A 60,948-nucleotide genomic window follows, 5' to 3' on the forward strand; every position below is an offset into this window, starting at 1 on the left:
TGTCCTTGTAGGTCATTGTTCACATGGTAACTCAAGTCAGTAACCACTTCAATGGATAACCATAGTTTTGGAATGCACTGCTGCTTTTTCCAACTTACTCAGCCTTTTTTTGATCCTCAGTAAGCTCTGGTGACTGGCAGCACACTGATAATATTATATAATACCATTGGTTATAATACTATTGTATAATATTATTGTTCTGTTCTGCCCTTTGTCTCCTTAAAATCACAAAAATTGGAAATCAGTGAAGAATTTCTTCTATTAATATAAATGATTAATATAAAGCCATTTACAAGCTTTAAATGACATTGTTAAGCAGTCACTGGTAAAATAATAAACTAATGATTTCTCTATAAAGATCCTTTAATCATGGTGAACATCTCATCATAGAATGACACCATAAACTGGTATGGCTGTACTATTTGTTTTTGTTGCCCTTTCCTAACAATGTCCATGATGGGGAAATGTATTGAAAACATTTCCATTTTAGCTTTTATATTCTTAAATTATTCTTCTTTTCATTGATTGTATTTGCATCCCAAAAGGAGCAAAGGTGAAAGATTAGTTGATAATCTATGTATTCAGGTCGATGAGGTTAAATTGAATTTCTGTGTTCATGTTAAAACTTTATTTGCAGACATTGCATACTACTGTTTCTGTGAAAGACCACATTTTTAAATATAAACAAAACAAAATACGATCTATCAAGCTAGACTTCAATCTGTGAGCTAACTTGTCCAGTAATAATATTAACTACTACAATAGCAATCATGAGCTGTATGGGATTTGAATTCATTCATTTTAAGAGGATCTGTATTCTTTCTAAAAAAAAAGAAATGGGTACATGGAAATTTGGAACATAAAACTGTTGTGTTGCAAGGCAGATGGCTTTGAATGTTGCTAAGAGTGAAGGATATAACATTGGAATTTTTGACATTTTTGGTTGAAGCTAAATTGACTGAACGCAGAAGTAAGAGCAGGGTCTGATAAGGATGAGATACTCCAAATGATTATTCAACATTTACAATTGAAAGAAAGAAACCTGAAAATGTGGTTTCATGGCTGGAATTAATTAAGATAATTAGAAAGGAAAAGAAATGACTTTAAGAGAGAAAATTAAAAGAAACGACTTGAGTTAGAAGAAAATGGAAGGACACGAAATTAATACAATTTGAACTCCAACAAGATAGGGAAGGTGGATAATATGAGTTGATAAAAAAACACTTAGAGTAAACAAGGGAGAAAAAATAATAATTCAGAGGATAATGCTGATTCCAATGTGGAATGTGACTTAACTAGAAATCTATTCTTAGAGTGTAAGGTTATTCAGGATTGGGTCCAATAGTAGTTTACTTCATTTGAGAAGGTAGCTGGATAGATGAAGTGGCCAAAAGTGGTTTAGACTTTAATACTAGAGTGTTTTGACAGGTACAACTATGAATTTGTATGCCAGTTTATCAGAGAACGATATGCAGTATACAAACAGACAATACCTGATTCTTATCAGCTGGTTCCCAAAGTTTATCAATTAAAATTTTAACACTATAAAGAAAGAAACCCAATCAGAGATTTGTAGAATTAGCAAAGGAGAAAAAAATGCTGTCGGTCCAGTGGTGTGTAGAGCTGGAGAAAACTGAAAATGTAAATGAAGTTATGATTATGGAAGAATTCATATGTATTATTCTGCAAACTTAAAAACTTTATTAGAATTGTTAAAGATCAGCTGAAGTTCTGGAGAGTAATCTCATTGGACTCCTTGTCAGAGGATGCTGTTTAATTTAAATGTTATTTGTGTGTGCTGTAATTGCTGAATTATACATTTATTTTATTTCCAATATTGTCCACAAAGGCTCATTGGAACTGTTTCCAAAGCATCCAGGCTGATAAACTGCACTCATTGCTCTAACACTGTATTGAAAGTATCCACAGGAATGGATGAGAACCCCATGTGTCTGGAAGCCCAGGGACAGTTCACATTCCAATAGATGTGAAACAGCCTTCTAATGTGGAATTTCCAGTCAAAGGTGCCCTCAGGTTGAGGCAAAAATGCAGGAGACCCTCAGTCACTCATCTTTTATGGAATGTTGTGTATATGAGAGAGGTGGAGTGGTGCTATATTCCATTTGGAGAAGGCAACCCGAATGCCATGCAACGATGCTCATGACATCTTCAATGCAAGATTTTCTTCCTCAGGGACCATAAGATGTCTTTTCCACATGAGATACCCACAGGCAGAGCCTGCGTTAATGCTGCTTTGTCTGGGTAATGAGTTGTGAAATAAATTAGAAGCTTGGTCATGTTAATACTATATTTGCAGTGTTGACAATGGGAGATTAACGCAGCACTTGGTAATGAATCTTACTTGGTTACTGGGAGATGAAGGTTTCAGCATTACCACATTTGTTGTCTTGGTCCTCTCCTGCTAGGGCAAGGCTATTTCCTCATAGTGGAAGAGGAGACAAATTTCAGGCACCCTGTCTTGACTCTTTCTTCCCCATTGTGTGCCATTTTCTCCTGGAATAAGACAAAGGGAGGGATTGAATGAGATGCAAGTGGCTGGCACAGGGAACTGTCAGTGGTGGGGAGGAAAACTGATGAAATGTTGCAGGTAAGTGTATAGGGAGCACAGAGTAATCTGGAGATGAGCATGAGGGAAAATAACTTGTAAAATTGCGCAACTAGTATAACATGGAATCTTGATGGAAAGTGGATGCAGTCACAGAGTTGGGGGGAGTATGAAGAAGCAGAAAGAAGATGTTGGCATCACCCTTGTGCGGTGAAGTCATTAACCATCTTCCTGCATTGTTGGGCATTCCTCCAGACCATTGACATTGTACTGAACTGGATGGCAATTGCAGAGCAAGCTGGCAGCGTCTGCTGTCCTGGCCTCCTCTGGCCATCCTGAGGAAAGAGACAGTCCTTCTCTTCACCAACTCATCCACCAGGACATCCGGGTCTCTGTTGGCAAAATTGGGTGCCAACTTCCCTTTTCAGACATGTCCTTTAGAATTACGCAGCAATACTCTCTGAATGGCAGCCCCTAGTTTGTATAATTTGACCTGGTGCACAGCTGCAATATAAATATGGCATCAACCTGGCCAGAATCCCAGATAGTAATGGCACTGATAGGAGCTTCTACTACAGTTGACTACAAGATAGTCTGCTAGATATGCTATAGAAATATGGAACATAGACAATGAGTTAGCAGCATCAAGTTGCCTGGAATAAATTGCTAGAGCTGACTGCAACACTGTCCACAAAATTACCTGAAATTGATACTTAGCCAGATTTTGCTAAAATTAAGCCAAACAAGCTTCACAAAAATTCTCAAAGTGCATGACTATAAAAGAATCAGTTCAAATCTCTAGTGGTCCTGGGGAAAATACAGGTGCATCTCCTCTATTAACCCATCTCACTATCCTTGTGAGTTTCTGTCAGCTTTTTCATGATGTTCTGTGCTTAAGATTTATAGTCAAATGGGAAAAGAAAGGTTTGTAGTCACTCATGCCTCTATCTTCCATGGGACATGTACTGTTTGCTGTACCATACCATTTTTTCATTGTTACTGCCTGGTAATTGAACAAAATAAGACATTAATCCTTAGCATATCATTATTTTGCCATTACTAACAAAGCACATTATCCAATCCTGGTCATACCCACATTGTGATTCCTATAGCCTTATTTAATCCAATAAAGCCAGGCTCAACTTCATATTATTTTCCATATAAACCGAAGCCCAAAGATTTGAAATTATCATTGATGTTCTGAACACTGTTTACAGTTGATGTTTACATTTAGATTCTTAGTTCCCAATGTAGCCTTATCATTGATCTATAAAAGTCAAAAAAGATAATAACTTACAATTTTACCAATTGTCCTAATAATATTCAGAAGTATAATACTGAATGAACTTCCTTGTCAATATAATCATGGAGTACAATTTGATTGCCTTTGTCTATAGTCGTGTCCAATTGCAAAATCCATTTTCAATTTAATATTTGAATACATCATTGTTCATTAGTCTGGTGACTAAAACATCGACACAAAGTGAAGGCTAAAATTAGTTTGGTGGAGTTTAGAAAATTTATTCTGTTTGTGCAAGCAGAGGTACTTGTAAAAATAGGAGCTGATGTACTTCAAATCATTTATGGACAGTGCTATTTGTATTGCAGGAAGAAATATTTTTATGTTAACCTTTTAAAAAATATAATGGTTTATATATTATAGCAAATTGATCTAAAAGTAACTGAAGGGTGCTGCTGCTGATACAATGACTCAGGAGTTGACCAATAATTTAAGTTTATTATCATCAACTAGTTCAGTAGCAACTATAAGAGACTGAAATATATTCAAGAACTTGTGATAAACTCTATAATCCAATAAAATATCTTATGTCTCGCATCAGACCCTAATACAATCTTTTCAGGATTTTAAAGTTGTAGTATTCTCCTTTTGACCAAACAAGGCAATTATATATAAAAAAATGAATCATAATGCAATTACAGGTAACGTACATGGCACAGGTTGATGGCTTGGTCTTTTTTGCCTTTTCCCAAAATGTCTTTATATGTTTTGTCTCCTTTTAAACTCAAGAGTTCCGGCAAAGGCATTACTTTTGTTACAAATAATAGACAAACTGTTAGAGTAAGAACGATATGATCAGAGACAGAAAATTTCAAGTAAATTTGTTTGGGTAGAGAAAAGGTTTATTTAAAAATAAGAACAGTTCATAGCAATTCTAAAGTGAAGCCTGAGCGGGTCAAAGAGGAATACCACAGCCTTAATGGGATTTATTGCATCTGGGTACATTATATCGCTCACCATTTGACAAATGTACGAACGTCATTTGACGCTTTAGCTAAGTACTTGCCATTAGTCCAACAGTAATTAGCAGCCTTCCAATATAATAATTGTATTCAGCAAGGAAGACAAAATGATTTCAGAGAGTAGGGGGTTCTGTCCAATTGTTTTGTTAAAAATTCCAAGCTTTCTGAATAAATTTGAATTCTGTACCTCACTTTACGTCTCAAAATTATTATTTAATATAATTGGAAAAAATAATCAACGAATGACAGAAATTGCAATTCAAAGCTTTCAAATCAGCCAGTGTTTACTACAACAAATAGAAACTATGATAGTCAGCTCCTAAGTCTTTAACACTCCTTTAACACTCCAACCTTCACTGACCGGGCTATTTCAAATTGGATTTAAAAGTTTGGGATTTTTTGTAATTTAACAAAACCCCCTGGTATCTGACTCTGCAAAGCTCTTTATAAAAGCTCAGTTAGGATACTTCAATTTGGTAAAGTGTATTTACTCTATACATTATTTATCAATTCACATTTACATCTATAAATTGAGAACAAAGAAGTGATACAAAGCAGTTATTGCATAGCAAAAAAAGCTGACTAACTTCATTAGATTATTCACAACAATGTGCAAAAGACGCATGAAGATATAGGGAGTAACACTTAGATAGCAGTGGTTCAAAACAACAGCATTCTTTTAAGATGAGACTATCAACAAATAAAAATAAACTTTTGAAACAGACAGCAAAAACGTCTGAAGCATTTACAAGAAAGAAGGAGCTGCCCCCACTCTCCACCAAATAAAATAAAATTCTATACAATTTTATCTACACAGGTTATTTAAAGTTATATTTCCACAGAAACTAGAAGCCCTTACATCTGAAGTATATTTTTCTTACAGCAATATTGCTAAAATATAAGGCAGTTATGAAGATGAGGGATTTTGTCAGCTTGACATTGTTATACTTTCGAGTCCTCCTTCAACACTGCACTTTTCAACTACAAAGGTATATTGTTTGTAAATAAATATTTGGATAATATATTTACAAACTGGACTTAATTAAAGGGGAAGTATGTATTACCAAATTGCACCTAAATTCTTAATTGTCAGAAAAAGAAATGCCTTTACACTAATTGGTGCCTTTCAGGCTGACAGAGCTACTTGTGTTTTAAGCTTTAGAATGAACTGTTCAGAGGCTGCCTGCAAACTGAAATTTTAAGCTGATTGCAAGTGACATGTCTATAAATTTTGCTCCATTGACATTAAAAATTGGGAGTACTTAGTATGGCCTTATCCTTCCTACGAAACGTGGCGCTGAAGTTACATCAAACTGAACTCTGCACAAAACACTGTTAGGTAAAAACAATGACTGCAGATGCTGAAAATCAAATACTGGATTAGTGGTGCTGGAAGAGCACAGCAGTTCAGGCAGCATCCAACGAGCAGCGAAATCAACGTTTCGGGCAAAAGCCAAAACACTGTTAACCAGGCTGTCTTGGTGTCAAAACTCAGGAATACCAATAAGTATTAAAAAGCTTCTTTGGATTATTTAGAAATGTTGGGGTAATTCATTAGAACATCATATTCCTTGAATTAAACGGAAGAGATAAGAATTATTTCACACTTTTTTTCTAAATCACTATAGTATATGCCGGTGTGCCCAGTACTGATTTGTGCCTTTTAGTTTTCAACTGGTTTCATTGTTTGCTCTTTTTGATATAAGAAATTCTGAAACTGCACAACATCACAGTTTTTTTGGTTGAAGGTACTCTCCAAAATGATTCACTCTACTAACCATAATTGCTATTTGGATATTAAAGAAAGGGTACATTTTTGAAAACAAATTCAACATCTATTTTTCCTGTGCTGACACAAATTTCCTTTCAGCTCAGGTTGATACATGGGGATCCAGCATTGATTTTTAAAAAAAATCCTTGTATAACCAACATATTCAAGACTTGAACAAGACTTTGCCCTTGAGGTTGATCAGTTGAACAAAGTGGTGATGATTGTGGGTGAAGATTGGAGAGCAAAAAGTAATTTCACAGAAAACAAAGCAAAAAAAATCCTTCAGCACTTTTAAAAAAGATGTTTTTGAATACTTGCGTCAATTAATAGTTTATCAGATTTCAATAGTAACTTCATAAAATTGAAATATTGTGCAGTATTATAAAGCTAATATTAAAAAGCTAATTTATTATCTGATCTATGACAGTGTTCTCCAGTGATTTCGTTGAGAATTGAGCTTCCCTCCGCACTGATCAAATACTACCTTAAATACATTCGTACTATTTACTGTGTATTGCAGTTTCCTCAGCATATTCATAAGACAGGAAGGATTCAATTTATAGAAAACAGAAGTTAAATCTCAGTAACACTTTGAAAAAGAACAATATCACCTCAAAGTTTTCAGCCCTGTTATATTTTGTTATTTATTATTATTTATATTCAAATTATATGAAGAATACCTCAAATTTTAACTTGAGTTCTCACTATTGATCAAATATGGATGGACCAGTCCATATTAGAAAATATTGAAATTTTGTTTAATGTTCCTGGAACATTGACCATAATCCATGTTAAATTATTTTGCAATTGAATGAAAGTTAAAGCATTTCATCAGCATGTAGCTCACCTCCAGCAATCTACACATAACTTTAGTGACAGCCCAATGCATGTTGCTGCATGATAGTTTTAGCCATATGGCTCCAAGGGACAACTCCTGAGATGTGTGCCAGAAGATAGACAGAAACACATGATCAAACGGTGTCATTATTGTCAATGGCAGGGCAGAGAATGTACACATGATGTGATGAAATGATTTTGATATTCACAGTAATGCAGTGGATAGGGGGCTTGGGTGTGGAGATATGTAGATGTAATATGGACATGGTGAAACCAAAGACATAAGAATATGAATGAATAACAATATTACATTACATCTAGAATATCCTTACAACCTGTTCAAAATATTTTCATTTCCTTCCTCGCCTGGTTTATGTTCCCGGATTTCCCATTGAACTCGGATTTCTCTCTTTTTCTTAAATTTTCATTGCTTTAATTAGTTCAAATTGTTGGTATGAATTAGAGTGGATAGGATTTACACATCAAAGTTGAGAATGAGAGATCCACATAGTGCAATGTTACCAATGGCAGTGAAAAGGGTTTTGCAAAGTCATCTTTTTATTTAGAAAACTTATTTTTTTTTGTGTTGGTGTCTAGCACCCTGATGAATATCTGTGTTGTAAAACATTGCCAAACAGTCTCTAGAGAAGGATTCATGGATGTCATTCAGTTTTCTTAGCAATACAAGTAATACCAATGGGCAAAAATGTAAGATTCCACTCTTATGTAGAATAAAAACCAAGTACAACTATAAACACAAAATCTGGGGATGCTGGAAATCCGAAAATAAAAGAAAAGGTTCTGGAAATACCCAGCAAATGGGGCAGCATCAATGGAAACAGAAGCAGAGTTAACACTTTTTGTTAAATATGAGTCATATTTGACTTAAAACATTGGTATTGGATCTCCACAAATGCTGTCAGTAATGCCAGGTATTTTCAGCACTTTGTACTTTTATTTAATTACTACAAGCACATTGCCACCTGAAAGTCATGAAAATCAGTTCATTCAAACATGAACAAGGATATATTTGTGCAAGAAAACGTTAATAAGCTTTGAACGGAAGACCACTTGGAGTGCTGTGCTGTTACCTTTAATCCTGTTTTTGTATTTTAAAACTAACAAGGGAAAAAAAAAGACATTAAAATAACATCATATTTAATAAGCTGAAATCAATGAAATAAGTCAATTTTGTGATCTCTTAATTTAGTGAGCTTTCAGTTTTCAAAAGAATGCTTGCATGGTTCTTTAACCCTTTCCAATGCAAGATTTTTCAGTGGTTTTCATTGGTATCTTCCCTGGCTGAAGAAAACGGAATGAACTACCTTTATTGATATCTTTGAAACAGAAGTTAAAGGTTACGTAGAACTTTTGCTATCACATCCATACATCACTTAACATCACAGGGCATTTAGGATCTTCCAGGCTTTTATATAATACTAATGTAAATGCTCTTGTCATTTAAAGCAAAGAAATAAGCAGCTAATTTAACAGTTTTTTGGAAGGAAGAGGGAGGATATTTCATAAATTAATCTTTGCTTCACTTCTCAAGGCAAGAAATTATTATGTACCAGTTGACAGCACACAGTCCTTACATTATGATCTTATTATTCAATAATGAACTGCTCAGGTCATGAGCCCCACTGACTATTTTAATATCTATTGCCACTTTGGTGCATAAAAATTAATTGTATTCAAAACTATGTTTTGCTCATGTATTGTTATAAATAGGTGGTTCATATAACTTGAAAGGAAATATAACTAAGCCATATACAACCTTCACAGTATAAAGTTCTACATTTGAAAACTTCTTTCCCCAAAAGATCCTGAAAGTAAAGAAAATAATCTATATAGTCTGCAGCCAGTGTCGATCATGGACTTTACCTGACTATGGAAAAGCTTCTCACTATTCCTGGTCAAGAGCCAGAAATGATTAAGACTATTTTACATAAACCCTGCTGTGAGAATAGTTAAAATTCAAATTTGTTCTGTTATGGACACGCTGCTAAAAGAAAGTACTTGTAAAATGAGAATAGCTAATCAATAATAATTCTGTTCGGTCAGTTGGATCACAGAAATAGACTGGTCTCACCACCAAAGTATAATGCTTTATACACTTATCGAGAGAGAGCTTGTGAGTTCTTTCTGACACTGTCAAATAGATATTAGGATTTTTGTCTCGGAAAGGGCTAAAGACAAAGATAATATGCAACAAATTGAATGGCGAGCTATAATTTGTTAGAAGTTTCATAGAATTTCCCAACAAGTGAAATTATTTTCAAATCTAAGCTTTTTTTCATTGCTTCCTAGTTATGCTCATCATCACCTTTGATAACTAATTCTCGATTCAAGTAAGTAGCCCAATAAACCAAGTTGAAAATGCCAAACATTAATGGAAATGCTATTCTGGCCAGTCTGTCAATTTTGCTGACACTATTGAAAGTTTTCTTCGGTTCTGGAGGCTTTTGCTCTGGTTTGGGTTCTTTGGATTCTGCACCAGCACTCTTCGCAATAGTTGCCAGACCTGCATCCTTTGCAATGTTTGGTGCAAAGTTCGCTGATGTTGCTGTGTAGGTATTGTTTTTCTTCAATAGAGCCTCTCGATCTTTTTCCTTTCTCTGTGAAACAAAAATCAAAAAAGCTGGGGTCAATAAATTGTCAATGTGGTAATTTCAAAAATATATCCAATTTTAACTATGCCATGACTCATTACATTAATGCAGCACTCACTTTGATCTTTGTCTCTCAATTATGTTCACTTTCTTTTCAAATAGAATACAAAATCCCTTTTAATCTTAGTCATGCTAAAGTAAGACATTTCATTAATTCAATGACATTGCGCAAAACATAGGGAAAGGTTACTGAACCATTTAATTTTCTCCAGTATTCAAGTCTCATTTCTGTGCCCAGCCTGAACCGTTAGCACATTTTTCTCCCGCACAAAAAAATTCCCATCTCAATGTTTAGCCGTAATATATTTTACAAAAATGCTTCTCAACAATCTGGTTCATATTATGTAAATAAAAATACAAAAGCTCATTTTACCTTTTCAGGGACTAAGCTTTTTCCATCCCAAGCCCAACTCCTCTTTGTGAAGTAGTTCACTGTGGCAAATTCAATAAGTGCTGAAAACACGAAAGCATAACAAACAGCAATGAACCAATCCATAGCAGTTGCATATGCAACTTTGGGGAGTGAGTTCCTGGCACTGATGCTCAGAGTTGTCATGGTCAATACAGTTGTGACTCCTGAATAAAACACAAAAAAAAACCCTGGAATAATTTATTGTAATGTCTAACTTTGCTTCATTTAACACTCAATGAAAAAAACACACCAGATTTATTAATAACATAATACAATTATGATCACTGCAGATTGAATCTTGTAATTTAGTTGCATGCACATATTATTGTGAATTTAGCACTCAGCCTTGCTTTCAATTTTCATACAAATTATTATTTTAGCAATGTACAAAATGTATTTCCAAACAGCAATATGCTTAGTAATAAGTGGGTCTATGGAATTTTTTTATTATATGCTACTAATTCATACTGTACCATAGGAGTTAAACTTCTTTCAGTGATAACTTTAGCACAAAATTGTCATGTTTCTCCTGATGTCAATTTGTAATTTTATCAACACAAAGAAATGTTATTGGTTATCTTAACGATCTGAGATATACCTTGATACTAAATCTATATGTCTGTTATAAGATGGTCGGTGCAATGATATAGAGGAGATTTGCTAGCTAGAATTGTGCTGAACAATATTGATCTGGATCTTCTAAACAATGGCAATCATCAGATTGAAGCTCCACTTGAAATTTTCTCTAAGATGGCAGTGCTCCACATTTCTTTGTCTTCCCAACCCGGCTTCTCCAGAAATGCAGAGTGAAGCATTCATGGTGAGCTCTATTGGATTACAGTAGAATCAGCAGAAGACAGGACACATCCCCTTTTTTATGACATTGGTTGTCATAAAGTAAGCTTCAATGCCAGTAAGAAAAAGTGAAAAGGTGTATGAGTGAATGGAAAAATGCTGGGGTAGATAGGTGGATAGGTTCAGTTGGTGAGGTAAGTGGTTAGGAAGGCAGGTTATATCAGAAAGATGATCGAGGGAAACCCGGGTATTATAAGCCTGTTAAACTATCAACCTTTCGAAAATTGGTATAAGCATAATTAATATGAGGTGACTGAATAGCTTCATGACTTCCAGTTGATCTGATAGAACTAACATGATTTTGTACATAGTAGATCATAAATTGATGAAGCTAATTGAATTTGTGGAAGAGATGACTAAACTACTGGATAGGGTAAATCTCTGGATGTTATTTAGATGAAATGGCAGAAAACATATAAGCTGGAGTTTGTAAAATTGAATGAGAACTGTTGACCTAGTTAGAAGTTAGTTGAGCAAGAGGAGACAGAGAGTGGAGCTAATGATCTGATATTCTAATAGGAAACATGCAAGTGGTGGTATACCACAAGGATGTTTGGACCTCAACTATTAAATGTACAGTGAAATCATGATGGATCAAATTCAGGTAAACCAAAACTCTAGTTATTTCAAAACCATCAGCCAGCCATTCCATTGGCAGCAAATGCAAGTGAAGCCATAAGAAGCCATATTCTAAACTGATAAATCCAGATTAGCTGAACTTGTGAAAGCTTGAAGACGAAGGGGTTTTGCCTGAAACATTGATTTTCCTGCTCCTTGGATGCTACTTGACCTGCTGTGCTTTTCCAGCACCACTCTAAGCTAGACTCTGGTTTCCAGCATTTGCAGTCCTCACTTTTGCCTAAAGCTTGACATATGACCAGTCAGAGCAGAATTAGGAGTCACAAGAGTGTGAAAGCATGAATCTCTGCAAGCCATCATTGACATCAACATCTTTGTGTGAAGGGATATACAAAGACTGCGAACATGGCTCAAACTGGGAGCAAGTTAAAAGTGTTGTCAATTGGTGAGAAGGTGAAATTGACACAGCAAGTGGAAAGAGTTGAAAAGTGTGGTGTTGGGAAAGCACAGCAGGTCAGGCAGCATCTGAAGAGTTAGTGTCAATATTTCAGGCATAAGCCCTTCATCAGGAATGTTGGAGAGGGGGAAAGGGGCTGAGAGATAAATAGGAGGGTGGGAGTGGGGGGGGGGAAGGTGACTGGGCAGGTGATAGGTAGATACAAGTGGGGAGTGAAAGTGATAGGTCGGAAGGGAAGGTGGAGCGGATAGGTGGGAAGGAAGATCGACAGGTAGGACAGATAAAGAGGGTGGTAGTGAGTTGGAAGGTTGGATCTGGGATGAGGTCGGGGAGGAGGAAGGATGAGGAAACTGGTGAAGTCAACACTGATGTCGTGTGGTTGGAGAGTCCCAAAAAGGTGGAAAATGAGGCATTCTTCCCGCGTTGTTGGGTGGCTTGGATTTGGTGGTGGTGACGGCCCATGACTTGCATGTCCTTGGCTGAGTGAGAGGGGGGTTGAAGCCGTCACTACAAGTGGAAAGTTATGGCATGAAATGAAAACTGGATGCAGTAAAGTAGTGGGAGATTCCACTATCACATTTGTCAACCATTCTGAAACACAAGGTGATCATCTCAGAACAATTTGGCAGATCGGCATTCTCTTGAACAAGTAAGAAGGTATGAACAGCTGCTCATCCCATTTTGGAAAGACTTAGCTAACATGGTTCAAGGCAGCCCATGCAGAGAATGTATCCATCCTGAGTTCATTCCTGCAGGAAAGGGTGGCCATCCTGACAAAGTGGGCCCACAAGGAATTCATTTGCACTAATAGATGGTTGGACTACTTCAAGACAACATATAGCTTCATCTTCTACACAGTAAGCTGTAAGGATGTAGTGGTTACAGCAGCAATGACAGACGTTTGGTTCCACAATGGTCAGCTAGAGAATGAGAGACATTGCAATCGTGAATGAAACTGGACAGTTTTAGCATCTTTTGCTAAATCACTCCTTGATGATTAAAGCTGAAACATGTAACGATAGAAATCAAAGTAAGGAACACTGCACTGAAAAGCAGCTATGGCTTGTTAGGAAAATCCAAGAAGCCACTATGCTTCTTCATGAATGTGAAGACACCACTCAAGCAGTACAAGGCTTACAAATCCAGGTGAATGATCCAGCATTTGTGACGCATGTATCAGGAAAGTGGACAAGACATATCAAAGCAAGCTCCAGTACAAACAACTGCCCACACATCCTGATATTTATGTACTCAACAATGTCAAAGTCTTATCTTCCAACACCATGACCAACCAATGGATTAGGAACCTGAAAAGTAATTGCCGATGGTGGCTGATCTTTCAGGTTATTGAAACCATCAGTAAGAAACAAGAATACAAATGTTTGCGAGGCCATGCTCATGATGAAGGAAGTGTGGAAGATGGTGACAGAAGCCGCAATCGCCAACTGCTTCTGCCACATCTGGCTCAATGAGCTAAAATTGCTCAAGACGGCAAGGATAAAGGTGAGGACAAGCAACTCATTGACAAGGCTCTTTTCACTCAGCTGTAAGAGGCAGACATAGATGTTCCAGCAGAGACTTATACTGAGGTGGTTTACACAACAGAATTGACAGATCAGGCATCTGTAGACATATTGTACAATCTTCAGTCAAGGAGGTGGATCATCCAGACAAGCCCAATGAGTGCCAGCCCATTCATTCATTAGTTTCCCTGGCTGAAACCATGAAAGCTATAAAGAAACTCTGGAATTTCACACAGTAACATGAAAACACTGGAAACGTGTTTGACTCAATTAGAACATAGAACATAGAAAAGTACAGCACAGAACAGGCCCTTTGGCCCACAAAGTTATGCCGAGATTTAATCCTAATGTAAAATATAGTAACTTAACCTATGCACCCCTCAACTGACTGCTATCCATGTGCTTGTCCAGCAGTTGCTTAAACATCCCTAATGACTTTGCTTCCACCACCACAGCTGGCAACGCATTCCATGCATTGACAACATTATGGATTGAATCACTCTCACCCAAAGACAGCACATTATGCAGAAAGGTTTACCAAGTGTTTCTGCAGCCAATTCCCAACATTTTCCAATTCTACAAGGTCAAGCAACTGTGAGTTGTGGAGAAAGTGCAAAATTGATATCACATGTTTTCTGTTTTATTGTGTTTTCATGTGCTTTTTATTTTGACATAGAACCAATTTGAAGGCAAATCAGGTTACAGCGAGGTCTCCTTTTCTAGCTTGAAGAGATGTTTAACACAAATTTGTGAGCAGATACCCCAGGTATACCCCAGACATCCCTTATCAACTTATCAGGATTTGACTGTATTTGTGCAAACTAGAAAGTCACACATCCTAATTAGCTGGTAACACAAAAATTGGCAGCATGGTAAGCAATGTAGATGGAAGCATCAAATTATAAAGATTGATATTGAAAGATTAAATGAGTCTGCAAAACTGAGGTAAATGGATTTCAATGCAGGCAAAGGTGCAATATTCCAGGATCTAAAAAATGGTAAAACAGGATATTATGTGTTCACCTTGTTTTTAAGAGAATTTGCCTTTAAGGATGCTATGTGCTGTGTGTATATAACATTGCAACTTTGCCTGATAGTCTGCTTTGGGTTTATAAGCTGTGAACACACAGACATCAGTTTGCTGTGACACCTGCTTCAGAACTTATAATGTGTTTTATTTTGTTTTAAATAAATCAACCCATGGAGTTAGTCAATCCCTAATGAGTGATTGATCATTAGGCCATTATCATTAATGCTACATGTTGAACAGTAGTGGGAAACATCAAACTGATGAGGCCTATAACACTTGATCAGTCAACAAGAAAGCTAATCTACAGCTAAAGCTAATCAACAGTCAAACTAATTTATAGTTACATGGGTAATTATATCAAACCACATTAAGGAGGGATCTTATGGTGCAGTGGTAGTGTTCTTTATCTCTGAGCCAGGAGGCCTGGATTCACATCCCTCCTACTCCAAAGATGTGTAATATATCTGAACAGGTTGATTGATTAAAAATTATTATAAATCATGTGAAAGTGCATGAGACAGCCCTCAATGTCTTTGTTTGTTACTAACATATTTTGCAGGTAAGCAGACAAATCTTTATCCAAAGGCCAGTTTAACTCCCTTGAAAAAGGCAAGTAATCAGGCTTTGTTTGATCAACAGCTATCAAAGGTCACATTATCTCTATGTTCCACAACATTCCCCAGTTTAAGAAGGAGAAAACCTCTTAACACAATTTAAAATGCTTAGAAAGCATTAAAGCTATATTTTCTGGATTCCACTATATCTAACACAGAAAAAAGCAAGCTGCTAATGTTTATTTAGCAATGACACAAATACTGGGGGGAGCTGCAGAAATTGAGGAAGATTGCTAGAGGTTACAGCAGGTTATAGATAGCCTGGAGATTTGGGAAGAGAAAGAGTAGAGGAATTTAATCTGCATAATTGTGAGGTAAGGTATTTTAGAAGGTCTAATGGAGGAAGGAAGTATACTGTAAATGGCAGAACCCTGAGAAGCATTAACATACAGAGGGATCTAGGCATACAGATCCACAGTTCCTTGAAAGTGGAACACAAGTTGATAAGTTGGTCAAGAAGGCATATGGCATGCTTGCCTTCATTGGTCAGGGCATTGAGTCATGTTGCAGCTATATAAGATTTTGGAATTTTGGAATATTGTGTAAAGTTGTGGTTGCCATACTACCAGAAGGCTGTAGAGGCGTTAAAAATGGTGTTGAAAAGGTTTATCAAGATGTTGCCTGGGTTGAAGAATATTATCTATGAAGAGAGATTGCACAAACCTGATTTGTTTTCACTTGAAAATCAGAGGCTGAGGGTGACCTGACAGAAGTTTACAAAATTATGAGAAACATGGATACAGTGGATTGTGGGAGTGTTTTTCCCAAGGAAGAAATGACAATTACAAAGGGACAGAAGTTTAAAGATGTGACAGACAAATGTTTCTACACAGATGGTGGTTAAGTGCCTGGAATATGCAGCTGATGAGGTGGTATAAGCTGAGACGATAGCAATATTTCAGCGGCATCTTGACAGATATGTGAATAGGCAGGGAATAGTGGGAATTGGACTTCATACAGGCAAGGGGTTTTGAGTTTAAAAAGGCGTCATGAATCAGCACAGACTTGGTGGTCCAAAGGGCTTATTCCTGTGCTGTACTGTTCATTGTTCTAATTAGGAGCAGTGGTCTCGACAAATTTAACATATCGGGATTAATAGCCAAAGATTAATTAAAATCCCCAAAAGATACACATCACATTTAAAAACCAATTTAAGTGAGACAAAATTTTCCATATTCATGGACTACAATACATATTATTTAAACAGAAGCCAAGAGAATCCACAACTCATTTTGTAAGCAGATGGAGATAAACTGACTCATTACATGATTTTTCAGATGAGGAAGTAGAAAATAGAATCATTGTGTCAGTGATCACACATACCCTCACGAAAGCTTTCCACCAAGTTTTTTCTGGCAAACTGATCATTTCTGGTGTGGAAAAATAATGAATAATGAACTTAAGGTGTGGCCTTCTGCATTCAAGAAGAAAGTGCCCAGATTTCAATCACTTTTGATCATTAGTAAATGCCATCGGCAGAGGCAGTAAAGTAAAGCACAAGCTGCTGTAATTCCAAAGAGCTGGGCTCTGATGTCAACAGATTGTATACAAGTAGTACTTTCAAGCTACAATAAAGACCAACTGCAGTCATGCCAGAGGCATACTCTTGAAGTGATTAATGAATAGGAACTTAAGACATACATGATGAGACAAATAATGGTGAACATGTTGCATGTTGTCAATCTCATTAAAAAAAAAATCAACGTCATCACATGAATTGAAGTGCTAAAAAAAAATTGAAAATCATCTATCCTTAGAAAACTTGTGACTGTTCATTATTAGCTATGATTGACAGGGGATGAGCGCCAACGTACAATTCCTGTGGGCTCCAAAAACCATGTCTGAGAAGCAATGATGAAACCTACGAACATAAAATTTTCAATATTCAATGATTCTCCAACTACACATGCAGGATCAATGGTGCTGGAGTACAAGTATAATCAATCTACCTGGATGTTGCAGTGTCATAGGCATTACTGGATCAGCAATTGCAGATATATAAGCATACTGTGAGATCATTCTAGTCACCATTTTTGGAATCTGTCAAACATCAAAGACATAACAGAAACCAGAGCAGACTATTCAAAATAGATGAGTAGAACTGAATATGAAAGAAAAATGGAAGGCCACTTTCTTCTGAATGAATGGATCTAAAATCTCAGCTCTCTGGTTTGGAGAGAAAAATGAACACTTAAGAGGTAAAGGTTGAACTACTAGCTCAGGATAAATCCAAACCTGATATCTTGGAGTTGAGCAAGTTTTAGAGGTTTACCCTGACTAAACTCACAAATATGAATGAAGACCTGGTAAATAAAGAAAGTAGGGAAGACGAGCATCCCGTATCATAAATCCAGAAATAGATTGCTGGTTTACAGAAACATTTGCAGCAATTTTCCTTTGAACAGTTCATATTCAGCAGAAGCAGCTCCAGAAACATCACATTGAGCTCAAAGTGATGCTAGATAACATGTTCACCTTGCAAATATTCTGTTATTATGCGATTTAATGCCACACTTTGACTTTGGGTTCAAGGAGAAGGCAAAGTCAAAAATTATCTTCAAGCTTCAAAGTAACTTTGTTACACATTTATACAAAAGACTGATAAAAATGGGAACCACAGATATAAACCCTCTGACATATTTATATTAAGGACAAATCTATCTCGCTCAAATCCATGTGATCATGTCAGTCTTCCACACTAGGATGATGTTGAGTGTTCAGTTCCCCTGTAGAATCCAATTCCAATCTAATAAAATGACCCATACTGTGGAAGCTGTGCTGAATGGTGTGTGCTTCTATGACAAGATTCTCTAGGGTCCTGAAGCCCTAACACAGTGCCTGTCCAAATGGATTTTGCCCAATTATAAAGTTTGATATTTATGTACATTTTTAAATGAGTTATTTAGTTTACTTCTTTCTACAATGTTAAAAATCACAACACCAGGTTATAGTCCAACAGGTTTATTTGAAAGCACTAGCTTTCGGAGTGCTGCTCCTTCATCAGGTGGTTGTCATCAGGTGAAGGAGCAGTGCTTCAAAAGCTAGTGCTTCTAAATAAACCTGTTGCACTATAACCTGGTGTTGTGTGATTTTCAACTTTGTCCACCCTAGTCCAACACCGGTACCTCCAAACCTTTCTACAACATTCACTTTTTATCTTTCCACCCTTCAATAGGTAGATCAAGAAAGTCTATGGCCAGGTATAAAAACACTTGAAGTAACGTTGGTTAATCTTCACGTTCTCTCTTGGCTTCTGATATATCAGACATTCTTGCAAAAGTAACTTGTGTTGACTGATTGCATGAATGCATGGAAAGTAGAATGGATTTTATCTCTTTATCAGTAACACCTGGATCAAGTCTGAGATGACTGATGTTGTTTGCCCATTGGTAGCTGTTTTGTATATTAAAAGTTTTGTATATCCAAAGTTCTGTTCAAATGTATGAATGTGTATGTTGAGTTGTGAACAATTTGACTTGTTGCTTGATATGCTTTTCAGGTTGTAGCACATTTCAAGGGGCTACCTTTTTAGCTACAAAGAGAATATTGACATTGGATGGCTGTACAGTTTTGTGTCCACTAATGTGGGGTTTTGAAGCCACATTTGAAACAAACTACTGTAAAATAGATTCTTTACAATTACACATTGATTGTCACAGACGGTATATTGTTCAGATGAAGGATCTGTCTCTTCTGGGCAGATAGTTTATTCTGCATTTAAACAGTCAATACATCCTGTAGAATGTTCGGCATTAAATAGAAATTCTGCTGTATAAGGCTTCCTAATTTGGTAGAGTCTGTATCATGGGATATGGGCCAGCATCTACCCATCCCTAATTGGCCCTTGATCAGAGTAGCTGAGGCCATTTTAGAGGGCAATTAAGGATCAACCACATTTTCTGTGGGCCTGGAATCATGCATTGGCTAAACCAATCCTTTTTCAGATACAGCAGTGAAGTAGATAGATTCCAAGTAGTTTTCAATTCCAGATTTTTTATTGAATTCAAATATCACCATCTGCCATCATGTTGGAATTTGAATGTCAGAATATTGTCTGCAGTTCTAAATTATTAGCCCAGTGACAGTACCACTGCCTCCCCAAGAGACTGCTCATTCAGAAGTTAGATCTGCTTTGGATTGAAGAAATTCAGTAACTGATTTACCTAAAAGACTAACTGCAATTCTGTTACAAATGAGTACTTGTGAATTTCAGTGCCTGGTTCAGATAGTGCATCACACAGATCCTTAACAATGATATATGCAGATTGTTTTAGAAATTTGTATCTGCAATTGAAGTGTGATCCTGAACTAAGATCGTCAGGTTCTGAAGAAGAATTTCTAGTTAACCTTATTTCTTTCTTCACAGATGCTGCCAGATATGCTGACCTTCTCCAGCATTTGATTTGGTGTCTAAGTCAAAAGCTGTTCCAAATATTAGAAATTCTGCCTTCCACATCTGTGAATTCATTGATCTACCAAATATATCTGAAAGCTTATATTTTCTGGTTGGAAGGTTGGTACCAGTGAATTTTGTTGCATTGCTCAGAGAGACACTTGAAGTTGTTGATTATTTTACTGATTTGAAAGAATGTTATTAGGGTTTTGATCTCCATGTACTGCACACTTTTCACTGTTTTGCAGTATTCTTCATGATTAACATTGTTGTTGTTGTTGCAAAGATTGCCGTTGTAGTACTGAAACTGTTGAAGTTTCTGCTGTTTTATGATATCGTCACAGAGCTGAATGAAGATATTCATTTTTCATGATGGCTGAAGAATAGTCAAAGGATTTATAGGTTGAAACTGCTTCATTCAAGAAGATTCAACATTTTTGGGAGTGCAGAGAGCTGTGATTCAATTCTTTTTGACTGTATCAAAGATGACTGCTGTGATATCATTTGAGTTGATTCTGCATTTGAGGATTTTTCACATCAATTTCAATATCTTGTGGTCAGGGTTTTACTCTGTCTTTATCCACATATTTGCATTTTAATAAATTAAATCAATATGACTTTGTTACTGAATAAAACTTTGAATTTATCATTTCTACCATTGAAATAACAAAGATTTCACTAACATTATTGTTCAGGCTCTGATCATCCAAATTTCAAAATTTTTTTTTCCCCAATTAATTTTTCTTGTAGCCTTAGCCTGATGTATTAATGTAACTTGCTATTGTTAACTTTTTCACCGAGTAGATTGTCCAGAAATTTGTTAACTAACCATTAAAGCCTTAACTGTGCTCCCAAGCCTAGTGTTTTTTGTCCTTTTCCTTAAAGAGGTAAACTTTGCTTTGGGTGTTCACCTATCAGCCTCTTTGAGATTATTCATATTTGAGCTGTTTCTCGGGTGAGTTTTCTATTTAAGCGATGTTTCCTTCATGGCAGCTATTCAGCTCTGTGGCTTTTCTGGTTGCAATTATTTCTCGATAAAAAATATGCTTCTGAATTCTTCTCTTCTCCAGATGTCCTCAGATCTGTTTTGATCTTCACTGCTGACAGAATTTTCTGTCAATCCCAAAGTTGTGACCACCTTTCAAAGTGTGATCTGATGTCACACTCTGAGTTTAGGTTCTGAACAAACTGATTGAGGAGAAGGCAAATTCAAGAACCAGCAAAGAGATCAAATATGAAATAATTACTATGGAATACAGCAATACATGGTAATTATTGATGTACCAGGTACTAATATTAGGTAAAGAATAATCTGCCATCTTCGTGTGTTCATGGACAGGTGCTCATGTGAGTCTTCCACACTAGTGCTGTGGAGAACCCAGTCTCTAGTGTAGAGTATAACCTAATGACGTCTAACTCCACCCACACTGTGGTATTTATATTTGGAGATGTTCAACTCTGTGTCAGGTGGAGTTGCACAGCGCATTAAACAAGGAGTTGTAAATCACTCATGTCACAGTCTTTTCAGAAGTAAACGCTTCCTAGGATGCTGAAAACACCAGCAAGGCAAGAGGAAATGAAACATTCACAGAAGCAGTAAATGGAAACAAAACAGGCTTTAAAAATGCATTTAAAAAGTTGAAGAGGCTAGGCTGTTATTAGAATAGTTACAATTAATTGTTAAATTTGTTAAATTGTTGGATCTGTTGTTGATGTAATTTTGTTTACCTTGAGGTGTTACAGGGCATAAATTATGGGTATATTATGGTTGGAGACCTGATATGATCTTGCAGATTGTCCAAACAGACTTTACAGGTTGATTGGTGTACCTAGTTCCTACCTAGCAATGACCGACGTAACTGGCTCTGCAGAAAATACTGCACTCGCGATAATATTGCTACAAAATGCTATGCTTATACTAGATTTCAAAAATGCTATTCCATTTGAAATTCCACTCCGTACAAAAATCTGAATGAGGAACAAGAGTAGGCCATTGGGCCATTCAGTAAGATTATTGCTGATGTGATTACTCCACATTCTTGCCTACCCACAACAACTTTCAGCCATTTTGTTTAAACATTCTATCATAGGATGTGGGTGTCACTGGAAAGACCAACATTTGGTGCCAATCCTTAATTGCAATAGAACTTTCACTAAATTTCACCACTAGCCTCAGCACATCACAACTGTTGTTCTCGGATCAACTTGCACACAATTTTAGCCTTCAATGCTTTACTTTGGAGTTGAGGGATGCACATGACTTGCACATTTCTGCTAGGTCACAGGGACACATGGTAGAATAGTGACCATGGTAGGGGCAATCGAAGCTAGCATAATGAAGCCAATTGTGAATAAGAGGAGACTGGAGGCTCTACAATTGAGGCGCCTTGGGAGACAGAGGTGTTCTAGTTTTGGAATCTTCCATTAAAAGGAAACATTCTTTCTACATTGACCCTTTCTAGGCACTGCAGGATATGTCAATTAAATAATCTCTTGCTCTTCTAAACTCCAATGGATTTAGGCCTAGCCTGTTCAACTTCTGCTCAAAAGCCAACCTATCCATTCCAGGTATTAGAGTAGTATTCTTTTTCCGAATTGCCTCCAGTGTCTTAATTAAGGATGCCAATACTATACACAATACTCTACATTCATTCCACTATTTCCCTGTGGAATTGACGCATAACCTCCTTACTACAATTCCCCTAGCAAAATACGGATAACATTCTATTAGCTTTCCTAATTACTTGCTACATCTACACGCTAGCCTACTTCAATTCATGCATTAGAACACCATGATCCCTCCACATCTCAAAGTTCTGCAGTCTTTCAATATTTAAGTAATGTTTCTTTATTTGCCTACCAAAATCGTTGATTTCAGTTATTTTCATTGTTATACTGTATTTGCCAGATATTTGTCCACTCACTTAATCTATCTCTTTGAAGCCTCCTTTTTCCCTCAGTACAACTTAGTTTTCTACCTGCTTTTGTGTCATCAGCTAATTTAGCAGCCATACTCTCTGCTCCTTCATCTAAGTCATTTAGATAAATTGCAAAACAACTGTAGTCCCAGCACGGATTCCTATGACACACTACCTGTTACGTGTTGCCAACCAGATAATTATCCATTTTAGCTAGCCGGACTTCTATCCATGCCTCTACACCAAGAGCTCTCAATTTCTATTAAACTTTTTGATGTGGCACCTCGCCAAATGCCTTTAAAATCCCGAAACTCCATCAAAAACAGTGTTGTAAATACCCTCACAGCCTACGACTGCAGTGGTTAATGACATCAACTCATCACTACCTTCTCAAGGGCAGTTAGGGATACGCAATAAATGCTGGTTTAGCTAAAAATGCCCACATCTGATGAAAGAAAAATTTTAATAAAACACACCCCCAGTTCCCATTTATCCACAGAACATTACTTCTTCAAGTAATATTGTGTGGATAAATGGGAACTGTTGGTTAAACAGGGGTGGAATTTTCCCTTCCCTACTGTGCCATTGGCTATGTTGAGAAAGATGGGAAAAAACAGAAAAAAATGAAAAAAATAATAATTTTAATGTGATAAAATCTTTTAAATCTGTTAAATTATGCTTTTCATCTTAAGCCTGAAATGGCGTCCTCAGGGTCTTGTCAAAGGCATTACTTCCATGTATTTGCACCTCATTAATATCCCAACTTGACTTATTTATGGACCACTTCCAACTCTCCTCTCCATCCTTGAGAAACGGAATGGCTCAAGTTCCTGATGTGTTGATCAGAACAGGTACCTGGTGGCAGCAGCTCACTGAATGTCTGTCCTGACAATCAAGCAACTGGTTCTTCACAACAAGTGTCCCTGCATGCTCCTTGGCAATCATATTGCACAACCTTACATTCACTAAAGTTCACCACTAGCCTCAGGACATCACTACTGTTGTTCTCGGATAAACTTGCACACCATTTTAGCCTTCAATCCTTTACTTTGGAGTTGATGGACACACATGACTTGCACATTTCTGCTAGGTCACAGGGACACATGGTAGAATGGTGACCATGGTAGGAGGCAATGGAGCTAGCATAATGAAGCTGATTGTGAATAAGAGGAGACTGGAGGCTCTACAATTGAGGTGGGTTGGGAAACAGAGGTGTTCAACAGATCACAGCAACTCTGGCTCATACATGCAGAGCACCAATTAAAGATTCCCAGTCATCATCAAACTGTCATCTGCTGCAGCAGGATTTGTACTCAGTAGAATTGAGTGGCAGTCGCATCTTAGTAGTTGTAAAGATCACAGTTGCCCTGAATTTTTATGATACTGGCTTGTTTCAAGAAACACCTGGGTACCTGTGTCATGGCTCCTAATCCTCAACTCATAAATGTATCCTGAAAGATAACAGAAGACATTTTCTCCATCTTACAGCTTTTCATTTCCTTTCTTCATGAAGAGGAGAGTTATGCAGTTCATGCAATGGGATATTATTGCATTACTGGCTTTCCCCAGGTTCAGGACACTCTTAGACTGAACTCATGTTGCTTTGAGAGTGCACTATCACCAACCAGCAAAGTTCATTATTGAAAAGGTTTTCACTTCATCACTGCTCAAATTATCTACGGCCATCCATCCAACTTTTGGAGGTTTGCGCTAAATACCTTGGGAGCTGCCATAACTCTTTACATACTAGAGATACTAGAGTTGCTGTAGCCTTGCAATGTCCTCACGCTATACAGGGATGGCTACTGGGAGACAAGAGGTGCCTCCACTCAACATAACTCATGGCACCTTCACAAAACCCTCAAACAATTTCAGATCAAAAGTATAATGCTACTCATGGTTCCACCCAACCACAATGGAACAGACATAAGCCACCGTAAGATGAGATCTCGTGCATGGACCGCTTCTCCAGGGTTTTGTACTTTAGTCCAGAAAGGATGTGTCATGTCACTATTGGAGGCAATAAAGGTAGATGCTGATGCTGATGAAATGTGTGATCTACCACAGTCTTCTGAGGATGAAGATGAGAGGTTCAAAGGTTGAGCAGAAGAGCCATCCAAAACAGCATGGCAGTGCAGTGCAACTTTGAACTTGAGCAGTCCAAGATAACCTCACTGAAACTCATTTCCAGATTGAATGAGCTGGGTCTAGAATGGTTTAACTGTTTATCAATCTGGCAAGCAGTCACCACTTAGTACAGTTAATATGTATTATTTTTCCAGTCTTTGACTTGTATATTTGATATGTTTGGCTATTTTAAAGTACCCGCACATTACACATCCTAATCACCATTTGGGAATAAGCAGTTATTGTTCAATGATTTAAAATGGATGACAATAAGGTTAGGCAGCTCTTAAGACTTCAGTGAGCATACCATATCTGAGCGTAATGCAGTTAAGTGTCTCATGATGGCCAGTATTTTGAGAGGTAGTTTGACGAATCTCCTTTTGACTCTTCTATCATTAGTAAACTTTAATGTTTCAAAGTGCCTGCAGACTGTTAAATTATCCTGAAATGCTGGAATATCCTGAGGGACAGCTTTGAACCTGCAAGTGGCAGTGTTTTGTCCAGCTTTTCTCAGCAGACAATGCACTATAAGAGAGAATATACATGTGAACTGTCCATTGTACATCTCCCAGCATTAAACTGCAGCGTAGTTCCTTGACAAGCTCATATAAAATGATGTAAGGAATGATTATATCATTCTATGTGGTCACTCTCAAGGTAGGTAAAAGTGTAGAACGGGGTGTACAAGCAAGGCCCTAACATAATCCTTGGCAGCAGCCGAGGAGCAGGAAAATCGACGTTTCGGCCAAAAGCCCTTCATCAGGGTGAAGGGCTTTTGGCCGAAACGTCGATTTTTCTGCTCCTTGGATGCTGCCTGACCTGCTATGCTTTTCCAGCACCACTCTAATCTAGACTCTGATTTCCAGCATCTGCAGTCCTCACTTTTGCCTAACATAATCCTTGCACACTGCATTTAGCCTTGGAGTTGTCCTTATCAATGTGCAATGCCTTGGCTCCAGTGCTCAGTGCCACAATTCAAGGATCTCTGATATCTAAGGCTATCAGCAGTCAAGGAGTTGGGTGCTTGTGAGAATTGAGAAATACTTGACCATTACAACGTCTCTCATCCTTGGAACATCTGAAGAGGCTGCTTATCTCTCATATGGGTGTGAATTAACAAGGTACAACAATGATAGACATGGCCCAAGTGAAGGTATTTTTTACAGAAGCAAAAGGTTATTTATAATAATGAGTCAATGACTTCAGTAAGTTTTCTGTTCTCGCCATCTTATCATAATCGATACTCTGCTCTGATTTCCACAGATGGGTTAAGGGAGACTATTCTGTAGCTCAAGATTTCCGAAGAAGACTTATTGAAATATTAACTGTGTTTTTCACTCTCCACAGATGCTGCCAGTCATAGAGATGTACAGCATGGAAACAGACCCTTCGGTCCAACCTGTCCCTGAGTTTCTCCAGCACTTTCTATGTTCGTTTCAAACTTCCATCATCCACAGTACTTTGCTTTTAAAAGAGTTAAGGTCTGTGCATATGGACACAGACTGTACTGGATCTAGGTCTTCACAACAGCCACCAGCTCCTACATGGAGGCAGTTAGATACATGTTTGCTGGAGCCAGCACAGTACTCATAACATTGGTGGGCCTATCCGTCCTTCAAATTAGTTTACTGACTTTTTCAGGCAAATTTGCTGCCAGCGATTCCTGTGCATGTCTGAGCATTATGTCAAAGTCATTAAAGGCCAAACCTATCAGATTTGTCTTTAGCCTGAGGTTTAGCAGGTTTCTAGTCTCCAACAGTTCTCATATTGTCAGTGACCTGGGCTGATATTTTCATAGCCAGCTATAGAGACATGTCAGTGATGTACTCACTGGATTATTGCTCATGAGTCTAATCTAGAAAGCATACCCACTGAAGTGCAAGGTGAAACAACTCTAAACTGATGGAGGGTGCAGGTGAATGCCTTTCGGAAACATCATCTGAGGGTTTAGTGGCTTCCTTCTCAAGAGGTGGTGGTGGAGTTGTGGGTCTCCAACACGAGAATCCTCTTATTCAAGGTTCATTGGGTGCTATTAATGCCTGCAGCTGTCTACAAGGATAAACCCTTGTGCAGGATGAATTAGAACTGGTGGTAATGGGAGTACAATTCAGCAGAGCAAGAATAACTTTACTAGATTGGTTTCTCATTCAGATCTCTCTGACCCACACAATTGTTCCTCTCTGGATATTTCAAGAATGTCATCTCATGAGGAATCTGATATCAGCCAGCTGGTACTGTGGCTCAGTGAGAAGGCAGTAAGGTTTATTAAGTTGGAAGGATGAAAGGCTTGAAAGCCATTCAGTGCACATGATGCATGCAATAGTGAGAGTTGTAGTCCATGAGCCTTGGTCAGAGGTGTGTGTAGTGGCAGAGTTAGAGTAAGTGGTGGCCCTTTGAATGGAAGGTAGCAGAGAGAAGAAGGTGGGACTTATCCTTGCAAAGTGCAGATCATTAACCTTCTCTCATTGCTTGACATCTCAACTTGCCAATGGCACAGCACTGACCTGGGCAGCTATTTAGGTCCAGGCTGGCTAGGTTTGTGGGTGTGGCCTCTTGTGGCAGTCCACAAAAAAAAAACAGACCTTGTCTCCTCCACCTTGTCCATCAGCACTTTCAGTTCACAGTCCATGAAGTAGGCAGCAAGTGTTTCTGGGCCATCACATTTGAGTGGCACAGTAGGAGGGCCAGCTCTTGTTTGCAACTGGGCTTTTAACATGGTGACAGGTGTGCAAAAGACAGAAGGTCCCAGCAGTGGTAAGTGCTTATGCTTCTCCTGTTGTGAGATTTTTCTCAAAAAGGCACTGAAGACATGGTACCATAAATAAAGAGTGTACACTGTCCTTAATTCCATTTTGAAAGGCCGTAGATCCACAAGCCAGTAGATCCACAATCTACACAACTGTTCGGCCTGTGCTCCTGTCAGCAATAAAAATTCAAGAAATTCCCCTTGTGGTTTTTACTTTCAGTGAGTTAAGATAGATCCATCAGAGGTTAAATGCAATCCTAAGGTATCACCAATTAACTTCGAAATGCGTCACATCAAAATGACACACCCTTTGAATTATGATTGCTGAGTCAGTCGAGAAATGTGACTGCAGTCAAATTTGTGCTGGTTCTGTGCTAAAGGTTTGGACAAGTGCTGAGCTTGAGCATGTCTTAACCTAGTTCTCATTTATTCTAATCCATAGCATGAAGATATTAACAAATAAATAATAATGCAACTCAGTAAAAAAGGAACAGTATCATGAGAAACAAATGCACTTTGTAAAATGGGGTCGCAACTTCTATAGAATTGATTAAAATTGACATTACGTGTATAGTTATAATTTTTACTATGAGAAGTAGAATGTTTTTTTAAAATAAGAATATAAAAAATTTTTGATTAAACTTATCTTGATATAACTTAAGGTAAACATTCAAGTATTTGGAAAATATTTGAATAAAAAGATATTCAATCTGTTTGTTGGCAGGTTTTTAGAAACAACTCACCAAAGACAGTTCTTGCAGGGACAGACTCCCTGTTTAACCAGAATGATACTTGGGAGAGAATAACTGTCATGATGCATGGTAAGTATGTTTGAATTACAAAGTAGCCAATTTTTCTCTTCAAGTGAAAGTGAGCAGTCATAACGACATATTCACCTAGAAAGTATAAAACACAGAATTTAAACAATATAAGAGATAAAATAACACCCCCCACACAGACATTATTGCTCAGTAATAGCAAGCGTGGGTTGTTCCTTCACATAAACTATCAATTTGGTAGACATAAAATGTTCCATTTAAATAAAATATATTTTAAATTGTAATATAATTAAGGCTAACAATGCTATAAATGTTCAGTCTCATTATTATAACTAAATTCAATCAGAAAGATCACGTGCAGAAAATATTAAAATACTTACAGTATAAAATTTATATAATACATTTATCTATAATATAAAGAGCAGAATATATACAAAAGTTCTACATAAATAAATGAATTATTTGTGAACCCAAATCAACATTTTGAGTTCTGAAAAGCTAACTCACAGGTTAGATTGGGTATTCTATATCCCCCATCAATACATCTTAGCTGCCAGTTGTGGCTGAAGAAATTGCACTCTCACATGTGAATCACAAGGTGTAAATTGAAGGGCAGCTTCAGATAATTGAGTACAATGTCTTGATGACACTTGACTCTGTTGATTGTGCCAACTTTCAGAAAAGAACTTAATTGAGAACCGATCTACCCTCTCAAATGTATGCTATAAATCCATGCTACTATTTTTAAGAGGTGCAAGGGAGTTCTTCCAATGTTCTGACTGCTATTTATTCATCAACTAACTCTACTGAACAGATTATCTGGTTAATATCATAATATTGTCCGTGAGGACATGCTGAGAACCAACTGACTAATGTGATTCCAACCCACTGCAGTGATCACATTTCAAATTTATTTAATTGGTTGTGAAATCCTTTGGGACATCCTACTACCTACAAAAGCAAGATTTTCTTTTATTTCTAACACCTTTTTCTAAAAATGTTCTACAATGTTTCTGAAATATACTGCACATTGATAATCTGGAATTACAGTGAGTTAATGCACCCAAGATAGGATCACTACTTTATATCAGATCTTTATATCTGGAGCTTGATTTCTGAAATTGAAAGATCATGCAGTGCAGTGGGATTTGACAATGTCAGATTTTGCTTCAACATTCTGCTGTTCTGGCATCTTTATGCTAGGCTAATAATTAGAGTATTGTCAACCATAGAAAGCAGTAAGTAAATGGGACTGAACAGTAAGATGTACTGAAAATGTCACATATATCAGAGCTGAGTGATGTCAAACTATTTAATAATATAATGATTTTAAATGCCAATCGAGTTCACATTTAACATATCTGCCACTTGATCTTTTCTTCATCTCAATCAGTCACTCAGCTCAGATTGTCCTCTTATTGTCAATGTGATCACTGCTGAATGTAATATCTCCAATATTGTTTTCATTATTGAGTTTGCTTGTACTAAGCACAAAGTAGAAAATGACAAACTTTGAAGTTTGTATTAGCTCAATAATCGTGTTACCAAATGGATGATGACCCAAGCAACATCCTCAGTTATGGCTGGTGAAAGAGTGTGTTGCAAATCTCTTGATTTTACATTCATTTCATGTTAAATTTAGCAAGTGGATTTGGTTGATGCTGTTCCACAATTTGATAAAATCTGGAAAGTATCATCACTCCTGCTAGCTACCATAGTCCTCAATCCTTGACATTCTTGGAAGTGGCACTTCCCCAACATCCACCTCCTCCCTAGATCCCACCCCAATGCCCCATATGGACTAACCTGAACTTACATTTACATGTAACTCCCATTACTGCAACCTGACATCCACCCCTAATTTGATCCAACACCTGCCAAACTTCCCCTCAGCCTCTCTGACCTGACCTCACCAGATACAAACCAGCACCCACTCTTGACCCCAGCACCCCAATGCGACTACCAATGCCCAGCCCAACCTATCTCGTCCTACTGAGATGAACCCACCCACCCCAACCAAACCAACAACAAACCACAGCCCGAACCAATCCGAGACCACACCCATCCCAACCTGACCACTGACTCAACCCACATCCTCTCAATACAACAATGTATGGCGAATACCCTGCCACCCATCCTGCATCCCCATGACCAACTTAACCCAACTCTGTACATTTCTGACTTAACCTCCCTATCCAATTTGACACCCACCATAATTCATCGACCCAACCTCCTCAGCTCAACCACCACCTAACTTGACCTGACATCCTGATCCATGGATCTGAATCCCGCCGCCCATGCTCCCCACCCCTCACAGTGCAGTAAAAGTTGAATGGTTCCGACAACGATCTTCCCTGCTGCTAGATTTGAGAATACCTGGACAGGTAGAAGTCAGAAGGCCACTATCCAGGAATCTTCAGTGCAGAAGTCAGCAAAAAGTAATTTTAAGTTGATTGGAATTTTTCAGCCAATATCTTGGTTCATAATGAATTTTATTAAACATTTATGAGGGCTTCTTGGAGTCATAAATGAAAGTATATTGTGTCAAGCTTTCGTTGCACTAGATTGTGATGGTCAGATTAGAGGGACTTCTGCATTTACAGACGTAAACCCATAGGCAAGTTATGTTATTAGTATAAAGACTGTGTTACTGAATAAGCATATAACGTTCCTGAATAATTGTATGATTCCTGTTTATAATATGACTGAATATGTCTGTTCTGTGTTGCTCGGATTCTGAAGAGGAGGTACTATTCATTTTCACTCTTTCAATATAACTTTTAAAAACAGAAATGAAATCACACAAAGACCAGTGAAAAGAACAAGTAAATACAAACCTGTACTGGATTTAATAATGACTGTCCCCACGCTTTGTCCCATTAAGTCATACTGATTCAGACGAGAGCCATCTTCAGCTACAACAACTGATTGGGATGCTCCGTGTGTCCACGTGTACATGACCTCTGATGTTGTGTATGCATCTATTTTGGTAACAAAAGATGAAAAAGGTTAATTACAGAGTTGCTCATAACATGTGAATGCATAAAAGCTAAATTTGCACAGTTGACAATTGTAATAATACAGTCCATTGGCTAATTCACATGATCTGTCACAACTCAACAGCTTCTTGTTTCCCCACACCAATTTTTACCAGACACTTAAAGAGCAGCTAAACCGCAAATGAGGGACTTCCCAAATAGATAACAGAAAAGAGTATACTGATAGATATAACAGCAGCATAGTGCATATTGTTTTAATTAGCAATTATACTGAAGTTATAGTATAAATTTGGAATCAGTGTCAGAGTACCATAAAGCCATTAGACATAGGAGCAGAAGTTACGCCATTCAGCTGTCGAGTCTGCTCCATCATTCAATCATGGCTGATAAATTTCTCATCCCCATTCACCCGCCTTCTCCCCATAACCATTGAATCCGCTGGATAATCAAGAACTTATCAATCTCAGTCTTAAAAATGCTCAATGACATGGCCTCCATAGCCTTCTGTGGCAGTGAATTCCATAAAATCACCACTGTCTGGCTGAAGAGGTTTCTCCTTAACTCGGCTCTAAAAGGTCTTCCCTTTATTCTAAGGCTGTGCCCTTGGGTCCTAGTCTCTCCTAACAATGGAAACACCTTCCCAACATTCACTCTGTCCAGGCCATTCTGTATTCTGTAAGTTTCAATTAGATCCCCTTTCATCCTTCTAAACTCCATTGGGTTTAGACCCAGAATCCTCAACTGTTCCTCATATGTTAAGTTTTTCATTCCGAGGACCATTCTTATGAATCTCCTCTGAACACAGTCCAGGGCAAGTATATCCTTCCTGAGATCTGGGACTCAAAACTGCACATAATACTCCAAATGTAGCCTCACCAGAGCCTTACTGAGCCTCAGAAGTACATCACTACTTTTATATTCAAGTCCTCTCAAAATAAATGGCATCATTGCATTTGCCTTCCTAGCTACAGAACCTGCAAGATTACCTTGAGAGAATTTTGGACTAGAGCTCACAAGTCTTTTAGCGCTTTAGACTTCTGAATTTATTCCCCATTTAGGAAATAGTCCGTGCCTCTATTCTTCCCCCCCCCCAAAGTGCATGACCATATGCTTTCCTGCATTGTACTCCATCTGCCACTTTGCCCACTCTCCTAACCTGTCCAAATCCTTCTGCAGCCTCCCCGTCTTCTTGCCAGTACATGTGCCTCTATCTACCTATGTATCATCTGCAAACTTAGCCAGAACACCCTCAGTTTCTTCATCTGCATAGTTAAAGTATAAAGTGAAAAGTTGTGGTCCCAACACCGAGCCTTGCGGAACTCCTCAGGCTGCCACCCTGAGGAGACTGAAATTCTTTAGAAAAGAGAACCTAACCATCCCTACTTCATTCAGGTAGCTTCAGTACTGAATTTGGATTTAGAAAACATGTCAGTAGGAAGTGCAGTGTGTGCATATGTTCTTTCTGTTTCTCCCTATTTCAACATTTCTTTTCCCTAGAGTGCAAGATTTCAAGACTAAGGTAAGAGGAGAATAATTTTAAAAAGACATAAGGGCAATGTTTTTTTACACAACCAGTGGCTCATGTGTGCAAAGAACTTTCAGAAGAAGTGGTAGATGTGGATACAGTTACAATGTTTAAAAGACATTTAGATAGGTACATGAATAAGAAATGTTTGGAGGGATATGGGCCAAGTGTAGGAGGGTGGGAGTAGTTCAGGTTGGGATTATGACCGGTATGGACTAGTCGAATCAAAAGGTTTGTTTCCATGAACCTATGACTCTATAAAAGAACAAGATGCTGAGAACCATTCAGTTGTTCATTTTTCACTGCAATGACTGATCCAAGTTCAAAGTGCCTTCTTCAAAATCTGAAAAATCTTTACTTGAAGTTAACCGTCAATCATCATTAACTGCTGCACTGTCTCCAGCAATACCTCTACCAATCAGATTCTACTTGCCAAGCAATCAGCATCCTCCCCTCATACAATGTAAATATTTTCTCCTTAACTTGCATTCTTTAAAATTGTCCTGATGTGCACAAGATAAAAAGCATTGACAAAATGTCTCTATTTTAACAATACATAAGAAACGGAATATTCTAGCACTGAAGAATCAAACATATTTATTACAACACACATAACTACAGCTAATCCTTTAAGAGCCTCCTAAAATTGTCAATCACATTGTGAACTCATACCAGTCACTTTTTGCTGAGAGAACTGGTTTTGGAGCTTTTGAAACAGAGTAAAACTGAACTTTCAGGAACACATAGCTGTTATTTTCATAATCTACACCAGTTGGTGTGCCAATTACTGCAGCCCAGCAAAGGTTTTGGTTCCCCTTCACTGACAACTGGAACCATCTTTCATGTTTTAGAACTTGAAATTTAAATAACTTCAAATCATGACACTTACTCAGTCAACCAACCCATTACAGCAGTTCACATCTCCTCCATAAATGCATGATGCCCAAATTTGTTCAAGGCAAATAGGAGCATGTTCATGTTTTTAAAGGGTTCCACTGTGTATATAGATGATAGCTAAAGCTAATCTGCACCCAGAAAGTGCTGCTACAAATAGATGAGGATACCACAGGTGACTGAATTTCAACAGGTTGTTGGCATGAGATTTCCATTCCTTTAATTTTCTTTCTCTGTCTGTTATGTGCCTGCTTTCAAAGGTAGCTGCACATTTTTTTTTAGTTGCACAAGGTGCAGCAAGCCGAGACAATTTTCTCCCAGAACTCAAAAGGTTCTTCCACGTGAAGTACTTTCCTTCCACAGCTATTAGTGTACACCCTGACTTAAGCTTTCTTTTGAATACACACTTTGGTGAGCCAGTCCAGGGAATTCTGGTTAAATGACCAGCCCAACTCAGTTGTGGCTGTCTCAAAGTGGTGTAAGTGAGCAGGTCAGCATCTGAACATATGTCCTGCATATGATAAATCATTGACTCTGAAGCTCATAGACTCTCTCTCTATAGGTGTTAGGCCACTTGGTTCATTGTTTCTGGAGCAGTCAACAAAGACCTGACTACACTAATCCTGTTTTCCAGTTTTTGGCCCATAGCTCTGGAGGTGACAGTAACAGGAATGAATATCAAAGTGCTACTTAAGTTACAAGAGTTTCTGACTCAAACAACCTTTCAGGCAATAAGTTTCAGACTCCCACACCTCTAAGTGAAAAAGACTGTCTTTAACTCAACTATGATAGGATTTGAGCCACATTTTCAAAGCATGGGGGTGGGCTACTAGATTACAAGTATAGTGACATTATTACCACCCAATCTCCTGCCACCATTGACCTCACTATCAATGCTCTTGATCCAGAATGAAGGCTTACCATTGACTCCTACTAAATGCTCAAATAATACAAGATCAGGCAAGCTTTTCAGTAAAGAGATGATGCAGGACTACACTTGCCCTGCAGCTGATGACTAAGACCCCCACTGAAAATTAGACTCCTGATTTCCTAATATACTACTCAATAATAGAGTCATAGAGATGTACAGTACGGAAACAGATCCTTCAGTCCAACTCATCCATGCTGACCAGATATCCCAACCTAATCTAGTCCCACTTGCCAGCATCCGGCTTATAACCCTTCAAACACTTCCTATTCTTGCCTTTTAAATATTGTAATTGTACTAGCCTTCATCACTTCCTCCGGCAGCTCATTCTATATACGTACCACCCTCTGTGTCAAAACGTTGCCCCTCTTTCATATCTTTCCCCTGTCACCCTAAACCTATGCCCTCTAGCTCTGGACTCCCTCACTCCAGGGAAAAGATTTTGTCTATTTATCCTATCCACATCTCTCATGATTTAATAAATCTCGATAAGATGGGCTGCACAGTGACGCATTGGGTGGCACGGTGGCTCAGTGGTTAGCCCTGCTGCCTCACAGCAGGTTCAATTCTCACCTCGGGCAACTGTCTGTGTGGAGTTCGCACATTCTCCCAGTGTCTGCGTGGGTTTCCTCCGGGTGCTCCAGTTTCCTCCCACAGTCTAACAATGTGCAGGTTAGGTGAACTGACCATACTATGGGGTTGCCCGTAGTGTTAGGTGCATTAGTCAGGTGTAAATGTAAGGGAATGGGTCTGGGGTGGTTGCTCTTCAGAGGGTCGGTGTGGACTTGTTGGGCCGAAGGGCCTGTTTCCACACTGTAGGGAATCTAATCTAAAGATCACCCCTCAACCTCCGATACTCCAGGGAAAGCAGCACCAGCCTATTCAACCTCTCCCCATAGCTCAAATTTTCTAACCCTGGCAACATCCTTGTAATTCTTTTCTGAACCCTCTCAAGTTTCACAACATCCTTCCAATAGGATGGAGATCAGACTTCCATGCAACATTCCAAAAGGGGCCTAACCAATGTCCTGTACAGCCACAACATGACCTCCAAACTCATATACTCAATACTCCAACTAATAAAGGAAAGTATACCAAACACCTTCTTCACTATCCTATTTACCTGTGACTTTATTTTCAAGGAGCTATGAACCCGCACTCCAAGGTCTCTTTGTTTAGCAACACTCCCCAGGGCGCCACCACCAAGTGTACAAGTCCCGCCACGACTCACCCTCCCAAAATGCAGCAACTTGCATTGTCTTTGTTTTATGAGATCAAGGAGCCAGAATTCAGGATTTGCTTAATTTTATTTTCCTGTTCATCACCCTCCTGCCTCATCATGAAGGTGTTTAAACTCAAAGCAGATTGACGGACAAGTCATTGCCATTTGCACTATTGTTTCAAACTCCCTCCAGTTATGAATGTTTTATTAATTTATTAATTTTATTAATTAATGATGCTTCTTGCTTTATGGAGGGCGTCAGGTTTTCTACTTCACATTTTCTTTGTCCTTCTCTGAAAAGACGAATATGTCACCCAGTTCTATTAGCTTTTAAATAATGATGGAAAAGGATAGACCGGATCCTGGATGACTAGAGAAAATGAGGTTTCAAGAATAAGAAGGAAGGATTTGTCAGGTATAGACAGCAGAGAGCAAGTGAATCCCTAGAAGAGTATAAAGGCAGTAGGAATATAGTTAAAAGGGATATCAGGAGGGAAAAAAGGGGAGATAGATTTGGCAAATAGGATTAAGGGAAATCCAAAGGGTTTCTACAAATATGTGAAGGACAAAAGGGTAACCAGGGAGAGAACAGGGCACCTGAAAGATCAGCAAGGCTGTCTATACGTGGAACCAACGCCTTACTGAAGTCTATACAGGAGATGGGGGAGATTCTAAGCAAATATTTTTCATCAATGTTTATTTTGGAGAAGGATGTGGAAGATCCTTAGTGGGCGGCACGGTGGCACAGTGGTTAGCACTGCTGCCTCACAGTGCCAGAGACCCGGGTTCAATTCCTGCCTCAGGCGACTCTCTGTGTGGAGTTTGCACATTCTCCCCGTGTCTGCGTGGGTTTCCTCCGGGTGCTCCGGTTTCCTCCCACATTCCAAAGATGTGCAGGTCAGGTGAATTGGCCATGCTAAATTGCCCGTAGTGTTAGGTAAGGGGTAGATGTAGGGGTATGGGTGGGTTGCGCTTCGGCGGGGCGGTGTGGACTTGTTGGGCCGAAGGGCCTGTCTCCACACTGTAAGTAATCTAATCTAATCTAAAAAAAAGATAAAGAATACAGATAAAGGAAACAAATAGCGACATCTTGATAAATGCCCATATTTCAGAGAAGGTGGTGTTGGATGTCTTAAAATGCATAAAGGTGGACAAATCCCCAGGACCTGATAGGGGCATCCTCGAATTCTGCGGGAAGTTAGGGAAATGATTGCTGGTCCCCTTGCTGAGATAATTGTCTCATCGATAGTTACAGGTGAGGTACTGAAAGACTGGAGGTTGGCTAATGTGGTGCCACTGTTTAAGAAGGGTGGTAAGGACAAGCCAGTGAACTATATTGCAGTGAGTCTGACACTGGTGGTGGGAAATTTGTTGGAGGGAATCCTAAAGGACAGGATTTACAAAAATTTGGAAAGGCGAAGATTGGTTAAGGATATTCAACATGGCTTTGTGCATGGGAAATCGTGTCTCACTAACTTGACTGAGTTTTTTGAAGAAATAACAAAGAGGATTGATGAGAGCAGAGCAGTAGACATGATCTATATGGACTTCGATAAGGCAATCAACAAGATTCTTCATGGGAGACTGGTTAGCAAGGTTAAATGACATGGAATACAGGGAGAACTAGCCATTTGATACAGAACTGGCACAAAGGTAGAAGACAGAGTGGTGGTGGAGGGTTGCCTTTCAGACTGGAGGCCTGTGATCAGCAGTGTGCCACAAGGATCGTGTTGGATCCACAGTTTTTCATAATTTACATAAAAGATTTGAATGTGAACATAGGAGATATGATTAATAAGTTTGCAGATGACACCAAAATTGGAAGTGTAGTTGACTGTGAAGCTTACCTCAGTGTGCAATGGGATCTTGATCAGATGAGCCAATGGGGCAAGGAGTGGCAGATGGAGTTTAATTTAGATAAATATGAGGTGCTACATTTTGGAAAGGCAAATCAGGATAGAACTTATTCACTTCTTGGTAAGGTCCTGGGGAGTGTGGCTGAACAAAGAGCACTTGGAGAGCAGGTTCTTCATTCCTTGAAAGTGGAGTTCCCAGTAGATAGGTACTGAAGATTGCATTGGGTATACTTGCCTTTATTAGTCAGTGCATTGTGTAAAGGAGTTAGGAGGTCATGTTGCAACCATAGAGGACATTGGTTAGGCCACTTTTGGAATACTGTGTGCAATTCAGGTCTCCCTCCTATGGGAAGGATGTTGTGAAACTTGAAAGGGTTCAGAAAAGATATGCAAGGATGTTGCCAGGATTGGAGGGCTTGAGCTATAGGGAGAGGCTGATTAGTCTGGAGCTGCTTTGCCTGGAGCATCAGAGGTTGAGGGTGACCTTATAAAGGTTTATAAAATCATGAGGGTCATGGATAGGTCAATAGACAAGGTCTTTTCCCTGGAATGGAGGAGTCCAAAAGTAGAAGGCATAAATTTAAGATGAGAAGGTAAAAACTTAAAAGGACCTAAGGGGCAACTTTTTCATGCAGAGGGTAGTGTGTGTGTATGGAATGAGCTGCCAGAGGAAGAGGTGGAGGCTAATACCATTGCAACATTTAAAAGGTATCTGGATGAGCATTTGATGAGGAAGGGTTCAGAGGAATATGGGCCAAATGCTAGTAAATGTGACCAGATTTGTTTAGGATATCTGGTCAGCATACACAAGTTGCACCAAAGGGTCTGTTTCCGTGCTGTACATCTCTAAGACTGTAATTAGTGAATGCAGCTCAATAATAAATCATGCTTCCATGAAACTCATTAAAATATTTTAAGCATAACATTTTAAATATTTATCCCATTAAATATATTTCAATTAAGTATCAAACAATGAAAAGTTGAAGCCAATTATATTTGATACTTTTCTTTAAAATAAATGATAATAATTACTTCTAGTAAAAAAAGGTATCAACCTCCTAAAATAAAAGTGAACCTGTCTCCATTAAGACGGCTACTGAGGAGATGGCTTTCTTGTATTTGTCCTAATAGTGAACAGTACTAATTAAAAGGGAATTATGGTAATATTTCTTTTTTTCAAAACAATTAGGGCTGGACTTGGGCTCTGAATAGTCCATACCGTCTACTACTAAATTCATTAACTTAAGAACCTGTGCTTGCACAAAATATACACAGCAAGGAACAGAAATTAACAGAATTTTCTTTACTTACAACTGCCAAATTTTAGAGGACATGCATGAGCATCCATTGGGAAATCTTCCAAATGCATAGGACACTCAGCACGAACTGTCAATCTACAAATAAAAAAATACATGATGTAAATACCTGATCCACACTTTGAAATCATACAAACGATTTTAATCTGCATTAACTAAATATAGGTATTGTTTTTCTCTTTGAGATTTGATATTCTTGCAATTATGTCCAGATGATTGCAAGAAAATAAGCTTCAACTGCACTTTTCAACAAAAATCAAATGTAAGCATCAGTGAAATAACAAATATATTTGAAATTAAAAAATGCATTCATTCTACACAAGAAATAAAACAAAGCAGGGAGATTTTTGTTTTGTAGCATAACTTTGAAAGCTGCTGATCACTCAGCTGACAGTGCTGCCTGCTCCCAGGCATCCTATTCATAGTAGTGCTCCATGAACAAATTTCTCCTCCTGCACATGAGAAAAAAAAGCAAGATCACATGGAGTAGCAATGTTAATTTGTGTGATAATATTTCATTAATTCAAGCATTTGTAATTTATATTTCCAGTAAGCACACAATCAAAGATGTATCTACCTAGGCATTTGGGGGATTCTATTGCTCCAAAGTAACAGATGAAGCAGTTTGGTTACACTGGCCCAGATCTTCTAGTCTCCAGAGAGTCAGAGACTGAACATATCAGTCAGGTATGCTACAGGAACTGTCAAGATCAGATACACTGAATAAATGGTTATTACCCCAGCAAGTTCAACCTTCCTGATGAGCATTAAACAACTTATATAACTCTGACAAAGCTTCCAACCCTGAGTTACAGTCAAAGGATTCTAATGTACCTACCTGAATTACTCATCAGAAAATGGTAGAGGAATTGAAACTTAGGTAACCATAAAACTGACACTCTTATCAGTTACACTGACTCCCCCTCTGAAACCCCCAATCCACTGAAGTTTGATGCTCCCCAACATCCAACATGGCAGCCTCACACCCTGATTCACACCTGGAACCCAATTTAACCCTCCAAAAATCAAACCACGCCCCTCCCACCCTCACAGAAATCTAATACCCTGCATACTCTAAACACCTCCAAAACTTGATTACCCAAATACACCCCTTTAACACGTGATCGCCTAAAATCAAATCTCAACCGTCCCCCTGGATAACCCAGCTTTCCCCCTCTAAAGCCCAACCCAGTCCCACTAACTTGAACCCTTTCAATCTGACCCACTCTACCCCATTATCCAGCTATTAGCCAGTTGTACCCTGTCATCTTCTATCCTACCCACTCATCTACCCACTTGTCACTCTATGCTCATCCACCTATCTGCCACACATATTCCACACTCATCTGCCCTCCTAATCCCTCCATTTCCTTTCTGCCACCCTATTCCCTTATCCATTCACCATCCAACCTACTCAACCACCTGCCACTCTATTCCCCACATTCACCTCCACCGTACTTTCTCACCTCTCCACCTTATCTCTTACTCAATTGTCATGTCACCTCCTCACCCACATACCTGCCACACTACCCTCTCACCCACACTGCTATCTACCCCCTTATCCACCTTGTACCCTATCCCCTTAGAGCACCTGCCATCATAATCACATTGTCCACCCTGCCTCCTACCCTGTGACCTATTTTCCCACCACTTGCCCCTCCTTCACCTGTCACCAGAGCTCATCAACCACACACTTGCCTCCTTGTTAATCAACAACCTTCCTCAGTACCCTTCACCCACCTGCCACTATGGACCCTCACCCACTTTACTTCACACAGCTTCAACTACTCAACTGGCACATTACCACCATATTCCCCTCCTACACTTCACCTTCACTGAGCAAACTGGCACCCTACCTCCTCATCCACCCACCTGCCATCCTAGCCCCCTCCACTGTCTTACCTTGCACACTTATCTTCTCTCCTTGCAAAAGATGCTGATTGATGCTGCTCAGAAGATTCAGTTCATGGTTTAACCACTGTGCAATCCTATCAATGCAAATATAAGTGGGCCATAAATTGCAGTGCCAGGGCATTGAACAGTGTCTGTCATTGATTAGACTTGCCCTTTTATGTTTGCATGGAAAAATGCTAAACGTTCGAGCTACTGATGGTGCAAGGAGAACCTGAGCAAACAGGGCAATTGTCAGGGTAACTCCTTATCAAATAAATTCAAAGAATGTGAAATTAACAATGCTGAGAATGAAAGTAAAATTTGATTTGGCCAACTCAATCTCTAATCAGACACACAAAGATAATGATGAGGTGGAAAAAAAGGATTGCCAAAGAGCGATTGAGAACAAGGGGAAAAGAAAATTCTAAATAAAAATCTTTAAATGTAGTAGATAATCTGCAGTACCAAAGAGGCTGATTAGCAATAATTAATACTTAACATGTCATTAAATGGGTATTTAGTGTAAAATAACCAATGCTTAACACTCTATGATTAGCTTAGCTCATAACTATTGTGCAATAGTGATAATTTCACATCAGTCACAGGTTAATAGTGAACAAGAGGTGGTGTTTTCAAGATACAGCCCACCTTTGACATTAATTTGAGGATACCACGCATCAGTCCCTTGCCTAAAATTGTTGTACCATTTGACATAAATGTTAATGAGTGCCAAAACCTTCAATATTATTTTGACATCAAAATATGGGACACTAGTTTTAATAGTACCTGCAAGTCTAGGAATATGAATTACATAATCAGAATATAAATTGTTGTGTACATTATGCATTTTTGCTATAAATATAAATCTAACTTATATTTCACAGATTGGAAACAACAGATAAAACTTGAACTTTTCAAGTATTGCTTTGTACGTAATCATTGATATATATTTTGTCCTACTCATTTTTGAACATGGATAGATTTTTTTTTCCTGGGCTTTGAATGTGAGTTATTCCTGATCAATCATTTTAAGCCAAATCAAAGAATTATACTGTTATTTTACAGTTGAAGAACTTTGTAAAATTACTTGTCATTAACCTGTTTGCATATTTAGTATATCTAGAATGCTATTAATATTTTATATCATGAAGACTGATTCAAAATATTCAACTGTGTTGCAATGTCCTTGCAAGAGTCTTACTGTCTGTCTTGGTATTATTTGCAAGTTGCCTCTCAAAGTTTATTGTCTCCTTTTTTTATTATTTCTTTGATCATCTTTTGTCGGGTTTTAAGACCTTCCCAATCCTTTGGTTTACCACTAATTTTTACCCTATTTAATGGGTTTTTTTCACATTCAAATTGATATGATCCTTAACTTCCTAGGTTAACCATGATTAGTTTATTCCCTTCCCAGAATGCTTTCTAGACAATGGGATATATTTTTTACTGTGACTCAAACTATTTTTGTTCAATGTTTGCCATTGTTCCTCAACTGTCCTTGCTGCTATTTTTCCTTTCCCAAATATACTCCAGCCAGCTCTACTTCATTCCTTTGTAATTATTCTTAACTAAATTTAGCACAATTGTTTCCAATCCAAGTTTCTCACACAAACAGAATGTTGATTCCTACCACATCATGGTCATTGTTTTCAAAGGGTCCTTCACTCTGACATCATGTATTAAACATGCCTCATTGCATATTACATGATTCAAAATAGCCTGATCCCTGGTTGGATCCATAAAACTTTGATATGGGAAATTCTAAAATACATTCTGAATTCTTCCTCAGGCTTCTTCTGTCAATCTGCCCCAATCTACACGAAGATGAAAATCACCTACATGTCTAAGTGTAAGCATGAGGAAAGGATGAAAGGCTGTGTTAAAGCAAAAAGTGAAATGTTCTTCCAATATATTAATATTTAAAGTTTAGTGTAGGGTTGAGTGGGGCCTGTAAGAAACAAATAAGATAAGCTGCTCACTGAAACAAAGAGAATGGTAGAGGTACTAAATCAGTAGTTTGCTTCTATCTTTAACAAATTAGAAAGTGATGACAATAGTGGAATTGAAAATGTGGGTGTTGAGCAACTATACAGTGGAGTGAGTGATAAAGAAGAAGTGTGAAAAAGCTGGCAGCACTCCAGGTAGAGAAGTCACCAGACAAGGAGAGGATGCATCCTAGATTACTGAGAGACAAATTGCAGACCTACTGACAACCATTTTCCCAGGCCTCTCCGAACAGAAGATTAGTGCCAAAAAACCAGAGGATTGCAACTGAGACAGTTGTTTAAGAAAGAGGCAAAGGATAACCTAGGAAATTCCAGACCTGTCAGTTTGATGCCAACAGTGGGAGAACTGATGATAGCCATAGTACTGGAAGAGGTAAATGTACACTTAGAGAAATATAAGTTAATGCTTATAAAGGGGTCAGCACAGAAACTCTTGGCACATATATAAGTATAAGTTTGTGAACACTGCTACAAAATGTTAGAAGTAACTCAATAAATTATGTTTCAGGAGAAGATAAGTCAACTTGCTTACTTTTGTAATTGCTGACAAGAATTTGCAATGTGGCGTTGTCAAGGACAAGTTTATGTCTGACAAATTTGATTGAGTTCTTTGACAAAGTAACACAGGCAGTGGATAAAGGTCATGCTATGGATGTGGTATATTTGGACTTTCAGAAAGTAAGTATCTGATACATTGTCACAGGGCAGGTTTGTTAGCAAATTAGAAATGTTTGGATTGATGGGTCCTTGGCAGCATGAATTAGAAATTGGCTAAAAGACAGGATTCACAGGAGAGGCATAGCTGGGCATTTCTCACATTGGAGATGAGTTTAAAATGGAGTTCCCCGGTGTTGGGTACCTTGCTTTTTCTGATTTATATAAACCTCTAAATTTGTAGATAATATTAAGCTAGAGAGACTAGTGAATTGTGAGGACAATGCTGAGGGACTTCAGAAGGATGTTGACAAGTTGGTCAAATGAGCAGACAGCTGGCAGGTAAGTTTCAATGCAGAGAAGTGCAAGGTAATGCATTTTGATAGAAGAAACACCAAGAAACAATACAGGCTCAGTGTTACAACTTTGAGGGGATTACAGGAGCGGAGGGACCTTGAGGTTCAAGTACATAATTCTCTGGAGGTGGTCAGGCAAATTGAAACAATTGTTTAGAAGGCTTATAGAATCCTTGGGCTTGTAAACAGAGGCAGAATATAAAAGCAAGGAAACTATGCCACACTTCTACAAATCATTGTTGTTCAATTCTAAGCAACTTATTTAAGAAATAATATTAAAGCCCTGGAGAGTGCGCAAAGGAAATTTACTGGAATGATACCAGGAATGAGGGACTTAAGATACAAGGCAAGATTAGAGAAATTGGGCTTATTCTCCTGGGAGCAGAGAAAATTACAAGGTGATCTTATTGATGTGTTCAAAATTATGAACAATTTTGACAGGATAAAGAAGGATATTCTATTTCCATTAGCTGATGTGTCAGTAATTAGGGGGTCACAATTTCAAGGCAGTCGGCAACACAGCCAGGAATAAAATGAAAAGAAACTTCTTTTCTCAGAGATTTGCTAAGATTTAGAATATGCTGCCAGTGAGTGTAGTGGAGGAAGATTCCATAGGAGATTTCAAAACAGAGCTGGATATATATATCAGAAAGTGATGAATTTTGAGAACTATAAAGAAAGGTCTGGAGAATGGGACTAGCTAGTTACAGACAGAATGCCCTCCTTCTGTATTGTAAATTCTATGTTCTGTGAATTAATTCACTCCTTTTTTTATATTCTCTCTTTACACTTTGTTCTACAGTATTACTATTAGGGGCTAATAGATTACACTGATCAGTATTTTCTTCCCCTCGCTCTAATGATATGGATTCTACAACTTCCATACCAAGATCACTTCTTGCTTTTGTGTACTCATTTCATCCCATAGATTTCCCATAAAAAAAACTACTCCACCACCCTTCCATTTCTGTCTGTTCTTTCAAAGATCCACATAGCCTCAAATGTTTAGTTCCCAACCTATATCTCTAATGGCTATATGATCACACCTATTAACCTTTATTTGTACCTTTAGTTTGCTTACTTTGTTGTGAATATTATGTCCATTCAAGTAAAGAGTCATTCATTTTGTCTTTTTGCCATTTCTCACCCTTTCTGTGTTCTTGTTATTTTCATTTGTGTCTGGATGTGGATTTGTACTGAAACTGAACATTTCACATCAAGAATCATTCTTTCCATTTTCATTTTTGAAAGATTCATTCACGTCCATTGTTTAATTTTCAGACCTATCATAAACATGCGTAGGAAGCATCTCTTGATAATCACTTTCTCCAATTGCTGATCATGCTATTACCAATATATAAAATTAAATTCTTGGCAGCAATTACTAAAGTACGTTGACTAACCTTCTCTTGAATCTTAATTTATTGAGTTACTTGTAACATCTTATTGCAGTGTTCAGAACCTTATTCTAGTCATGTATGTACCAAGAGTATCTATGCTGACCCCGACTCTTCAGGATTAAAAAATGGTTCCTGCATTATCTCTTGAAGTTGGGTTGAGCCAAATCAGTGGAGAAAGGTGTTCTGCTAGAGCTATTAGAATGGCAAACTGAACTTCCAAATGCAGGATAAAATAAGATTGGAGTAATCCCAGTGACATTCTGTGGGGAAAAAAGCATCATCTAATAATTAACCACCAGGTAAAATGGGGTGAGGTCACTTCTTCACACATCCAAGCTATAACCCTACCTGGTTTTGAAACTTTCTGCTCAACATCCTGGCATTCTTACTTTCTTCAGGCACATCAAAGGGTGGGAATCTGGAAGCTTCCAAATTAGAGGCTTCCTCTACAGGACAGGAGGAGGCTCTTCTTCTTTCAAGTGAAATGGAGATTTTGGAGACCTAGATGGATACAGGTTCCATCCTCATTTGCTATCCCTCAGTGACACTCTTTTTAACATTAATATGCCCTGTGAGTATTTTCTTCCATGTTTTTATCATTAATATCAGATAATGCTTGCTGATATGTTTTCCCCACTTCAACATTTTTTATGCTACTATAACAATGTATCTTTAAATAGAATGTATTAGTGGCAAATTATTGTCAGACTAACTGTAAATTATCACAAACAATGCAAGTTTCAGACAAAGTTGAATTCAAAATCTTTATGTCTCAACACTACAAACATTTGCAGTGCTTCGCAATACCCATTATCTCCCTCGACCATTGAAAGCCCGTGCCCAATCCATTACAATAAAAATGTGAATTTCATGAACAAATATCTGTCCACTACAGATAGGCTGTGGATTATCATGTATAATGTTTCATTGATAATGTCATATTTGCTCATTACTATGCCCAGAAAAATATATCAGCTACCCTGTAAGTACAGACCTTTAACATCTATTAACATATAGACCACTATTGAAACAATATGACAGTTAAAGCATTTTATAATGTATATCATAAACATAGCAAATACCTGAGTGATTCTATCTACTACATAATCAAGTTACTAGCTAGAAACTATACAAACTACAAACATCATACAAGCCAATACATCCAAATTTATAGGAGCAGTCTGTCCCCAATTCATCAACAATATCCCTCTTGACCAGAAATTAGGAAGCATGAAAGAGCACGATTGTGAAAAAAATGCATCAATTTCCCTCTCCTCGGCAGGGAGACATCTGCTCTGTTCAATCACTTTGCAGCACAGCTAAAATCAGATCTCAAAGGGCTAGGGACCTGAGATTGCAGCCCATTGGTCTTTGAAGCTGTCCCTCTTTGGTTATTATGATATAAAATTCTCATATATAAAATGCCTTCCTAAATACTATCACCTTTAGATTTCTAGTTTGCATCCTATATATGCTATTAGTTGGAATTTGAAGGGAAAGACCTCTTTTGGAGCACTTTTACAGTACAAAACTCTAAATCCATGCCATTTCCTAATCTATGATGCTGAAACACAATGAGGAAGAAAATTTCTCATTCTTTATAACAGAATCATTTCAATTGACCAGGCTAGGATCAGGTAGTTTTATAAAACTGTGCTTGTATGAAGTACTATAATGTTCCATTCAACCAGAAGCGGCAGTGACAAACCACTATAAATGCTGGAGGAAACATCACAGAAGCGCTTCACAGGAGGCTCCCAAGCACTGAGGATGTCACCTAGACAGGGGACAAAACGTCTGCAACACAAATTCCCAGCTTGGCGAACAGAACCACAAAAGTTCCATTCTAGTGACAATATGAGTAGCTGAGTATAGCATGTTATATCCACAATTTCATTGGGATAGACAAAAAATTGTCACCTACGTAATATCTTATTCCATTTTTCAGAAGCATCCCAGAACAGCTTCACGTAGAATGAATTAACTGTTATGTGGGTAAACATGGCAATCATTTTGTGCACAGTGATATCTTATAGAAGACAACCTTGTTTAGGACTGCTAATTATGAGGAAATGTTAGTAAATTCTAGGCGAACACTTATTTTTTAGTAGTATCGTGAAATGTGTAAAGTACACCTGAACCATTGGGTCAAGCAGGTGATTATTTAGTTTAATATTGGGGATGCCAATAAAGTAATAAAAGGAAAGGAAAAAAATCTGTTCCCAAATTGACATAACAGTTCAATGCAGTTAAAAAAAAATGGAGGACAGAAAATGGCCAACATATATATAGCTTAATTGTTTTTTCACAAAGGATGAGGGCATTCAGTAGAATTAATCTTGCTTAGACAGAAGTTTTTCTGTCTGCTAAATTAGTTACTTTGAATGCATTCAACACATGCTGACCAGAAGAAATATTATTAATTTAAGGATTATGATTGGCCTCCTCTATATTGGGGAGACAGACCGCCTACTTGCAAAACGTTTCAGAGAACACCTGTGGAACACCTGGACCAATCAACCCAACACTTCAACTCCCCCTCCCACTCCACCAAGGACATACAGGTCCTTGGACTCCTCCATCGCCAGACCATAGCAACACGACAGCTAGAGGAAGAGCACCTCACCTTCCGCCTAGGAACCCTCCAACCCCAAGGGATGAACTCAGATTTCTCCAGTTTTCTCATTTCCCTTCCTCCCACCTTGTCTCAGTCCCAACCCTCGGACTCAGCACCACCTTCCTGACCTGCAATCTTCTTCCTGACCTCTCCGCCCCCACACCCACTCCGGCCTATCACCCTCACATTCTTCCACCTATCGCATTTCCAACTCCCCTCCCCCAAGTCCTTCCTCCCTACCTTTTATCTTAGCCTGCTTGGCACACTTTCCTCATTCCTGAAGAAGGCCTCATGTCCGAAACGTCGATTCTCCTGCTCCTTGGATGCTGCCTGACCTGCTGCGCTTTTCCAGCAACACATTTTCAGCTCTGATCTCCAGCATCTGCAGTCCTCACTTTCTCCTTATTCCAAATGTAAACATCATTCTTAACAAATATGGAGAAGTAAACGCTGGGGAAAAACTTAACTACTGCTGCAAATACAGAAGTGAAAATTGTTTTCTATACTCTGGGAAGTGAAACACGGCTAGTTTTAATGGAGATAATGAAAATGAACATATTTAATTATGCATATTTAGTATCTGTCTGCTATTTTTATGATCTTCCCATTCCATTCCAAAGTCTTTGTACCACTTTATATGACCAGAGAAGGACTTTAAAAAAAGCTAGCAAACATAGTTTTCTGAAGTACAAGCAGTGACATCTATTTGTTTAATCAAACATGTCACAAAGAATGACCAGCAATGTTTTTGGGAGTGTAATTCTGTGGCAGAAAGTTTTCTTCTCTCACCTCATTGTATATAAGAGTGTTCCATCTTCAGTTATCCTCAACAATTTATTGGGCATAGTCATGTTATGCGCTACTGATTTTTTTCCATTGTGGAAGAAAGTGTCTGGTGTCCATATTCTGCTGGCCATCAAATTATTTAAACGAAGTATAGTCATGGGTCCTTTGAATTTTAACCTTTCATCTTCCCAGCTCTGGCGAAAAAATACATCTATTGTATATTCCTGCAAAAATGGACAGACCAGAATTATTTACATTCATACAACTATGACCAAAGAGATCATCACAGAAAACACAGGAGAAAAATGATGAAATAAATTAGACAGTTATAATTAAAACACAACTCTGTCACTTCCAAAATAATTCAATATCAGTTACATGAATTTCCATAATGACCATGAAAACTGCGTAATAACACATTCATTTCTGAGTTCTGAGGTCACCTATTTCCCCTTGATTTCACTGCTTCTCATTGAATCTTTTGACAGCATATGAATCATAAAATAATATTTATCTATTAATATTTTTCATGGATTCCACTGACTGGTTGGTTTCTAATGTATTCAGGATGACTACCTATCTCTTTTTCTGAAACGGCAGGACGTGTTAAATAGAGATGAATTATATTCACACCACTCTCTAAAATCAGAGATGTTCCATTAATTTGTACTTCTGAAGATTTGATAAATATTGTGTTTCCTAGCATGAATCAGGAAAGCAAGGTTGGCCCTGGAAAACTAGTTTTAATTCTGAATGTTTTAATTACAGGAGGGAGAAATAAAGCATCTCAATTAACTTATTTTTTATGATTGGTAGAGGCTTTTTATTATACATCAAGAAAAATTGACACTTACCATATCAGTATCTGAAACAGGCCCGAAGCTTGTTACATAGATATCAGTCTTGACCTGTGTTATCCGCTCTGAAGCATCAAAATAGGATAGTTATTATCTATCAGCATTTCGATCTGCTTTAAGTGACCATCAAGAGTATCCTGAATAGGAAGTTCCATTACTTTATGAAGACTATTTTGTATTAATCACTAACATTTCAACATTCATCATTCTCAAATTAAAGCAAATATTTGAAACAATGATTGTCAATTATTATTTTGTGTTGTCTCAAGTCATTAGGCATGTTAATAATTGTTAACAAAATTGAAATGAGAGTGGGGTACATTGACTATAAAGTAATCTTTGTACTAGCAACATAAAAATGTCTAAGCACTTAGATTAGTGAAGCACAAATGTATCAATGGGCTTCTTCAGAAAAGAATGAAGCTGAGGAATGACCTTGTTGAATGACACTGTCCAGAAAGTGATCACACTTGCAGAAATTAAGGGGTATAAGTATAAAATATAATTACATAATAGTAAAGTAATATTTTAAAAGTCAGTAAAATTTATGAAGATGGTTTTTCTTTACCTGGCATGTAGTTATAATGTGGAATTCATCACCTAATGGTGTGATTGAAGCAGAAAATTAAAAGGCATTTAACAGGAACCTAGATAAGCATATAAAGGATATAAGAATAGAGAGGACAAGAAGGGTGCGAGTGCTGCATAAAAGCCTGCATAGACAATGATGTAGATGAGCCAGTTTCTGCACTGTATATTTTATGCACTGCTGGACCACACATGTTTAAATCAAAGGGAAGAATGACACCACACATACAATTTAACACATGCACGAACATGAAATTACATTTAAACATTCAAGTATACACCAACAACTTGAACCTAAACCAAATTGTACCAACACGTCCATTGATAATTTTAACAATCAGTAATTTATTTTCCTGGTTCGTTAGAAAACGTTCAGGTTAATTTAATTGCCATCCTTCAGCTGTTTTGAGCAGTGCATGACTCATATGTTACTCTGATTAGAAGGCTAATGATTAAAGAAAAAGTGGGATGTGAAAGTGACAATGGACTTGTGGAAATCATTCCCTGACGTGTTTCTTGTTCCACTGATCCCATGTCTCTTCGTGGATTTTAATTAACCATTTCGAGGCAGATTCAGGAGTTACCACATAATATTGCAAACATTTTGATGGGATTTCTCTATCACCATCTTTCTCTTGCACTTTCGACATTAAAACGCTTGCACAAGGCTGATCTTTAGAACATCTGCCGTGTGTCCCGCGTGTGAAAACAGTACTCACGGTGTGCTCAGACCAACTCCATAAACTCTGGACATGTTCATAAACGGGGCTGTTTCTTGGGAATAATGATGTGGCTGCCCGTAAACTGTAAATCGTGTTAATAGGTCTGTTGTTTAATACTCGACTACAATTTAGCATTTGTGCAACTGGACGTAGTTGTAATGTTATTTTGCCGCATTACTTTGCTGCACCTTGGTACCAACTTGTGTGGTTTCCATAAGCTACATTAGTCAGAATCCTAGTTTACATCTGTTTATTACTGCACCACGTGTTAGCAAAACTCATTACAGACCTCCCAAGCCTGGTCTCAGACGGTTGTCATATCCATCCAGAAGACTGTCGAGGATTCTTGTGAAGATCGTAATGTTGTTCTTGGCTTCATCAGACATTGCAAAGCTAAGAGGGAGCGATTAAATAAAAACAGGAACCAGATAAATGGAATTAAACAATCCGCGAATTTTCCAGTAGACTATCGCCGTTCCTTACTTTTAACCCCAGTAAACTATATTGGAGGGCATCACGCAACTAAAACCCTACCCATCGGTCACTAACCCACTACATAACCACTTCGAGAAAATAACCTTCTATAGCTTTCAATCACATTTTGGGGTACTGGACATTCAGCCTTAAGCTTGCTGAGCAATGGAATAACAATTAACTCAGTGGGACAGAAGATATCACCGTATAGGTTCAGTTAGGATATTTTAAAAAAATAAAATTACACTGAAAACCAAATAGTGTTTTAAGAGATGAGACTGACAAATAACCCTTGATATTAAAGTGGAGAGAGTCCACTGATAAGGCTGGTATTTGTTGTGAAACTGTAACAAGAAAACAAATAGTTTTAATGAAATAATTTTCCACACTTAACTTTTATTCAAAGACCAACTGTGATGGCAATTCCAAAATCCTTCTTTGGCTGCAAATGACTTTGCGAAGTCCTGGAGTCAGTCATCAGAGACTCTATTACAAGGCAGGCTTTGTTTCATGCAAATAAAGATGGGACTAAGACAGATTGTAAGGTTGGGTTTGTTGGGATGGTGTCTGGTTTACTTACCTGTGTCTATGAAGTTATGTTTTAAATCCCTTAGTAAGTTACTGAATGTAATTTTAAAAGGACGAAAAAGGTTGGAATGTCTCGCATTTTAAAAGCTTCGACATTACTTGAGAAACAGATCCTTACAGTAGTCCTTCACTTTCATTTCCATAAATTAATAAAGAGACCTTGCTCTACTTTAGATGGTATTTTCATTATCCTCAGCATTGTTATATTAGGAACTGTCTTGTAAATAATTTAGCATGAAAAGGAAACACTGCTGATACTTGAAATTTGAAAGCAAACAGGGGAATTATAGAGAAACTCAGCAGTTCCGACAGCATCTGTGGGGAAGGAAAGTGAGTTGACGTTTTACGTTTGTGGCCTTTTATCAGATATTTGTAAATAGTTTTGCGCCTAACAGAAACTTATATATTATGAGTTTTCGGACGCCAGATGTCTTAAAATCACAACGGAAAATTTCTCAGTAAATAAAAGCTAAACTTGGAAGCAAAGAAAAAACTTGCTCCAGTGCCCCAGCCTACGCCATTAATTGCAGTTGAATTCCTAATAACACACATTGTTTTGAAAAAATCGTGTTTGTTTTTACATTAGTTATGAGAAGCAAGGGGTTTTCCTTTGCATGGCGCCTTAAATGATGTGAAGACCTCTCAGGTTATTGTACGTCCAATAAAGTACTTTCAACGTTCAGTAACTTTTTTTCCCCAATAGTCGAAAACCTGTGAACCAGTTTTGGCTCAGCAAATTTCCACAAACGCGGGAATGAAACAAATAACCAAATTGTCTGTTTCAGGTATTAAGTATTAAAATATTTCCGAAAAAAAAAGATTGCTGGACTCGAAACGTTAACTCTGTTTTCTCTCCACAGATGCTGCCAGACCTGCTGAGTTTCTCCAGTAACTTCTGTTTTCAAGTCTGTTATTAGGTGTTGTTTTATGAATCAATGATAACTAGGTAACATCCCTGTATTTGTTTTTCAAATAGTGGGATCCACCTGAAAGGATACAGTCGTTTAACGTTTAATTAAAAAGACAGATTGTCTGATGATGCAGCACCCGCTCTGTATTACATGGAGTACCATCAGAATTTGTGCGATCAAGTATCATCTTACCTGTGACGTTTTTTCGAACTTTGAGACGACGATTAATAAACTTTTGGGAGTACCAACAATGGTCTGCTAGCTGCAGGGAAATTTATTTTCCAACAATTGAAAGTCGTAATATGGATAATAGCTGGATAATGTTAAATCAACGCTTCAGGGAGCTCAAATCTGTTTGCAGTTTGATTTGGTTGATACAAAATGGCGAATGACAATAGAACAAGCAAAACGAGCATTGTCAGGCCAATATTGATTGACAGCACTTTTTTAGAAAAGAATCTGCAAGAATATTCAAAACACATTTTGTGCCTTGTTAGTAATGTATAATATGCATGAATTATTGAACTGCATATTGCAAAGAACGAAAATAGCGTGGAAGTTGCTTTTATTCTGTCTGTCATAATTTGAAGCGTTCAGCTGGGGACTATTGGCCATCTTAGTATATTTATAAAGTGGATTCAAATATCTGGTATAAGCGACTGGTGTGTGTGTGGCATATACTGTACATCAACCTGTCAGTGTTCAGAACCACTAATGGAAGAGCAGCTCTGGCAAATCAATTGACCTTTCACGGGAAGAAGAGGGCACGAGCCTCCTTTGCAAGTCGTATGACTTGTTTTGGAACAGACCATTGCTTTATGAAACGGCTAAACTGTACAACAAAAATAGACAGGAAGCAACGCCCTAATGGACCAAATCTTGGATGCAGAAATTAACGCTCTGCAGTCTCGGGTTTGTGTCACTGACTCTTAAACTGATATTTCACTTTTATTGAACTGTGAAAGGAGATCTAATCTGATCTGGATTATAAATTGTAATGAATGTTTTACACCCCAGCAAGGCCTTCTTTTGTGGAATATTGTACAGCAACTCCATCTACAGGCCATGGGAATACTGACAGTGGAATAAAGCCTCGATACATAGTATCATGTTCCACTCATTACCAGAAAAAGAAAACAAGAGACTCACTTCAGCACAAACATGAGAGCGAAAGTTGCGTGTGTGTCAGGGGAGGGGGGGGGGGACTGGAGGGAATGATCATTTTTCTGGCTGTCAGTTAACATAACAATGAGTTGCCCATCTCCTTTCGAAATTTTAGTGCGGGAAATCCTACCTTTAGCCTCGCACGAAGGACCATATACAGTAAATGCTCTTAACCACACTTCAGTTAAACAGCTACCAAATGACAGGGTGTATGTGAGCAACATTTCATGATGCCCATTCGAAGTTTCCGAATATTGCAGTTCCTTCCTTTGGGCGGAAAGATTTTTTTTAATTTAGAAACAAGCACTAGCTGGAGATAATTCCCATTTCCTACTTTCCACCTTCTGCGCGGAATAGTTCCACACCATTTAGATTAACAAACACCAATGCGTGAATCTACTGCTGTTATGAAGTTAGCAATCATCTCCCCCCGCCCCCCCCCCCCCGTCTGTTTCCCATCGAACAAAATCTCTAACTCTGTTTTAACTCACGTTATTTAGCCTATCGTCACTATCATGAAATGGCACGCTAAATGATTCTCGTGAATCGCTCAAAATAAAAACAGATAGTCATTCAAACTGGTTGCCCACAGCTAAGTTCAGACGGCAAGAGGCTGCTCACCTTGGGCGGAATGCTGCGTTTAGGAACAGAAACCAGAATATCGTCGACACGCAGCTGGTGAGAGCAGTAATTCGCTCCATAGCAATCCACGAAGCAAACACTAATAAATAAATTATACAGAAATAAATAAAGATATAAATGCATATACAGAATGCACACACACACAATCCTGTAAAGTTACTGCGTCCACAGGTACCCCTCCCTCTCCCCTTCCGCTGGAAGGGGAAGATTACTATAGAACATACACTTTCCGTTTCAAGTGAAATAATTAGAAACCCATTTTAAATATATGTATGGTCGAGGTTTCTGCAAGACTGTCGAGGGTGCTCTAGGCGGGGAGAATGGCGTAAATCACTGAGGGTTCGCCCATGGAAAAACTGGAAATATATATATACATCTCCATATGCATGTTGGCATCACTTTGGGAGAAAGGCAGCGGCCATTCCTTATGGTCGAACCGAGTTAACCTTATTGCATTCGACTGCGTTACTTAATACGGACATTTGGTACGGCCACAATAATACAATCGTTTTGCTTTGATTAAGACATGTGCATATTCTCACACTAAACACCTGACTAAGGTGAGCTGACCCTAGTTGTGCCACATCCTTAAAATATTCAAGGAGCAATCGAAGGAATGCACTCTCCACAGCAATTATAAACCTTTTACATCGCTACCGAGCCCTTAATGCACATTATGGATTGATCTCAAAGCAAACAGATTAATGTCTATTGGGTCTCTGGCCAAGTTTCAAATAAACATCACTTGGAGAAAGCATCTCTCTCGCATATATATATAGGCAGAAATACATTAAACCCTCTTTTACAGTCAGGGTATCTAAATGGATCCGATACGTTACCAGCTAAATGTGAACCGAGTTTTCAAATCATGAACTACATGCGGCATTTGCCGCTACAAAATCAACGCTATCCAAAGCGATGCTGTATCTTGCAGAGAATGGAACAAAATACACAGAAGGTACAATGCAGCGCCTAAATATTCAAACAAAACACGAGCTCTCCTGCAGGAGAGACAGAATAACGTGCACTACACCCAGCGGCTCTGAATGGGTTAACCAGCGACAGGGGGATATTGGAATAAACCGTTTCTTCCGATACAGCGGTTAACGACTCGGAAAGTTTAAAGTGTGAATTACTAATTTGATTACAACACACACACACAAACAACAAAGCATCGGAATGTCGCGACGCAGAGACAGAGCTGAAGCATCCTTTTAAACCAACAAACCGATGTGGATTATTCCAGTATTGGGAGCGGCGCTTCTCACCCCAGAAGATTGGGTTGGTGTTGTAAACTTCTCTGCTGAGTTGCTCAGCTGCTGACTTGAAATGCAAAACGCATAGGTCTCGCTGCTTGTTGGCTTTTTCTTTCCCTGCTCTCTCTCCCTCTTTGATTTTTTTAAGGGGGGACCAACGTCTGAATCAGAAGCAGCAGACACACGATGCAATCTCTCCTGGCTGTGATCAGCATTCCCCTGCGGGAGCCGTCACAGTCTCGCTGCCTTCTTGTACGTGTAGGAGAAGCGGCAAATTATTTCATTTGCACGGGATCTACAGGATGGAGGGGAACTGCAGGTTGCAGGAAGCTTTACTCTACCGAACCTATACTAATGTGCCCGTCTGTAAACCGGATGTGAAATAAGCCGTGACTTCAATTCAGGCAGGTTTTTTTCTCTCTCTCTGGTTTTGAGTGAGGGAGAGAGGTGGATCCCAACTGAACGTAAACACGTTAAGAACCAATCCGCCGCCAAACGTAGATGTTCTCTCTCCGCCGCACAATTTAACTTGTCCTCGCTCATGTTAATCTATTGCCAGTTGATGGATACCATACCTTCCTAACTTATAGTAAACCCAGGCTTGAATAGAGTGTTCCACATTGGTAATTGTAACTGTAATTTAAAACGCACATAAGCGCGCGCACACAGGGTCGAAATCATGTTCTCTGCCTTCAAACAGTGTGGTGTCCAACATTGGGTATATTTAAGGAGATTGTCACATGCTCCTCATGAGTAAATTGGACAGTTTACCCGAAGCCTAGTTGTTGTTTGAAATTCATTTAGTGCAGCTAATTTGAAATCTCAACACGTCACTTCAAACAAATACCCAGCACAGGGACCAATGAGATGCTACTATGTTGCAATGTTTAAAACACTGTAATTTGAGACAGCTCAAGGTTCGGCCTTGTCCCAGATAATAATCCGATCAGGATTACCATGCAAACAAAATCTCCCGATGGTTCCACAGAATGAAGAGAAAATCAAGTCCAATCCATTGTCTGATACGCATGCGCTTGGTTTTCAGCCTGGCTCTACAATGGCATGGTTCCTGGGTCCTAAACTCCTCCGATTACTTTTCCTACTTCTGAGCTCTCCTGCGACTTCCAACCTGAGTGACCTTCACGGGGGTAATGGGGGGGGGGGGGGGTGGAGATTAAGGCTCAGACAAATGCCTGAAGAGCAGAAATTGCTGGGAAAACTCAGCAGATCTGGCAGCATCGGTGGAGGGAAAGAAGAGTTAACGTTTCGGCTCCGGTGACCCTCAGTATTTCTGAATCAGTCACTGGACCCGAAACTTTTCCTCTGCTTTCGCTCCACAGATGCTGGAGCGACCTGTTGAGTCTTCCCAGCATTTTTTTTCTGTTTCTGATATCCAGCATTCGCAGTTCTTTGTGTTGTTTTGCCTTCGGGGCCATTCGTAACCGGATTTCTGAGGAGCGGGAAGATGTTAAGCTTTACAAAGATATTAGATTAGATTACTCACAGTGTGGAAACAGGCCCTTCGGCCCAACAAGTCCACACCGACCCGCCGAAGCGCAATCCACCCATACCCCGACATCTACCCCCCATCTACCCATGGGGAGAACGTGCAAACTCCACACAGTCAGTCGCCTGAGGCGGGAATTGAACCCGGGTCTCTGGCGCTGTGAGGGAGCAGTGCTAACCACTGTCCACCGTGCCGCCCACAATTGTCAAAGTTGTCACAATTTGTTGAAGTCAACAACATACATCAGCAAATTTTCCAAATAGAACGAACAAAATAATACTTCAGCTAAAAGAAAATCATCAGTGTGTCTAGGAATGCACTGCCTGGGAGTGCGGTGGAGGCAGATTCAACTGTCGCATTTAAAAGAAAATTAGATTTCTACTGGAAAGGATGATGTGTAGAATTCCAGAGAGAGCGTGCTGGATGTGCCGGTACTCAGTGAATTATCCATTTGTTAAAGCCAATGGATTCAGGATAGGCTGAATGAACGCCTGTGATACTGTGACACTGACTTACCAGTCAGGTAGTGACCGTAAGAAGTTTAGGATAAAGAAAAACGCAGTAATATTTTAGATTAGATTCCCTACAGCATAGAAACAGGCCCTTCGGCCCAACAAGTCCACACCGACCCTCCGAAGAGTAACCCACCCAGACCCATTCCCCATAGTCAAGGTACCCTTGACTAATGTACCTAACATGATGGGGCAATTTAGCATGGCCAATTCACCTGACCTGCACTTCTTTGGACTGTGGGAGGAAACCGGAGCACCCGGAGGAAACCCACACAGACACGGGGAGAACGTGCAAACTCCACACAGAGAGTCGAGGAGGAGCCCGGGTCCCTAGCGCTGTGAAGCAGCAGTGTTAACCACTGGGCCACCTTAGTCCTAGAACTATTCGCCAAATGCTGTCAATCCAAAGGATTCTTAGTATGGCCATCTGTCCAAAACACCTCCCAAGTGTTCCAGGTTGCTGTGGCATGTCGGCTGGAACTACGGATTGTAATTGTAAAGTCTTGTCTTTTAACAAACATGTTTAGATTTGTTATTACACACCTCTGGGGCGGGTAGGACATGAACCCGACCCCCGGCCCAGGGACACTACCGCTGCAGCACAAGGGGACCAAAAAGCCTACGGAACCTAGTATTCCCATGGCGGCCTCCCACCCAAACACTAACCAGACTCGAGTCTACTTCTGAGATCAGGCATTTTCAGACGAGTATGGCTATGGTTACAATTCCGTCTGGAACTGTGGCTGATCAGGAATCTCGCCTAAACTTATTGGTTAACATTGAAGTACACCGGTAAGATTTCCAGGTTAACCAGTACTTAACCTGTTAGACTGCATTATTAATACAAACCGGTTGGTTTTTAAGTCCTAAAGGCGGACTTGAACTTTGCTTAGAGGGAGAGACGCTATCCATAGCGCCACAAAACACCATTCTTTCTTCAGTAGATAAAGTTCAGCCAGATCCAATCGTTAGGTTAATAGATTAAATGCAGAAAACGTCAGTGGGAATGTTTTTTTTCATTCCCCAAACCAGACTTTCAGTTATACAAGACTCAGTATTTGAGTCGGTGAGTCCTAGGAACATCCCCAATTATACAGAAGCAGAAAGACGATTGATGTGACATTACTACTACCCCATCTCCCCGAAAGCATTTTTCTGGCGTCCTTGGATTATTATGTAGTGGCATTATTGCTACACTTCAACGTGTCAGAAAGAGATATTTTCTAACCAATCTGTTCAGGGATGTTTCTGAAGCAAATGGGACTTAAATCCAGGCCTCCTGGCTTACAGGTAGGGAGAACTACAAATAAGAAAGAGGAATGATTTTGCTTTTGTTTATTGGAAGCACGTGGAAGTTCTGCTCATTTGACTCTTTCTAAGTAGTTGCTTTAATGAAATCCACGCCCTATGAATATTGACCAAATCCCTCAGCCCAGCTGCTACACACACATACTGGGCAAGTCTAGTCAACCGTCTAACTAGTTAACTAACTCGCCATATTAAAAACTGAAAAGCTAAATCAATTTACGACGACCTAGAGTTCAATAACTAACCTAAATAAAAGGTTCAGGACAAACTACTGCAGATGCTGGAACCTGAATTGAAAACCAAAATAATGCTGGAGTCGGTCAGGCAGCATCCATGGAGCGAACGCAAACCTAACGTTTCGAGTCTGGATGACTTCATTAGAAATAAAAAAAAATGTTAATGTCAGCTTCCCAGTTGAATTTCTGTCACGGCTCACTTTTTGTTTTGCAATTCAGGTTAAATTCTTGAGCCAACCCGAGGCGAGATGAGGCCACTCACTGCACCTTCACCTTGCTGTTGGGGTTGAATGCGAATATATAAAGGTGGGGGAAGGAGGGGCGATGGAAAAGGCGTCTGGTCCGTTCTTCTTTTGTGTTACTGCTTTACCCACGGCGTTTATCGTTTTTAGCAACTTCAACAAATAATTAAGTCAATGGAGATCTCCTTCTATTAATCATAACATTATCGCCAGGAGAGCGATTTGTAATTGCTCTGCAGTGCCAGTGAAACTGCATTTACAATTTCTAGGATAGGAGACGAGCGAGGTTTATAATGTTCGATCTGGGGCGAAGCACTGAAACAGCAGTGTTTAGTGTAAATAACATTGACTTCTTTCAAGGTCGCTGGAGGTGAAATTGAGATCACCACAATTTTTGTGTGACACGGAAATGCTCTGTTGATTCAATTTCACTAAACACGATCAAGTCACTAAGTGGTTATGAAGCTCGACAACTTTATTTCCCATCCCAGGGGTTTAACTTCACTCATCTCAGTTTACACTACACTCTCCTGCCTCAGTACTATTTCATTCACGTGAAAATGTTAAAGTCAACTTCCCAGTTGAATTTCTGTCACGGCTCACTTTTTTTTTGCAATTCAGGTTACTAGTTGCTTTGTGAAAGTGGATAATGCTTTTTGGCACATATCTTTTCTCCCATCAGAGATTTCAAGCCCGAAGTTTAGTTGTGTGCACTGTGCAATTTAGACAACGTGCTGAATACTAGTGCTCAAAGGATGCTTTAATATTTAATCATTCGGCCTCAGCCACGGACATAGAGTGAAAACGGTTTTTAAGAATATTGTCAAGTTCTCAAATGATATTTTAAAGAGCATTAAGATTAAGGAGAAATCTTTTGGGGGCTGTAATTCTGAACAACGGCCTCTTTGAGTCTGTTTCTCCTCGTGTTGCTGCGTACACGGGATCTTG

General features: G+C 38.7%; 1 protein-coding gene across 3 annotated transcripts; it reads right to left on the bottom strand.

The window, feature by feature from the left end:
- Window positions 1-4,284: 4,284 nt before the first annotated feature.
- On the bottom strand, window positions 4,285-56,616 carry LOC140491987 (gamma-aminobutyric acid receptor subunit alpha-1-like). Of its 3 annotated transcripts, none has more exons than XM_072590561.1 (10): window positions 56,208-56,616; window positions 54,919-55,018; window positions 51,450-51,553; window positions 49,848-49,915; window positions 48,997-49,217; window positions 39,277-39,359; window positions 31,379-31,522; window positions 28,506-28,658; window positions 10,482-10,684; window positions 4,285-10,054 (listed from the first exon to the last, which is right to left on the bottom strand). In XM_072590561.1, exons 2-10 carry the CDS (start codon window positions 54,996-54,998, stop codon window positions 9,743-9,745), a joined length of 1,368 nt encoding a protein of 455 aa, XP_072446662.1. In that variant the 5' UTR covers window positions 54,999-55,018; window positions 56,208-56,616; the 3' UTR covers window positions 4,285-9,742. The 3 variants fall into 3 exon arrangements, with proteins under 3 accessions (XP_072446662.1, XP_072446661.1, XP_072446663.1); XM_072590560.1 differs by having other exon boundaries at window positions 56,168-56,616; XM_072590562.1 differs by lacking the exon at window positions 56,208-56,616 and adding an exon at window positions 55,779-55,938.
- Window positions 56,617-60,948: the final 4,332 nt, after the last annotated feature.

Source organism: Chiloscyllium punctatum, chromosome 20 (genome assembly GCF_047496795.1).
Source record: "Chiloscyllium punctatum isolate Juve2018m chromosome 20, sChiPun1.3, whole genome shotgun sequence".
In the NCBI taxonomy this organism is placed as follows: Eukaryota; Metazoa; Chordata; class Chondrichthyes; order Orectolobiformes; family Hemiscylliidae; genus Chiloscyllium; species Chiloscyllium punctatum.

Coding starts and splice junctions, on each gene's coding strand:
- LOC140491987 (XM_072590561.1), bottom strand. CDS start 54,998: ATGGAGCGAATTACTGCTCTCACCAGCTGCGTGTCGACGATATTCTGG. Junction 28,659..31,378: donor CATTATTAAATCCAGTACAG/GTTTGTATTTAC, acceptor TATACTTTCTAG/GTGAATATGTCGTTATGACT. Junction 10,055..10,481: donor AAAGCTTAGTCCCTGAAAAG/GTAAAATGAGCT, acceptor TTTGTTTCACAG/AGAAAGGAAAAAGATCGAGA.